This window comes from Prionailurus bengalensis, chromosome X (assembly GCF_016509475.1).
Source record: "Prionailurus bengalensis isolate Pbe53 chromosome X, Fcat_Pben_1.1_paternal_pri, whole genome shotgun sequence".
NCBI classification, from domain to species: domain Eukaryota; kingdom Metazoa; phylum Chordata; class Mammalia; order Carnivora; family Felidae; genus Prionailurus; species Prionailurus bengalensis.
The window spans coordinates 98912680-98983259 of record NC_057361.1 but is presented as its reverse complement, the minus strand read 5'-3'; the positions used below and the strand labels follow the sequence as shown (position 1 = coordinate 98983259).

Genomic DNA, 70580 nt, shown 5'->3' with positions numbered 1-70580 from the left:
CCCAACATGGGACTCAAACTCACAACCCTGAAACCAAGAGTCACACATTCCACCAACTGAGCCAGCCAGGTGCCCCTGAAGAGTGCCTTTGATGGGCTTATCGATAGACTGTACAAGGCAAGTAAGGATCAATGAGTTGGAAGATATGACAACAGCAACTTCCCAATATGACAGAAGCTCCCCAATATGACAATAGAAACTTCTGAAAATGAAAAACAAAGAGAAAAAAGAATGAAGGAAACAAAACAAAACAGACCACCTAAGAGCTGTAGACAACTGCAAGAGGTGTAACGTGTGACGGGGATGCCAGAAGGAGGAGAAAGAAAAAAGAGTGGAGGAAATGTTTAAAGTAAAATTGGCAGATCTCCAATTTAAGTCTTCAATCCATTTTGAGTTTATTTTTGTGTGTGGTGTTAGAAAGTAGTTCAAATTCATTCTTTTGCGTGTAGCTGTCCAGTTTTCCCAACACCGTTTATTGATGAGACTGTCTTTTCCCTAATGTATGTTCTTGCCTCCTTTGGCATAAGTCCATTGACCATATGAGTGTGGATTTCTTTCTGGGCTCTCTGTTCTGTTGCATTGATCTGTGTGTCTATTTGGATGCTGGTACCATACTTCTCTGATGACTCCAGCTTTGTAGTATATCTTGAAATCTGGAATCGTGATACCTCCGGCTTTGTTTTTCTTTCTCAAGATTGCTTTGGCTATTGGGGGTCTTCTGTGGTACCATACAAATTTTAGTATTGTTTTAGTTTTGTGAAAAATGCTATTGGTATTTTGGTAGGGATTGCATTAAATCACTATGCTGTACACCTGAAACTAATACAACATTGTGTGTCAACTATACTCAAAAAATCTTTTAAACCTTCAAAAAAAAAGTTATACTGGCAGAGACTTGTTCCAAATTAACGGCAGACACCAAACAACAGATCCAGGAAGTTCACAGAACATCAAGCAGGATAAACACCAAAAAAAATCTATACTGGGGCATATCATATTCAAACTGTAGAAAATCAAAGGCAAAGAGAAAATCTTGAAAGAAGCCAGAATACCTATACAGGAGCAAGGATAAGGATCACATCAGACTTCTCTTTAGAAAACATGCAAGCAAGAAGATGGTGAAGTGGAAAAAAAATGTTTTTGAGAGAGAGAGTACAAGCGAGGAAGAGGTGCACAGGGAGGGAGAGAGCGAATCTTAAGCAGGCTCCACGCTCAGCGTGGAGCCTGATACAGGGCACGATCCCATGACCCTGGGATCATGACCTGAGCTGAAATCAAGAGTCAGATGCTCCATTGACTGAGCTACCCAGGTGCCCTAAGTGAAGTGAAATATTTAAAGTGTTGGAGGAAAAAAAATCCATTAACCTAGAATTCTGTATCCATCAAAGTTATCCTTCAAAAGTGTGGAGAAATAAAGACTTTCTCAGACAAATAAAAATTAAGAAAATTTGTCACCAGTATACCTCCTTTGCAAGAAATGTTAACAGGAGCACTTAGAGAGGAGGAAAATTAGCACTTAGAGAGGAGGAGCACTTAGAGAGGAGGTCACAAACTCAGACTTGTGGGGTACCTGGCTGGCTCAGTTTGGAGAAGCATGCGACTCTGGATCTTGGGGTCGTGAGTTCAAGTCCCACATTGGGGGGTAGAGATTACTTAAATAAATAAAAATTTTAAAAAAAGAAATTCAGATTTGCATAAAGAAAGAAAAGGTGTTAGAGAAATAATAAATGAAGGTAAGATGAAACATTTTATTTATAATATTTTTATGTGATCTAACAGATAACAGTTTGTCCAAAATAATAACAGTAAAAATGTCTTCAGTGATTATAGCATATGGATAAGTGAAATGAATGACAGCAATGTTATAAAAGACAGGAGAGAGGAATTGGGAACACTGTGCATAAGGTATTTGTACTACGAGTAAAATGATATAGTGTTATTTGGAAGTGGACTTAGACTTCTTGTAAATGCATATTGCAAATTCTAGGGTAACCACTAAAAATTTTTTTTCTAAGTGTTATTGGTATGTTAAGAGAATAGAGGGGCGCCTGGGTGGCACAGTCGGTTGAGCGTCCGACTTCAGCCAGGTCACGATCTCGCGGTCCAGGAGTTCGAGCCCCGCGTCGGGCTCTGGGCTGATGGCTCAGAGCCTGGAGCCTGTTTCCAATTCTGTGTCTCCCTCTCTCTCTGCCCCTCCCCCGTTCATGCTCTGTCTCTCTCTGTCCCAAAAATAAATAAAAACGTTGAAAAAAAATTAAAAAAAAAAGAGAATAGAGAAAATTGAATCATAATAAAAAATCTCAATTAAAACCAGAGAAGGCAGAAAAAGAGTGGAAGATAAAACAGAAACCAAGAACAATGACAATGAATACAAAGCAATTACAAAAATGGTAGATACTAATCTGAATATATCAATAACAATTTTAAATGCGAATAGTCTATGGCAATTAAAAGATAGAGACTGTAAGACTGGATTTAAAAAACACAAGAGCCAACTATATGTTGCCAACAAGAAACCTACTTTGTTTTTTTAATGTTTATTTATTTTTGAAAGAGAGAGACAGAGTGTGAGCAGGGGAGGGACACAGAGAGAGGGAGACACAGAATCCGAAGCAGGCTCCAGGCTCTGAACTGTCAGCACAGAGCCCGACACCGGGCTCAAACTCACAAACCGTGAGATCATGACCTGAACCGAAGTCACATGCTTAACGGACTGAGCCACCCAGGCGCCCCAGGAAACCTACTTTACATGTAAAGAGAGATAAATTGAAGGTATGGAGGCATTGAAGGTATGGAGAAAGATATACCATGCTAACATTAAGCAAAAGAAAGCTGGAGTACTTCAGACAAAGCACGCTTCAGAACAAGGACAATTATCAGGGATAAAGAGGGCCATTACATAACAGCAAAAGATTCAATTTTCCAGAAGACAGCAAACCTTAATGTGTCAACCCAGTGTCAAAACACATGAGTCAAAATTGACAGAACTACAAGGAGAAATAGACAAATCTACTGTTGTACTTGAGAACTTTAACATCCCCTCTATTACTAATTGACAAATACAGCAGGTAGAAAATCAGTATAATCAAATATAATTGAACTAAGAGCATCATGAATAAACCAGATCTAATTGACCTTTGTAGAATACTTCAACAACAGCAGAATGCACATTGTTTTCAGGCTCACATGAAACATTCACTAAAACAGACTATATTCTGGGCCATAAAACACACTTCTAAATAACACATGGATCAAAGAATAAATCTCAAGAGAATCTGAAAAAAATATTTTTAACTAAATGGAAATGGAAATACAACTTATCAAAATTTGGAGATGCAATGATATCGATGCATAGAGGGATATTTGTCACACTGAATGCATATGTTAGAAAAGAAGAAAAATCTAAAATTAATAATCTAAGTTTCTACCTTAGGAACCTAGAGAAAGAAGAGGAAATTAAATGCAAGTAAGGAGAAAAAAAGATATTAAAAACTCAGAGCAAAAATCAAAGAAATTGAAAACAAGAAAACAATAGAGAAAATCAATGAAACCAAAAGGTGGTTATTTTGAAAATATTGACAAAAGTGATAAGTATCTGTCCAGGCTAACCAAGAAAAAAAGAGAAGACACAAATTGCTACTATCAGAAATGAAAGGGGCCCATCATGGGGCACCTGGGTGGCTCAGTCAGTTAAGCATCCAACTTCGGCTCAGGTCATGATCTCACAGTTTGTGAGTTCAAGCCCCATGTTGGGCTCTGTGCTGACAGCTCGGAGCCTGAACCCTGCTTTTGAGAATTCTGTCTTTCTCTCTCAAAAACTTAATAAACATTAAAAAAATTTTTTAAACAAAAAAAAAAAGAAAGGGGGCCATCACTTCTGATTCCACTGACGTTAAAAGGATAATAAAAGAATATTATGAACAACTCTAAGGTCACAAATTTGATAACTTAGAAGCAATGGACCAATTCTTTGAAATACATAATCTAACAATACTCATAAAAAGAGAAATAGACTATATGAATAGGTCTATACCTATTTTAAAACTGAGCCAATAATTAGTAACCTTCCAAAACAGAAAGCAACAGGCACAAATGAGTTTACTGGGGAATTCTACCAAACATAATACATGATACAAATTCTCTACAATCTGTTCTAGAAAATAGAAGCAGGGGGAATGCTTTCTAACTCATTCTATGAGATCAGCATCATCCTAATACTAAAACCAGACAATACATTACAAAAAAGGAAAACCAAAGACCCGTATCTCTTAATATAGATGCAAAAACCATCAACCAAATATTGGCAGATCAAATACAACAAGTTATGAAAATAATTATATACTATGACCAACCGGGATTCATCTCAGGTACCCAAGGCTGGTTCACACTCAAAAGTCAATTAATGTAATCCATCACATCAACAGGCTAAAGAAGAAAAAATGACATGATCCTATCATCAGATGCAGAAAAAAGCACTTGACAAGGTCCAGCACCAATTCATGTTAAATACGCTCAGCAAACTAGGAACAAAAAGGAAGTTCCTCAACATGATAAAGGACATCTATAAAAATGTCTACAGTTATCATACTTAGTGGTGAGAAATTAGATGCTTTCACCTTAAAATCAGGAAGAAAGCAGGGATGTCCCCTCTAACTACTTTTATTGAACATCATACTGGTAGGCCTAACTAATGCAATAAGACAAAGTAAAATAAAAGGTATGTAGATGGGGAAGGTAGAAATAAAACTGTCTTTGTTCACAGATGACATGGTTGTCTAGGTAGAAATTCCTAGGGGAATCTCCTAGGGGAGCCAGAGGGCTATAGAAAACAGGCTCCATTACTAAAGGGTCTGTGCGTGAACTCAGACCCAGCACAGAGGCAACAGTTTGAAAGGCACCTGGTCCTTACATGAAGGAGATTTATTGACTAATTTTAGGGGGTGTGCTGAGGGGCAGGAATCTGTAGGAACTTTCCTTAGGACAAAAGCGCTGTAAGAGAAAATTAAAAAATAAGACAAATGAAGTTGAAAATAATAACATTCCAAAATCTTTGGGACACAGCAAAAGCAGCTCTAGGAAGCAAGTTTATAACAATACAAGCCTACATCAAGAAATAAGAAAAGTCTTAAATAAATAATCTAACCTTACACCTAAAGGAACTAGAAAAACAACAAAGTCCAAAGTAATAAATATATAATAATAATAAGGAATAAATATCAGAGCAGAAATAAATGAAATAGAGACTAAAAAAGCAATACGAAAGGTAGTGAAATTAAGAGCTAGTTCTTTGAAAAGATAAACAAAATTGATAAATCTTTAGCCAGACTCATCAAGAAAAAAGAGAGGGGACTCAAGTGAGTAAAATCAGAAATGAAAGAGAAGTTACAAGGGACACCACAGAATCACAAAGCTTCTTAAGGGAGTACTACAAAAAAATATATATATGCCAAATGCCAACAAATTGCACAAGCTGGAAGAATAATAAATTCCTAGAAACATACAAACCTCCAAGATTGAATCATGAATAAACAGAAAATCTGAACAGGCCACTTACTAGTAATAAAATTGAATCAATAGTCAAAAACTCTCAACAAACAAAAGTCCAGGACCAGATGGCTTCACGTGTAAATTATATTAGACACTTAAAGAGAGTCAACACCTATCCTTCTCAAACTATTTCAGAAACTTGAAGAGGAAAAAATGCTTTCAAATTCATTCCATGAGGCCAAAATTACCCTAATACCAAAACCAGAGATACTACAAAAAGGAAAATTACAGGTTAATATCCCTGATAAACATAGATGCAACAATCCTCAACAATATATTAGCGAGTTAAATTCAACGATACATAAATGGATCATACACCATGATCAAGTGGGATTTATTCCAGGGATGAAAGGATGGTTTAACATCCTTATCTCAATCAATGAGATACACCACATGAACAAAATGAAGGATAAAAATGATAAGGTCATCTTCCTTAATTTTTAAATGTTTATTTTTGAGAGAAAGGGAGCAAGCAGGGGAGGTGCAGAGAGAGAGGGACAGAGGATCCAAAGTGGCTCCACGCTGACAGCAGAGAGCCCAATGCGAGACTTGAACTCACAAACTGAGATCATGGCCTGAGACAAAGTCCTGAGCCAAAGTCTGACGCTCAACCGACTGAGCCAGCCAGGCACCCATGATCATCTTAATAAATTAAGAAAAAGCATTTGACAGAATTCAAAATTCAATTATGACAAAAACTCTCAACAAAGTGAGTATAGAGGGAACGCACCTTAACGTAATAAAGGCCACATGTGACATACTCATAGCTAGCACCATACTCAACTGTGAAAAGCCGAGAACTTAACTCTAAGATCAGGAACAAGACAAGGATGCCCATTCCCGTTCTTGCCAATTTTATTCAGCATAATACTGGAAGTTCTAGCTGTGGTGATTAACAAAAAAATAAAAATAAAAATAAAATAAAAGGCATCCAAATTGGCAAGGAAGAAGAAAAACTGTCACTATTTGCAGGTGACATGATATACAATATATAGAAAACCCTAGACTCCACCAAAAAACTATTTGAACTAATAAATGAATTCAGTAAGTTGAAGGATACAAAATTAATAGAAATATGTTGCATTTTTCTTTTTTTAAGCTTATTTCATTTATTTTGAGAGAGAGATAGAGAGAGTGCACGCAGGGAGGGGCAAAGACAGAGGGAGAGAGAGAATCCCAAATAGGCTCCACACTGTCAGCACAGAGCCCGACACAGGGCTTGACCTTATGACCTGAGCCGAAACCAAGAGTCAGACACTTAATCGACTGAGCCACCCAGGCGCCTCTCTGTTGCATTTTTCTACACTAATAACAGTCAGAAAAAGAAATTAAGAAAACAATCCCATACACAATTGCATCAAAAAGAATAAAATACTTAGTAATAAATTTAAGGAGGTGAAAGACCTGTACTCTGAAAAGTATAAGACATTGATGAAAGAAATTGAAGATGATGCAAATATGTAGAAAAATATACTATGCTCATGGGTTAGAAAAATTAATATTCTTTTTTTTTAATTTTTTTTTCAACGTTTATTTATTTTTGGGACAGAGAGAGACAGAGCATGAACGGGGGAGGGGCAGAGAGCGAGGGAGACACAGAATCGGAAACAGGCTCCAGGCTCCGAGCCATCAGCCCAGAGCCTGACACGGGGCTCGAACTCCCAGACCGCGAGATCGTGACCTGGCTGAAGTCGGACGCTTAACCGACTGCGCCACCCAGGCGCCCCTAGAAAAATTAATATTCTTAAAATGTCCATACTACCCAAAGCAATCTGCAGATTCAATGCAATCCCAATCAAAATACCAATGGCATTTTTCACAGAACTGGAACAAATAATCCTAAAACTTGTATGAAATAACATGAGACCCTGAGCAGCCAACGCAATCTTTAGAAAAAAGAACAAAGCAGAAAGTATTATATGCTCAGATTTCAAACTATACTACAAAGCTGTAATAATCAAAACAGTGTGGTACTGACATAAAAATAGACAGACACATAGATCAGTAGAAGAGAATAGAGAGCCCAGAAATAAACCCACAGTTATATGGCCAATTAATCTATGCCAAAGGAGGTAAGACTATACAATGGAAAAAAGGCAGTCTCCTAAATAAATGGTATGGGGAACACTGGACAGCTACGTGCAAAAGAATGAAACTGGACCACTGTTTTACACCATACACAAAAATAAACTCAAAATGGATTAAAAACCTAAATGTAAAACCTGAAACCACAAAACTCTTAAAAGAAAACATAGGCAGTGGGGTGCCTGGGTGACTCAGTCAGTTAGGTGTCCAACTTTTGATTTCAGCTCAGGTCATGAGCTCATGGTTCATGAGATCAAGCCTCACGTCAGGCCTTGCGCTGACAGCACGTAGCCTGCTTGGGATTCTCTGTTTCCCTCTGTCTCCCCCTCCCCCACTTGTGCACGTGCACTCTCTGTCTCTCTCTGTCTCTCTGTCTCTCTCTCTCTCTCTCTCTCAAAATAAATAAACATTAAAAAAAGAAAACTTAGGCAATAAACTCTTGAACATCAGTCTTAGCAATGTTTTTTGGACTTGTTTTCTCAGGCAAGGGCAAAAAAAGCAAAAATAAATGAATAGGACTACATCAAACTACAAAGCTTTTTCACAGCAAAGGAAGCCATCAACAAAATGAAAAGGAAATGTACTTAATGGAGAAGACGACTGCAAATGATATATCTGATAAGGGGGTTAATATCCAGAATATCTAAGGAACCCATATAACTCAACACCAAAAAAACCCCCACACATAATGATTTAAAAATGGGCAGAATAGTGGAATAGACGTTTTCCCAAAGAAGATACAGAGATGGCCAACAGACACATGAAAAGATACTCAACATCACTAGTTATCAGGGAAATGCAAATCAAAACCACAGTGAGATGTCACTTTATACCTGTCAGAATGGCTAGAATCAAAAAGATAAGAAATAACAAATATTGGGAAGGATATCGAGAAAAGGGAACCCTGGTGCACTGTTGGTGTGACTGTAAATTGGTGCAGCCACTATGGGAAACAGTATGGAGTTTCCTCAAAATGTTTAAAATAGAAACCACACAATCTGGCAATTGCACTCCTGGGTGTTTTCCCAAAGAAAACGAAAATACTAATTTGAAAAGAAATATGCACCCCATGTTTACTGTAGCAGTATTTACAATAGCTAAGATATGGAAACAACTCAAGTGTCCATTGATAGATGAATGGAGAAAGAAAATGTGGTAGGGGGCTTGGCTGGCCCAGTCGGTAGAGCATGTGACCCTTGATCTCATGGTTGTAAGTGTGAGCCCCAGGTTGGGTGTAAAGAATACTTAAAAATAAAATCTTAGAGGGGCACCTGCGTGGCTCAGTTGGTTGAGCGTCCGACTTCAGCTCAGGTCATGATCTCATGGTTTGTGGGTTCGAGCCCCGCATCGGGCTCTGTGCTGGCAGCTCGGAGCCTGAAGCCTGCTTCGGATTCTGTGTCTCCTCTCTCTGCCCCTCCCCCACTTGTGCTCTGTCTCTCTCTGTCTCTCAAAAATAAATAAATGTAAAAAAATAATAATAAAATCTTAGAAAAAATATGTGATATATCATCCACAAAAAAGAATGGTATCTTACCATTCATTCCCGACAAAATGGATGGAACTAGAGAGTATCATTATAAGTTAAATAAGTTATCCATAGAAAGACAAATATTAGGGGCACCTGCATGGTTCAGTTGGTTAAGCATATGACTTTGGCTCAGGTCATGATCTCCCAGTTGGTGAGTTCAAGCCCTGCGTCGGACTCTATGCTGACAGCTCAGAGCCTGGAGCCTGCTTCAGATTCTGTGTCTCCCTCTCTCTCTGCCCCTCCTGCTGTGCTCGTGTGCTCTCTCTCTCTCTCTCTCTCTCTCTCTCTCTCTCTCTCTCTTTCTCTCTCTCTCTCAAATTTAAATTCAAATTTAAATTCTTTTTAGACTTCCCATGATGTTCATTTTGTAATGTATATAAAGGTGTAATTACTATGTGGTACACCTGAAACTAATATAATATTGCATGTTGGGGAGCCTGGGTGGCTCAGTTGGTTAAGTGTCCAACTTTGGCTCAGGTCATGATCTCATGGTCTGTGAGTTGGAGCCCTATGTCAGGCTCTGTGCTGACAGCTCAGAGCCTGGAGCCTGCTTCAGATTCTGTGTCTCCCTCTCTCTCTGCCCCTCCCCTGCTCGTTCTCTCTCTCAAAAAATAAACATTAAAAATATATATAATCTTGTATGTCAACTGTACTTTAATTTAAAAAATATTTACTTCTGTTGATGGGGGAAAAAAAATGTGTGCCCTGCAAAAGACACTGTTAAAGAATGAAAAGACAAACCACAGACTGGGAAGAAAATGTGTGCAAAACACTTATCTGATAAAAGACTTGTGTCCACAATATAGAAAGAGCTCTTAAAACTCAACAATAAGAAAACAAACAATCCAGTTAAAAAGTAGGCAAAAGGTTTGAACAGAAACTTCACCAAAGAAGATGTAAAGTTGCTAAATAAGCATATGCAAAGATGCCTAACGTTACGTGTAATTTGGAAACAACAAGATACTCGGACGCCTGGGTGGCTCAGTCAGTTAAATGTCTGACTCTTGATTTCGGCTCTGGTCATGATCCCACAGTTAGTGAGATTAAGCCCCACTGTGGGCTCTGCACTGACAGCACGGAGCCTGCTGGCAATTCTCTCTCCCTCTCTCTCTGCCCCTCTCCTGCTCATGCTCTCTCTCAAATTAAATAAACTAAAAGCTACAACAACAAGATACACTACACACCTATTAGAATGGCTAAAATCCAAAACACTGACAACAGCAAATGCTGACAAGGCTGTGGAGCACCAGGAACCCTCATTCCATGCTGGTGGGAATGCAAAAGTGGTTCAGCCACATTGGAAGACAATTTGGCAGTTTCTTATGAAACTAAACATACTCTTATCATATGATCCAATAATCCCATCCCTAGGCATTCACCCAAGTAGCTTGACAGTATATATCTACACAAAACTTGCATGTGAATGTTTATAGTAGCTTTATTCATAATCATCGACACCTAGAAGCAACCAAAATATCCTTCAACAGGTGAATAGGTAAAGTGTGATACATTGGTACAACAGAATATTATTCAGCAATAAAAAGAAATGAGCTGTCAACCGAGGAAAAGACACAAAGGAAACTTAAGTACATATTGCTAAGCGGAAGAAGCCAGTCTGATTCCAACTAGGTGACATTCTGGAAAAGGTACAGCGGTAGCAAAGTGGAAAGATCAGCGGTTTCCCAGGAAGGGGAAACCTTTTTTTTTTTTAGGAGGAGGGGAAGAGAGCAGGAAAGGAAGGATGAGTAGGTGGAGCACAGGGGATTTTTAGGGAAATGAAACTATTCTGTATATACAGTAGTGGTAGATACAGGACATTAAGCACTTGACAAAATTGATAGAAAACACTACACAAAGAGTGAACCCTCATGTAAACAATAGACTTTAATTAGAATGTACCGATACTGGTTTATCAATTGTAGCAAAGGTACCACACCCAATGCAAAATATAACAGGAACTCTCTGTACTTTCTGCTCAGTTTTTTTGTAAACATAAAACTGCCCTAAAAAAATAAAGCCTACTAATTTTTTTTAAAAAAAGCAAGACAAGATCAAAACATGAATGCTGCTAACATCTCCATTCATATGAAGCCAATGTTTTCAAGATATGCCTATTCTAGGTTTTTGGTTTATTTGGTCTGGTTTATCTGACAATAAAGAAGTACTTCATGTAGTGTTGGTTAAATTGTGCAAAACTGTGTTCTCAGGCACTCCTGTTCTTTGTTTGTTTGTTTGTTTTTTAATTCGGTGTTTATTTATTTTTGAGAAAAAGAGAGACAGAGCGTTAGCGGGGAAGGGGCAGAGAAAGAGAGAGGGAGACACAGAACCCCAGGCAGGCTCTAGGCTCTGAGCTGTCAGCACAGAGCCCGACGCGGGGCTTGAACCCACGAACAGTGAGATCATGACCTGAGCCGAAGTTGGACACTTAACTGACTGAGCCACCCAGGCGCCCTTGTTTTTTCATTTCTAAAGCAAGGGAAGGAAGAAGGAAGACCTGGGGAACTGGAGAAAGAGAATGAAGAGGAAGAGAAGAAAAAGGTGGCAGCCTGAGGAAATCAAATGCCACAGTTCCACACTTAACATTTTCTCTTAAAGAAATAGCACATGCGCAGCACGTTTCTCTCTTAATATCATCGCCACAGAAGTTTTGTACCCTAAATGCCACAAATAAAGAACGTCAGTGAACGGGAGGAAAGCAACGCAGGAACAGAGGGCTGTATTACCTTTATCTCTGTATTAAACCTTCTTTCCCTTTCCTCCTCTTTCATACATAGGTGTGAATCGACAGCTGTTCGATGTTCTTTGGAATCTGTGACACCACGGGCACTGGCTGCGCTTCGGGATCTGGGTTATTTGCCAAGTTCTGGAACTTCCTTACTCTCCACCCCTCTCAGATATTGACCGCGAGCTTCATTACACTCAGCATTAGCCACTGGCATAGTTGGCCAACATCGTAGTCCCTAATGGGCCCTAGGGACCTAATGGGCAGCAAAGCACTCAAATTCTCCATCCAAGTCACACACTGGGCAGGGCGACATTCGCTCTTCCTTCTCCCTGTCTCGGGCCCGCGTGGGCGCGCGCACACACACCCCAGCAGAATCTTCACCTCAAATATACGCCAGAATGGTCATATCATTCCGTTTCATCCTGTGTTATTTTCAGTCATCAGAACACTCCCACAAGCTCTGACCACATTTCTACCTGTTGGCAGACACAGCTCCTCTCAGTGAGGTTAAATTAGAAATAATTGTCCATTGGTGGCTCAGTCTTTCCAATGTGAAATTCCTATGGGCTGATCCAAGAGTTGGAGAAATTTTCCATACGTCTAGAGGCCTAATATCATCAAGCCCCTTCCCATAAATGGAGCACCAATTCATCATCAAAGGAGAAATCCTAGTGAGCCACGAGTTTGAGGGACTGTCAAAGCCAGCACTAGAGATCACAAGTCTGAACCAGGAACAAGAAGTATTCGGGAAGAAAATTATTTTGTGAAAGTATTTAGTTCAAATCTGGGGTTGGCATAACCATGGTAGCTCACGTCCTCTCCACTTGTGTCTGCCAACTGTCCTCAGCCTTGACACCACTGCCTGGGGGCTCTCATGCTGGCAGTGGCCTTGTCCCTCAGCATCACCCTGTGCGGCGCAGGGACCTGGAGGCCTGGGGCTCTGCAGCCCACCTCAGTGCTCCCGCAGGTCCCAGTTACACAAGTGTGCCACCTGCACAGTGATGCACTTTGACGTGGGAGGAAATCAAGGACCATGTTCTTTACGTCTTGAAACTCTATGGCAAGATTGACCCAGAAAAGCTCTTGGTAAATTCCCACTTTATGAAAGACCTGGGCTTAGACAGTTTGGACAAGTGGAGATTATCATGGTCAGTGAGGATGAATTTGGGTTTGAAATTCCTGATACAGATGTGGAGAAGTTAATGTGTCCACAAGAAACTGTAGATTACATCGCAGAGAAGAAGGATGTATATGAATAAAATATTAGACCCCTTTTTTTTCACTGAGAGCTCTCAAAGACTCAAAAGATGCTGGCGAGTGTCTGTAAGTGAGAACATGTTTTGGCATGATCGCTGCCTTTGACAGAGTAATTCTTTTTTTTTTTTTTAATGTTTACTTTTGAGAGAGAAATGTTTACTTTTGTGAGTGAGGGAGGGGAAGAGAGAGAGGGAGACAGAGGATCCGAAGGGCTCTCTGTGCTGACAGCAGAGAGCCCGATGTGGGGCTCAAACTCATGAACTCTAAGATCATGACGTGAGCTGAAGTCCCACACTTAACTGACCGAGCCACCTAGGTGCCCCTTATTTTTAATTTTTTTAATGTTTATTTTATTTTTGAGAGAGAGAGAGACAGACAGAGCTTGAGCGGGGGAGGGGCACAGAGAGAGGGAGACACAGAATCTGAAGCAGGCTCCAGGCTCCCAGCTGTCAACACAGAGCCCAACGAGAGGCTTGAACTCACGGACTGTGAGATCATGACCTGAGCCGAAGTCAGATGCTTAACAAACTGAGCCACCCATGTGCCTATAGACTTCTATTTAAATTATCTGTTCTGTCCTTTGAAAATAAATCTATACAACAAACAAAACAATTATTTAGTTCAGGTTTTGAGCTCATAACTCCTTTCAAAAACAGATCAGAGATTAAAAACTTTGTTTTGGGGGCGTCTGGATGGCTCAGTCGGTTAATCATCTGACTTCAGCTCAGGTCATGATCCCCTGGCTCATGAGTCCGGGCGCACCAGGCTCTCTGCCTGGAGCCTGCTTCAGATCCTCTGTCTCCCTCTCTCTGCCCCTCCCCCATGCTCGCTCGCGCACTCTCTCTCTCTCAAAAATAAACATTAAGAAATTTTTAAAAACCCAAAACTTTCAGTCTTGCAACTTTTTTTCTTTTTAAGCTTACGTAAGTTTAAGTAATATCTACACCCAACGTGGGACTAGAACTCACGACCCCGAGATCAAGGGTCATATGTTCTTCCGACTGAGCCAGCCGGGCACCCCATAGTGCACCTTCTTTAACAATTATTGGTATAAAAGAGCCCCCCTGACTCCCACTACCTTAATGCCCATTTCCACAACCTAGTGGACTTTCATTTAAAAACAGTATAAAAGGGGCGCCTGGAAGGCTCAGTCCATTAAGCATTTGACTCTTGATTTCAACTCAGGTCATGATCTCAAGATTGTGCGAGCGAGTCCTGAGTTGGGGTCTGCACTGATAGCACAGAGGCTGCTTGGGATTCTGTCTCCCTCTCTCTGCCCTTCCCCTCTCCCTCTCAAAATAAATAAATAAGCATTTAAAAAAAACAGTATAAAATGAATCGAAAAAATGACCATTAACCATGTATTGCTGAGCTAGCATATGATGGGACTAGTTTATGGGGCCTGACAAGAAATGGGTTACAAATTCCTTTTGCTGGAGCACATTAGAGGAGATGAATTTCTGGAGACGAAATATGCAGTTTTCCCCAGGCTACAAACTTAACTATAGTGTATCAGGCTCAAGTAATTTTTTTTTAATGTTTGTTTGTTTGTTTATCTATTTAGACAGAGAGAGAGAATGGGTGTGGGAGGGGCAGAGGGAGAGAGAGAGAGAGAATCCCAACTCAGGACCCGAACCGAAATCACGAGTAGGTGGCTCAACCCACTGAACCACCCGGGCACCCCCATGCTCAAGTTATTAACACAGAATTTGTGCCCTCTAAGCTAACTGGGCAAAATGGTGCTGACATCATAGCTTACCACCAATTTTGATAAACACTCCTTACTTTGTGTGAGATTAGAAAGAAAAAAAACGCGTGTGGGGGTGAGTATACTCCTACATGCATGTACATAAACACAAACATATACATATAAAGTCATAGTGGGTTTGTTATTCATACGGCTGCTCAGTGGACTGTCTCCTGGGGCCTCTCGCCCTTCCCTTCAAGTATTTCGATTCGAGGCTGAAGAAAAGACAAGGTCTCTAGTCCGGTTTAAATTTGAGCCGCTTCACCCGGGACCGGAAGGATAGGTGGATCCGGTTGCCCCACCGGCTTCATTATACCTATACACACATCCTGTCCCGACGGCAGAACCACCTAGGTCGGGGGAAGGGATTTGCCGACGTACCCGGAACTGTTTCCAGGGTTTCCTCACATTCGGTGGTGGCGCGACGGCGGGCTCTGGGATCCGAAGCAACCGAGATCTCCCTTAGCTCGCGAGAGCGCTCCCTTCTCTAGCGGCTGAGGGGACCCGGTGGCTCGGGGAACCCGGCGGCGGCGATGGCTCCGGTGTCGCGTTCGCGCAGCCCGGAGGGGGAGGCCTCGGGCTTTGGGGGGAAGCGTCGCAGTTTGTCCAAGAGCCCTAAGCCCAGCAAATCCGCCCGCTCCCCGCGGGGCCGCCGCTCCCGCTCGAGCTCTCGCTCGCACTCTTGCTCTCGGTCTGGGGACCGGAATGGTGTCAGCCATCAGCTAGGTGGCTTCAGCCAAGGGTCCCGAAACCAGTCTTACCGATCCCGCTCGCGGTCACGCTCCCGAGAGCGGCCCTCGGCGCCGCGGGGCAGCCTCTTCACTTCGGCCTCATCGACCGCGTATTATGGCGGCTACTCACGCCCCTACGGGAGCGACAAGCCGTGGCCTAGCCTTCTGGACAAGGAGAGGGAGGAGAGCTTGCGGCAAAAGTGAGTGACACGGGCACGCCTTCTCTTGCGGGAGCCCACCTGCCTCCGGAGTCGGACTTTCGGTTCGCCCCCCCCCCGCCCCCTTCTGACTGTCCGCAGTTCGCTCTCTGCCTGCCTGGCGCCCGTTTCCGTCCCTTCTGTCCACCCACCACGACGCCTTTTTTCGCCCTTTTCTTCCCTTCGGTTTTCACCCCTCCCCGCGGCCCCTTCATTCAGCGCCCTGGTGTCTCCTACCTCTGGCTCCTGGCGTGCAGCGCTGCTGTGCAGAACCTCAGACCTAACGGGATTACAGTATTTACTTGGTTTTGTCATTATTACGTGTAAAGCATGCTTTTTTTTTTCTTTTGTAAATGTTTACTTCTGAGCCGGAGAGAGAGAGAGAGAGCGCGCGCGGGCGCGAGTGGAGGGAGGGGCAGAGACTGGGAGAAAGAGGACCTGAACGGGGCTCCGTGCGGGCTGACGGCAGGCGGCGGGATGCGTGGGGCTCGAACTCGCGAGCGGAGCCGAAGCCTTAACGGACTGAGCCATCCAGGTGCCCCCGTGGAGCGGGCTTTCATTTGGCACTGGGTTGAGCTCATGGAATAGAACGGCCCCGTTTTGTTGATCACAAAGTTAGCAGAGTGCCTAGCACTGTGTAGGCGCAGAACCATTGCTCGTTGAATGATGGGACGGGTTGGAGGTGATAACGGGATGTGGAAGCGGAAACGTTTGGCGGAGAGGTGGGAAAGCTTTGAGGTCAAAGAGTTTATCTCGGAGAGGAGAAAAACCTCTGAGACTGAGACGATTGCATGTAGGGAAAGTGATCGGCGGAACTGTTGATTAGGCTACACTAAAAAGGGTCTTGTTAAATGGTTTCTAGTTTGGCCATGAAAAACGGGGTCAGGGCGAAATCAAGTGTCCTCTCAGGAGAGTGAGTATTGGAGAGGGAAAGTGAATCGTTTGAGAAAGAAAGGAAAAAAGGTTATAATTATTGCTGTGTAAGCCTTCATAGCTGATGCTTATTGACTGTTAAGTTATGCCAGGCACTATATTAAGTGCTTTACCTGTACTGTGTTGGAAAAGAAATTGAAAAGTTTCACAGGCATTGAGGAGGAGTTTAAGGTTCCGACCGCGGGGAGAGGTCTCCATAAATCTTTTTCTTCCAAGAATGGGAAGTAAAAAGCATTGATGAAGAGGACAGGCTCCAGGATCAGACTGCCTGAGTTTGAAGCTCTGCTTTATTATTATTATTATTATTATTATTATTATTATTAACTTTGATTATCTTTATAAGCAGTGTTCCCTTTTATCCACACACATTTGGGGGGGGGGGTTGAATTATTATTGAAGCCCCGTTTTGCTGCTTAATAGTTGTGTGACCTTGAGCACGTTTCTTAATTTCCCTGAGCTTTATTTCTTAACCATTTAAAAAAGGATAAAATTAGTGCCAAGGCTTTTAGAGTTGTTGTAATGATTTAGTGCCTGGAACCTAATAAATAGTCGTTGAGTGTTAGGTCTTAGAGTTTCCTGCATGGAAGCAGAAACGATAAAAACAGTACTGACTTAGGTTGGAGACCTACCTCTCCAAATTAAATTTGTCATCAAGTTATCTCCTGGCTGTGTTAGTCAGAAAGCAACCAGCTTCTTACCGGACAACCCTCACCAAAAGATGTCAGAACTTCTTGGATGAAATTTGCATTTGTACACTTAGGAGATGAATAATTTATCTTAAGAGTACAGATGAAGCTGGTGGCAGCGGGGATGAGAACTTGACTGTTCCTACAGCGTGTCATTCTTCCCCCTGTATGCATATATGCCAAGTTGGGTTATATATGACCCTTTTAATTTTTTTTTTTTAACGTTTATTCATTTCTGAGAGTGAGCAGAGGAGGAGCAGAGAGAGAGGGAGACACAGAATCCGAAGTAGGCCCCAGGCTCTGAGCTGTCAGCACAGAGCCCGGTGCGGGGTTCAAACTCACTGACCATGAGATCGTGACTGAGCTGAAGTTGGATGCCCAACCGACTGAGCCACCCATGCACCCCTAAGGATGACCCTTTTAGGCTGTTTCTTCAAAAGGGAAACCTGAGTCTAATTCTGCATGATTATAATACCTTTTCCCCTGAATAAAGATGTAAAAACTAGTATATTCAAGCAATCAAATCAATTTATTTTGTAAAAGTTTGTTTTTTGTCTTTTTTAACAAATGGAGTCACAAGCAGCTAAACTTTGAGGAATTGAGCCTTAGTTTTTTGGGTTGGTTTGTTTATGAGCAAAACTAAAAGGAACCACAGCATAAAAATTTTTTTCATAAAAAATGGAGGATATATCCCTTTTCCAAAAAGGAACTAAAGGGAAAATAGAGAAAACAAACCCCGCATCACATTGAGGACAGTTTTAGTCAAAATAAAACTTTTCTTTCACTTTCAGAGCTCTCTTTATTTTCTACTTCTAATGCTTCATTTTTATTTTCTTTATTAATTCCTGAGTTTCTGAACACGGGTTTGATTAAATCAAAAGTAGAGACTGCTCTTTACTCTCATAAATGTGTATAAACAAAGAAGTTATTTCCAAATAGAAAACTGTTTGTGCCACTATTGCAGAAGATGAAATGAGCAGTTAGGAGCTGTGTCATACATGAGGTAGAACAGATGCACTTGACAGTCTTTTAGGCTGTCTGGCCTGGACTCTCAGGCTCTCTATAGTCTTTACCATTTAATAGTACTGTCGAGAACATGAGATCATAAATGTTGAGTTTACACTTAATTTATTAATTTAAATTTTAAAACGTAAAGGGAAAATAGAACTTAACTGGACCCCTTTGAATTGATTATCGATTTAGGAGACAGTTTGGCCATGGAGTTAATAATTTGTATGCCTGTATCTTCTAGGAGATTGAGTGAGAGAGAGAGGATTGGAGAATTGGGAGCTCCTGAAGTATGGGGACTTTCTCCAAAGAATCCAGAACCAGAGTAAGTGACTTGAAAATATACTTTTAAACTGTAACATTTGTTTAAATCCAGAGACTATTGTAAAAATTTTTGTTAAGTGAAGAACTTTAAGTATAGCTCACATTTTTCATCTTGTGATTTATGCTATTCTACCCCTTAACATTTAAAAACATTGAACCTACCTAATGATTAAAATATGTTGTTAGTGGATCTTAACTTATTAATTGTTCTTTTTAAATTGTAATTCATGGGGGTGCTAATTTCCTATTCACAGAAGGGCTCAGTATTAAAACAAATGTGTTTATATTATTTTGAATTATTTTTTCTCAGCCTAACAGCAGATTGCATGTCACATGTTAGCCTTACAAAGGGCTTTTAAAAAAATTTTTTTAATCTATTTGTGTATTTATTTATTTATTTTCAAGTTAGTTAGCATACTGTGTAGTCTTGGTTTCAGGAGTAGAACCCGGTGATTCATCACTTGCATATGACACCCAGTGCTCATCCCAACAAGTGCCCTCCTCAATCCCCATCACCCATTTACCCCACCCCCATCAACCCTCAGTTTATTCTCTTCATTTAAGAGCCTCTTATGATTTTCCTCCCTCTCTGTTTTTATCTTACTTTTCTTTCCCTTCCCCTATGATTATCTGTCAAGCTTCTCAAATTCCACTTATGAGTGAAATCATGTGATATCTGTCTTTCTAACTGACTTATTTCGTGTAACGTAATACCCTCTAGTTCCATCCATGTTGTTGCAAATGGCAAGATTTCATTCTTTTCCATTGCTAAGTAGTAGTCCATTATATAAATACCACATCTTAATCCATTCATCAGTTGATGGGACATTTGGGCTCTTTCCATAATTTGGCTATTGTTGAAAGTGCTGCTATAAACGTTGGGGTGCAAGTGCCCCTTCGATTCAGCACTCCTGTGTCCATTAGATAAATTCCTAGTAGTGCTATTGCTGGGTTGTAGGGTAGTTCTATTTATAATTAAAAAAATCTTTTGAACGTTTATTTTTGAGAGACAGACAGAGTGTGTGTGGGGGGGGGGGGGAACAGAGAGAGAGGGAGACAGAATCTGAAGCAGGCTCCAGGCTCTGAGGTGTCAGCACAGAGCCCGACGTGGGGCTTGAACCCACGAATCATGAGATTATGACCTGAGCTGAAGTCGGACGCTTAACCCGCTGAGCCACGCAGGCCCCCCCTCTATTTGTAATTTTTTAAAGAACCTCCACACTGTTTTTGAAAGTGGCTGCACACCAGTCTGCATTCCCACCAGCAGTGCAAGAGGGTTCCCCTTTCATCACATCCTCACCAGCATCTGTTGTTTCCTGAGTTGTTACCTTTAGCCATTCTGACAGGTATGAGGTGACATCTCCCTGTGGTTTTGATTTGTATTTCCCTGATGATGAGTGATGTGGAGCATCTTTTCATTTGTCTGTTTGCCATCTGGATGTCTTCTTTGGAAAAATGTCTGTTCATGTCTTCTGCCCGTTTCTTCACTGGATTATTTATTTTTCGGGTGTTGAGTTTGATAAGTTCTTTTATAGATTTTAGATACTACCCTTTATCCAATATGTCATTTGCAAATATCTTCTCCTATTCCATCAGATTGCCTTTTAGTTTAGTTGATTGTCCTTTGCCGAGCAGAAGTTTTTTATCTTGATGTGGTCCCAGTATTTCATTTTTGCTTTTATTTCCCTTGTCTTCTGTGACATGTCAAGTAAGAAGTTGCTGTGGCTGAGGTCAAAGAGGTGCTGCCTGTTTTCTCCTGTAGGATTTTGATGGTTTCCTGTCTCACATTTAGGTCCTTCATCCGTTTTGAATTTATTTTGGTGTATGGTGTAAGAAAAGTGGTCCAGTTTCATTCTTCTGCATGTTGCCGTCCAGTTCTCCCGGCACCATTTGCTGAAGAGACTGTCTTTTTCCAGTTGGATACTCTTTTCTGCTTTGTTGTTTATCTGTCCTTCTCTTCTGAATGACAGCCTTGCTGGATGAAGGATTCTTGGCGCATATTTTTCCTGTTCATCACATTGAATATTTCCTGCAACTCCCTTACGACCTGCCAAATCTCCATGGACAGGTCGGCTACTACCCTTATGTGTCTACCCTTGTAGGTTAAGGCCTGTTTGTCCCTAACTGCTTTCAGAATTCTCTGACTTTGTATTTTGTCAGATTGTCTATGATACGTCATGGTGTTGACCTGTTTTTGTTGATTTTGAAGGGAGTTCTCTGTGCCTCTTGGACTTGGATGCCTGTTCCCTTCCCCAGATTAGGGAAGTTCTCAGCTGTAATTTGTTCAATAAACCTTCTGCCCCTTTCTCTCACTCTTTTTCTTCTGGAACTCCTATGATAAGGATACTGTTTTGTTTTATGGAATCATTTAGCTCTCTAATTCTCCCCTTCGTGATCTAGTAATTTCCTTTCCCTCTTTTTTTAGCTTCATCATTTTCTGTAATTTTATCTTCTTTTTCACCTATATTCTCCTCTACTCCTTCCTTCCTCCATGGCTTCTTTTGCATCTCATGTATAGCATTTCTTAATTCATTATAACTATTTGTTAGGTCTTTGATCTCTGCAGCAAGAGATTCTCTGCTGTCTTCTATGTTTTTTCAAGCCCAGCTATTAGTCTTAAGACTGTGATTCTAAATTCTTGTTCACATGTATTTTTTATATATGTTTTGGGCAATTCTCTGGCTGTGATTTCTTCCTGAATTTTTTTTTTGAGGAGGATTCTTCTGTTTTGCCATTTTGGCTAAGTTTCTGTCTTTTGCATGTTTTTAATAGCTCGTTATGTGGAAGAACTACTATATTAAAAAGGGGGTCATACACTGTCCAGGGCCTGGCACTTCACGAAGTGTTATGGAGTGTGTTGTGTGCACTCTGTTGTGTATTTCGCTGCTCTGTCCCACTGGTCAGTCCTCTGCAAAGCTCCTCCTTGCTTGTAGTGGTGGAATGTTTGGACCTTCCACCAGATGTGTTTTCATTTGTTCATTGAAGTAACCCTGAAAAAAAAGGAAAGGGGGGGAAGCCTGATCCCATTCAAAGAGAAGAATGAAAAGGGAAAAAAAACTATAAGGCTAAATCCTGAGAAAGAGAAAGGAAATTAAAGAAGAGATAGAAAAGGTGTAGAAAGAATAGAGTGAAAATGCCGGATTAAACAAACAAAACAAAAAAAGTGTGTGTGTGTCTGTGTGTGTGTGTGTGTGTGTGTGTGTGTATAAAATAAGAATTGACCAAAAACAAATCAGAAACTATGAGCCTGATTCCAAAAGAAAAAAAGGAGAGGGTAGAAGGAAAAAAAGAGAAGAAAAGAACAAACAAACAAAAACAGACATAAAAACAGTCGTCTTGTTGGTGCCTGGGACCAGTGGCTATGATGGCCTGGAAGAGAGGCCCTCTGGTTCACCCAGTGTCAGTGTTCCTCCAGTAGATAAGCAGTCACCAGACACAGAGGGGTGGGGTTTGGTGTAAGCGGGTCTCGCCTCCCCTGGGGGCCGTTGTGCTGCTCCCTGAAGCCCCAGCGTGTTGGTGTCGGGGAGAAAAATGGTGACACCCCAGTCTCTCCTCCCCAGACCCGGTGTCTCGAACCACGCTGTTCAGGCAGCCCTCACAGAGCAGCGCGGGCGGTCAGCTTGTCCTGCTCCACAGTCTCCCGCTCCTCCTAGGCGCTCGGCTGCGATTCAAAACCCGATGTCTTGAAGAATCCCGCGCCGCACGGTCCCTGTTCTGGTGTAGTGCCACTCAGCCCTGCCAGTAAAACACCTTTGGCTGGAGCCTGCCGGGTTTTTTGCTCTTAGGGAGGCAATAAACCCTCTTCTCACGGTACTCGAGGAAGGGGACTGTTCTCTCCCGGTGCGCCCCTGGGATGGCTACAGCACTTCGGGGCTGGCTCCTTCCCCTCCAGGTGCGTGCACACGGCTCCGGCTTCACTCCGGAAAAAGTCGGGCACTTTTGAAACCTCTGAGTTTCAGCTCCTAAACCTGTTTGCAGAATAGAAACTGGCACTCGCCGTATTTCTCATTCCCAAGTCCATGGTCTGGAGAGGTTTCACAGCCCCTCTCTCTTTCTCTCCCTTTTGTCTCTCCACAGAAGGGGTTCCCTCCCCTCCATGCCTGTGCCATTTTGTCTCCCCCAATTCACATACACGCACCTTGATCCTGCCAGGCTGTCTCTCTCCACCCGTGGAGAGCCTTCTGCCACTCCACAGATTGATTTCCTGGGTGTTCCAAGTGATCTGACCTCAATACAGCTGTGTTTGAAGGATGAAGAAAATCCTGGTTCCCCTGCTTCTCCCTCAGTGTATTTATTTATTTTTTTAGAGAGAGAGAGAGCAGTGGATGGGCAGAGAGAGGGAGAGAAAGAACCCCAAGCAGGCTCTGCACTGGCTGTGCAGAGCCTGATGTGGGGCTCGAACTCACCAACCAGGAGCTCATGACCTGAGCCGAAATCAAGAGTTGTACACTAAACTTACTGAGTCACCCAGGTGCCCTAAAAGGGATTTTTTTTAATGTTTATTTATTGGGGGGGGGGGGCAGAGAGAGAGAGAGAGAAAGAGAGAGAGAATCCCAAGCAGACTCTGTGCTGTCAGTGCAGAGCCCACCATGGGGCTCAAACTCCTTTAACTGTGAGTTCAGGACCTGAGCCAAAATCAAGAATTGGATGCTTAACCCACTGAGCCACCCAAGTGCCCACAAAGAAATTTTGAGGTACAATTGACAAACAACATGGATGGTGGAGTCTTTAGAGTTTTCTGTATGTAATATGTCTTTTGCAAATAGTGACAGTTTTACTTCTTCTTTACCAGTTTGGATGCCTTTTATTTCTTTTTCTTGTCTTCTGGCTAGGACTTCCAGTATTATGTTGCCAAGAATCACAACTGTGAAATCAGGACCTGAGCTGATATCAATAGTCGTGGGGCGCCTGGGTAGCTCAGTCAGTGAAGTGTCAGACTCTGGGTTTCAGCTCAAGTCATGATCTCATGGTTCATGAGTTCGAGCCCCGCATCAGGCTCTGCACTGACAGCACAGAGTCTGCTTGAGATTCTCTCTCTCCCCCTTCTGCCCCTCCCTGCTTATGCTGTGTCTGTCTCTCTCAAACAAGTAAATAAACTTTAAAAAAAATGAAGTTTATTTATTTTGATAGAGTGAGAAAGAGCAGGAGAGGGGCAGAGAGAGGGAGAGACAGAAACCCAAGGAGACTCCACGCTACCAGCAAGGAACCTGATGTAGGGCTCAGACCCATAAATTGTGAGATTGTGACCTGAGCCGAGATCAAGAATCAGACACCCAACTGACTAAGCTACCCAAGCGCCCCCCAAGGTTTTTGTTTAATGTTTATTTTTGAGGAGGAAGAGGGACAGAGAGAGAGGGGACAGAGGATCCAACAAAGCAGGCCCTATGCTGACAGCAGACAGCCCGATATAGGGCTTAAACTCGTGAACCGTGTGATCATGACCCAAGCCAAATTCAGACGCTTAACTGACTAAGCCACCTAGGCTCCCCCCAATATTTTATTTTTAAGAAATGTTTACACCCAGGGGCACCTGGGTGGCTCAGTCGGTTAAGCATCTGACTTCGGCTCAGGTCATGATCTCGTGGTTCATGAGTTCAAGCCCCACGTCAGGCTCTGTGCTGACAGCTCAGAGCCTGGAGCCTGTTTCAGATTCTGTTTCTCCCTCTCACTCTGCCCCTCCCCCACTCACGCTTTGTCTTTGTGTCTCTCAAAAATGAATAAGTGTTTAAAAAATTAAAAAAAAAAAGAAAGAAAAAAGAAATGTTTACACCCAGCATGGGGCTCAAACTTACAATGGTGAGATCAAAACTCTCATGGTCAACCAGCTGAGCCAGCCAGGTGCCCCTAGTTAGTTTTCTTGTATTAAATAGTACCTGGGAGCACCTAGGTGGCTCAGTTGGTTGAGTGTCTGACTTTGGCCCAGGTCATGATCTCACAGTTCATGAGTTCAACCCCCTTGTTGGGCTTGCTGCTGTCAGCACAGAGCCCACTTCAGATCCTCTGTTCCCCTCTCTCTGCCCCTTCCCTGCTTGCATGTGTGCACTCTCTCTCTCTCTCTCTCTCTCTCAAAAATAAAATTAAAATTAATACAATATCTGAAGGCCTAATTATTTTTTTCCTTATTTTTTTCCCCTTTGGTGCTGTTCATGAGGTTCTTCTTCCCTCTCCTCTATCTGTGTCTACTTTGAGTTGAAACAATGTGCTTGACAGGTAAACTTGTATTCTGTGACAGTGATAGCATTATTATCTGAAACTTGTTCTTATAGATACCTTGGAAAATGGTCAAAGAATCTGAACTGAAAGAATGAGTTGGAAAGAACCCTAAAAATAATTTTCCAGGCAATACCTAAATTATTCCAGATGTGATCTTCAGATTAAAAGGTTATATGATAGGGGCACCTGGGTAGCTCATTTGGTTAAGCATATGACTCTTGAGTTTGGCTCAGGTCATGATCTCACAGTTTGTGGGATTGAGCCCCAAGTCAGGCTCTGCACTGACAGTGTGGAGCCTGCTTGGGATCCTCTCTCTCTCTCTCTCTCTCTCTCTCTGCCCCTCTCATGCTCTCTCTTTATATGTCTGTCACTCTCTCAAAATAAATAAACTTAAAAAAAAATTTTTTTAATGTTATTTATTTTTGAGACAGAGAGAGACAGCATGAGCAAGGGAGGGGCAGAGAGAGAGGGAGACACAGAATCCCAAGCAGGCTCCAGGCTCTGCGCTGTCAGCACAGAGCCCGATGTGGGGCTCAAACTCACAGTGTGAGATCATGACCTGAGCTGAACTCGGACGCTTAACTGACTGAGCCACCCAGGCGCCCCAAATAAAACTTTTTTAAAAAGATTATATGGTATGAAAACTTCTCTTCTAAACTATTATAGAATTTTAATATATTCATTTTCAGAATTATCTACAATAGAATTAAATCTCTGTATCTTGTAGTGTGTTAGGTTCTAATTGCTCTGGGGAGACAGAATGGTTGGTGTTCTCCCATATGTCCTTTATACACTGAGATTAAAATCATGAAGTCTTCCTTTAGCCTTCCTGTCTCTAGTTTTTTCCATCTTTCCTTATGGTTCCATACATTTGCCCTGTGATTTCTTCTGAAAATATAAATCGTACATATTGCTTTCAGTTTGAATAGTGTTTTGTAAACCCTAAAGCATTATGCAAATGTAAGTGATTATTATATTATTTTGAATGTGATAGACCCTCAAACTATACCCTTACCAAGTTATTTCAGTGTTTGCTTTTAATGGTTCTTGGACAATCAGTGTCATTACTGAAAAATTTTTTTTATTTCTTATTTTGACCGAGAGAGAGATAGAGAGTGAGCAGGATAGGGGCAGAGAGGGAGAGAGAGAGAATCTCAAACAGGCTCCCTGTTGTTAGCACAGAGCCCGATGCAGACTCAAACTCATGAACTGTGAGATCATGACCTGAACCGAAACCAACAGTCAGACGCTTAATGGACTGAGCCACCCAGGCACCCCCAAAATTTTTAATTCCATATTTTTATATTCCTCATTTTATCACTTTTCTGATTCTTATAACCATCTTCTTTAAATTCAGCTCTGATGAACACACACCAGTAGAGGATGATGAGCCAAAGAAAAGCACTACTTCAGCTTCTACTTCAGAAGGTATTTTTAAAATACAGAGCTTTTTAATTGAGAAGTTGAAAAAAGTGTTTATAAATAGCTGAATATACTTCGCTTTTACTCAAATGGCCTATCATTTGTTCTTTATCAGTATTTCAAATACAATAAAATTGATAATCATAATATTTAGAAGTTAATTTTATGTCCGTGTTTTATATAGAAGAAAAGAAGAAGAAGAAGAAGAAGAGGAAGTCTAGTCATTCAAAAGAAAGGTCCAAGAAAAAGAGAAAGAAAAAATCATCTAAAAGAAAACGCAAGAAGTATTCTGACAGCGACAGTGACTCTGACTCTGAAACGGACTCCAGTGGTAAGAAGGCCGGCATCGCTCTGCAAGCCTGGCTTCACGACTCATTCTACTTAGAATTTATTTCCGAAGAAGGTTCTTAAACGCGATAACGGCAGCCAAGAGTTGTGGAACGCTCGCTGCCTCCGTGCCAGGCACCCCGCCAAGCGCTCGGTGCTCGTTGTCGCTGCTTGCCCCGCGCAGTAACTGTAGAATGTGTCCTAGAGCCGGGGACGCGGGGCCCATAGCAGCTGGTAAGCGCGGCACTCAGGGTCGCACAGCTGGGATTCAAGCCTGAGCAGCGTGGCTCCCGACTGGCTGTGTGTGGCTGCACAAGGCGTGTGGCAGCGAACCGGGGCGAGGTTGGGCTGGGAGACGTGTGGCAGCGAGCAAGCCATAGGGCCGCGTCGGCCCCGAGGAGCGGCCCTTGTGTGTCATCCTCACGCTCAGCGGGCACCTCGGTGCCGTTTTCAAAAAGGCACGTCATAGCGGTGCCTGGGGGGCTCAGTCGGTTAAGTGTCTGACTTCGGCCCAGGTCATGATCTCGCAGTTCGTGAGTTCGAGCCCCTTGTCGGGCTCTGTGCTAATAGCTCGGAGCCCGGAGCCTGCTTCAGATTCCGTGTCTCCTTCTCTCTCTGCCCCTCCTCCACTCACACTCCATCTCTCTCTCTCTCTCTCAAATATAAATAAACATTAAAAAAAATTAAAAATAAATAAATAAATAAATAGATAGATAGGCACATCATAAAGGACCCTTTCGGGCCAGCAGCTGGTTTATGGAAGACACCCCCTGTGGGGTGGTGCCTCTCAAAAAGCCACCTTTTTGTGCCCTCTCCTGGCTGATGATTGACAGAGGGTGCCACTTCTGGGGACACATGACATGAAGGTGTCTTTTCCTCTGATGTCACCTGGGTTTCCTGGCCCCCGTTGTCACTTTTCTTCCTCACTGCTGGAAGAGCGAACTTCCTTAGAGCACAAGTGTGAGCGTGTCTGTCCCCTACTTACAATCCTTCAGTGGCTCTCTGTGGCCTTCAGGGTAAAGTTTGCTGCCCTGTCACCCTTGCAGCGTCCTCTGTGGCCTGAGACGTGCTTTCCGTCTCCTCAGTAGTCCGTGTTCTTTCTCTCGCTTCTGTTACTTGGTACAGAAGTCCATCTGCCTGTGATGCCAGTCTCTCCCTGCGTGCGGCGTGCCTTCCTCACTTCAACAGCGGGCATGCAGTGCTTTTGTAATAAAACTGACTTTAGAAAGAACTAGCTTGGGGCATCTGGGAGGCTCAGTCGGTTGAGTGTCCGACTTTGGCTCAGGTCATGATCTCGCGGTTTGTGAGTTTGGGCCCCACATTGGGCTCTCTGCTGTCAGTACGGAGCCTGCTTTGGATCTTCTGTCCTCCTCTCTCTGCCCCTCCTCTGCTTGCACTTTTTCTCAAAAAATAAATAAACGTTAAAAAAAAAAAACTAGTGGGACACCCGGGTGGCTCAGTCGGTTAAGCTTCGGACTTCGGCTCAAGTCATGATCTCACGGTTCGTGGGATTAGTATTTTGACATTTGCTTTAAATATCATCTTTTTTGTTGAGATATTCAAAGTAAAGTAGAAATATCATACTGCCACCCTAAAGATTTCTGTGTACGTCTCTAAAAAATGACATTTTCCTACTTATCACCATACTGTTATCTCACACGGTGAAGTTAATAATAACACCTCTATCACTGAAGGCTTAGTATGACTTTAATTCCTGTATCCCTGGTGCCTAGCACATATTTTGATCAGTAGCAATAAATTTTTGAATTGATAAATTTCTCTGTAACAGCAAATAGGGCAGCAATAGGATATTTAATCAAAATTACTAGGGTTTTAGAGTTAAGTTTTTGTTTTTAATTAAAATATGCTTTAATTTGCAGATGAAGATACAAAAAGAAGAGGAAAGAAAGCCAAGAAAAAGGAAAAGAAGAAGAAACACAGATCGTCAGTTTTTCTCTTCAATTTTTATCATGGAAAAGTTAAAATATATATAAAATTACATAAAGTTATAAGTAAATAATGATAAATAAAATAGTGTAATGATACCCTGTATAATCATCACCTAGCTGAACAATTTCAACTCTTTGGCAGTCTCCACTGCCCACCCCCCATTATTTCAGAACCAATCCCAGATGTCATTTTGTCCATAATCTAGCATGTTTCTCTAAAAGATAGAGAAAATCATAACTACAGAGCTGTTATCATGCCTAAGAAATTTAGCAATAATTCCTCAATTCTCAGCAGATTTTTATTACAGTGTATTCAAATCTGGGTCTAAATAATGCCCATAGGGGCACCTGGGTGGCTCAGTCGGTTAAGCATCCACCTTTGGCTCAGGTCATGATCTCATAGCTGGTGGGTTAAGCCCCGCGTCAGGCTCTGTGTTGACAGCTCAGAGCCTGGAACCTGCTTCAGATTCTGTCTCTGTCTCTCTGCTGCTCCCCCGCTCATGCACTCGCTCTCACTCTCTCTCTCTTTCTCTCAAATATAAAATAAAAAAAATAGAAAATAAATAAATAAATGCATGATGCCCATAAATTGTGATTATTGATATGTCTCTTATACCTCTTTAAATCAATTGATTCCCCTTCCATTTTTGTTCTTGCTGTTTACTTTTTAAAAAACCAAATCATTTACCTGTAGAGTTTCCTATAGTATGGGTTTTGCTGATTGTACTTTTAAGTATTTAGTTTGAGAGAGAGAGCACAAACACAAGCCTGGGAGGGAGCAAGAGAATCCCAAGCAGGCTCCAAGCTCAGTTTGGATGGAGCCTGACATGGGGCTTGATCTCACAAACCATGAGATCATGACTTGAGCCGAGATCAAGAGTTGGACACTTGACCAACTGAGCCACCCAGGTGCCCCTGATTCTGTTTTTTAAAATTCTTCTTATTTTTAAAGACTTTATTTTTAAGTAATTTCTATAGCCAGTGTGGGGCTCAAACTCATGACCCTGAGATCAAGAGTCACATGCTCCATTGACTGAGCCAGCCAGACACCCCTGATTATATTTTTAATTGTGTGCTTTGTAACATGTTCTCTGTCCTCTGTATTTCATATATTTTGATAGTAAGGTCTAGAGACTTGATAAGGTTCAGATTTGAGTCTTTGGCACACATACTTCATAGGTGGTGCATACTTCATCAGGAGGCAGATAATGTCTGATTGTCTATTTTTGTCCTACTAATAGCCATGGATGGTCATTGCCTAGATCCCTTATTTCATTAGGGATTGCAAAGTGGTGATAGTATAATTCTGGCTTTCTTAGGTAGAATAATTTTACAAGAGAAATCAACCCTCATCAACTATTTGGTTGCCCTGAAGTGCAGTTTGTATAGTAAAGGCAAGATAATTACTTTTTTAAAAAACTTTTTTGTTTTATGAATTTTCAAAATAATGATTTGGACTTTTTTAGTATCATTATGAACCCAAGGATTCAGACATATCTGACGTATTTTAATCCATTACACTTCAAATTATTGATGCTCAAATTGGTAAGAGCTGGTTTTTAAACCGCTTTGTTATCTTTCTACAACATGAGAACTGTATTTCATTGTTCCCTTGAGGGATCTTTTTTATAGTGAAACATGATTTGGTTAAATAAGTTAAGATTTTTTAATTAAAATTCTCTAAAAATTTTAATGAGCTGAAAATTTAAATATTTTTATCAGTCTTTCATTGCCTTAAAAAATGAGATTCCCTTTAATGTGGGGCTATTAATTGTATTTGTATAAAATTATAATCATTACAGGAAGAAATATAAGAAAAAGAAGTCTAAGAAGAATAGAAAAGATTCCAGTGATTCAAGCTCTAAAGATTCCCAAGAAGAGTTTCTGGAGAATCCCTGGAAGGATCGATCAAGTAGGTTCTTCTGGTAGACTTTGACTCAGAACAGATAAAAAACATTAAATTAACGTGGGGTGCCTGGATGGCTCAGTCGTGAGCTCACATTTGTGAGATCGAATCCCATGTCAGTCAGTCGTGAGATCGAGCCCTGTGTTGGGCTGCTCCATGCCCAACATGATTAAGATTCTCTCCCTGTCTTTCTACCCCTTCCCTGTTCATGCACGCATGCGTTCTCTCTCTCTCCAAAACAAAAAAAACAAAAAACAAAAAAAAAAACATTAAATTAACTGATTAGTCAAAATGTGAATCTGTTTCTGAACATCTTTTCCTGCAGAGCCTGAAGAACCCTCAGACTTAATTGGCCCAGAGGCTCCGAAAACACTTGCCTCTCAGGATGATAAACCTTTGAAGTAAGTAACTGTGTACTTAAAATAACTAAAGTCCCTTCATCAAAGTATGGCCCTAACTTACCTTTCCAACCCTATCACCCTCTACTCCTTTATTTACACCCCAGGTTCCAAGTGAGCGGAACTAGAACTTCCTGCATTTACTGTGCACTTTCCCACGTCATGCCTTGTTTACCTTATGCTTCCCCCAACATGCCTTCCCTTTTTTTCCCAGCCCTAGTTTCTTTACTACTTCCAATTTCTTTTTTTTTTTCAACGTTTTTTTTTTTGTTTTTTTTTTTTGTTTTTAATTTTTGGGACAGAGAGAGACAGAGCATGAACAGGGGAGGGGCAGAGAGAGAGGGAGACACAGAATCCGAAACAGGCTCCAGGCTCTGAGCCATCAGCCCAGAGCCCGACGCGGGGCTCGAACTCACGGACCGCGAGATCATGACCTGGCTGAAGTCGGACGCTTAACCGACTGCGCCACCCAGGCGCCCCCCAATTTCTTCCTGTCAAAATCCTTACCATCTTTTAAAACCCCTTTCAAAAGGAGGGATCATGTGCTGATTCCCAGTACCTTCCCTCCACAAGTAGATGTGATTCCTACCCTTCTTTAACCCTTTCGTCCTCAAAGTATTTTCTGTTTCTTTTGTGTGTTGTTTCATGTGTTCTACCTTGTATTGCAGTTATGTCCTTGTTGGGATGTAAATTCCACAAGAACAGAAATTATTTTTGTATTCTAAGCTTTGAGTTTAATTATGTATTTAAGATGCAGTCAATGAATTGAATGAAGGGATGGTAGTTTTTATTTTATTTTATTATTTTTTTAATATATCAAATTTATTGTCAAACTGGTTTGCATACAACACCCAGTGCTCATCCCAAAAGGTGCCCTCCTCAACACCCATCACCCACCCTCCCCTCCCTCCCACCCCCCATCAACCCTCAGTTTGTTCTCAGTTTTTAAGAGTCTCTGATGCTTTGGCTCTCTCCGGGATGGTAGTTTTTAAAGTCCCCTCAAATAAAAGTTAATAGATAATAGTTACTGGATAGCATTATTACTGGTTATAAGCCTAAAAAGTATGTTAATTTGAGATATTTCTTTTTTTTTTTCTTCAAAGGGAAAGAAGGGGAAAGGAATTAGCTGGGGGCAGAAGCTGTAAAGGCAGTGCTTATAGACATAAATTGATCCATAATTGTAAACCATGAATCTGTACTCACTCATTTCAGTTCTTTTGTTCTTCCAAAGCATGTCTTTATTTCTGGGTTAGTTATGTAGGTCAGAGTGCAATGTTCACTAATTAAAGTAATTCACATTGGGCTTCCCAGCCTGCTGCTGCCCAGCAACTGTTATTTTTGTGCTGTTTTCTGAGAGATGTTTTTGTGCTCTCTTTAGATGATGAGTTTTTTATAATGAACTTTCCTGAATTCTGAATTACTTTGTAGCTATGGCCATGCACTGTTGCCTGGTGAGGGTGCAGCTATGGCTGAATACGTAAAAGCTGGGAAACGTATCCCAAGAAGAGGTGAAATTGGCTTGACAAGTGAAGAAATTGCATCATTCGAATGCTCGGGTTATGTAATGAGTGGTAGCAGGTAAGTTATTGGCATCGAGGTCAGTTTCCATGGTTAGATCTTTTCCTTTCTCACTATCATAATTGTATTTTGGTAATTGATTTTCATTAAGTGATCATTCCTAATGAAAAGTAGAGTATACATTTTGGTTTAATACTGGTTTTATTTGGTTTACATAAACCATTTTGGTTTAATACTGGTTTTATTTGGTTTATATAGTACTGGTTTTACTGGTTTATTGGTATAAACATGGTTGTCTAAAGTTGCAACTATGTGTGCAACTCAGCCTCAAAATCAGCTCTCTCTCCAACTTCAAAGAATCAGTCTTTCCAGTGTCCTTTCCTAGTTTGCATTTTGGTACAGATAGTTTTGTTTTCTAGAGGGTATAGTTAATTCAGTCACTTAACACTGCTCCATGAAGAATGTGGCATTCTGGTAGGAGGAAATCATTTTCGTGAGACAGTGTTTCCTGTTTTCTGAGTTTGCCTCTAGTTCTCTGTAGAGTCAGAGGATGTGGAGTCTCTAATTCTCTGTGGACTCTGAGAATGAAGAGCAGAAAACGATTATGACGGACATCAGGTTCGGCATAGGGAAATGAAAATAAAATTATGGAAGAAAAAGCAAAGTACGAGGAAGAATGATTAGAGTGAACTAACAGGGCATCAGTACCAAGATCAACCTGAATTTCGGATTTTTAAAAACTTTATAAACTTTTAAAAATAGTTAAATATTTTAAAATAAAGTTGGAGGCAGATATTTGCAGAACACCTGAAGCTACTCCAGAATCTTGGAATTCTGAGGACTAGCACAGTAAGACAGAAAGAAATGAGTCATAAGCATTGGGAAGGAGGATATAACTGTCATTTTTTGTGAATGATATGACTTTTTTTTCCATAGAAAATCCTTAAGAATCCAGATGATTCTAAATAATAGGAGGGTTTAATAAATGGTTCAATGTAAGGTTAATACATAAAAATGAATTGCATTTCTATGTACCGGAAAACAATTAGAGAATGTAATTAAATAAAAAGAAACTGACATTATAATAGTATCAGAGAATATTAAGGATTTAGGAATAAATGTTAACAAAAGATGTCTAAGACATCTATAGAGAAAACTATAAAACGTTATTAAGAGACATTAAAGAGGAAGGCATTATATAAAGTTGTCAGTTCTTCCCAAACTGATCTGTAGATTCAGTACAGTTCTAGTCAAAATCACAACAGAGTTTTATGTGAAACTTAACGTTTTATAAGTTAGACTAGAGGGCTGAGAATAGCCCAGTCACCTTTGAAGAAGCAGAACAGGAAGATAAGATGTGCCATCCCAGATATGAGGACTTAAGAAATTTACAGAACTTTAGAAAGCACAGGGGAACAAATGAATTGTTCAGTGGAATAAAATACAGAGCCCAGAGGCAGAGCCATACATGTGTGGAACTTAAGTTATATGAAAGAGATGGGATGTCAAATCATTGGGGAAAGAAAGAACTGTCAGTAAATGGAGCAGGAGAAAAATGGTTATCCGTTTGGAAAAAGATGAAAGTAGAACCCTGCATCACCATATTTAAAACTCAGTGCAGGGGCGCCTGGGTGGCTCAGTTTGCTGAGCGTCCGACTCTTGCTTTCAGCTCAGGTCATGATCTCACAGTTTGCGGGATGTAGCCCCGTGTCAGCTTTGTGCTGACAGCATGGAGCATGCTTGGGGTTCTCTCTTACCCACCCTCCCTATGTCTGTCTGTCTGTCTCTCTCTCTCTCTCAAAAATAAATAAACTTTTAAAAAAGTGCAGCTAGATAAAGGACTTAAATGTCAAAACAGCTTTTAACACTCTTAGTATAAAATATGAGTAGATATCTAATAGATCTTGGGGTGGGGAAGTGTTTCTTAAACATAAAATAAAATAGTGATAAATTTGCCTAGGTTAAAAGTAACAACTTTTGTTCATCAAAAGACACCACTTAAGGAAAAAGACAAGTTTCAAGCTGGGACAAGATCTTACAACTGATGGTATTGAGAGTATTTAAATACCTATAAACAACCCAAAAGAAAAATGGGAAAATGACACAAACAAGCATTTGTTAGAAGAAGAAAAATATATGGCTTACACATACATAAAAAGATGTTCATTATCATTGGAAATAGACATCAAGAACATACCGAAATACCATTTTACATCTCTTTGATAGACAAAAGTTCAAAGTTCTAACAATACCAAGCATTGGAGAAGATGTGGATCTACAGGATCTCTTAAATATTGCTAGTGGTAATATAAATTGGTACCACCACTTGGGAAAAGCCTCCTATCATCTTGGGAAGTTGAACATTCATATACTTTATGACCTAACAACTCTATTCCTAGATACCCAAGAGAATATCTTTCCCACGTACTAGGAGACGGGTACATAGATGTTTTATAGCATTGTTCACATAGCACTTTGTGTTCCAAATAAACTCACTGTACCCTGAGCGACCTTGAATACATTGTCATCTCCTTGTCTTTCCATCCTGCTGCTCCCCCACCTTCACACTAACCTGAAATGGTTCTCCCCTTTTCCTTACTCAGTTTTCTCTATTTTTCTAGACATACCTCAAGCCTGATCGCAAACCGATTGTGTGGGGTTGGTTTACATATACATAAAAGAGTTTCTTGAAGTTTTCTCTCTAAGCAAGGAGACCTTTTGAAGATGATACAGTAGTTTCCCTCAGCCTCGGCCCCCCATGTTCCGTATTTGGCCCTTGTGCTAAATCCCTTCTTTTCTTTGAGCTGCTGCTGGATTCTAAGGAAGTTATTAAATCCACTCACGAAATTCCTCAAATTCTATTGTAGTATTAGACCTGGTTCTTTTGATTGTGTGATAAATTAGAACCCTGAGGAAGTTCCACCTGATCGATGACAAGTTAAATCTTTCTTCTGTCTTACTGTCAGTTCCCCAAAGGTAAATTCCACATATCACATAGGAAGTTTAATAGTTTGCTAGTTTGGGTTGTTTTTACGCCCTTAGTATTTGAAGTTGATAACCTTCGTGATGTTGACAGAGCATCAGATCATTATTTGAATACTACAAATGAATCAAAGGACACATCAGCAGATAAAATGAATGATCTTTTGAAAATCCGACCCATGACCAAAACAATTTCTGTCGGTCAGTTTTTTAACTAGGCCTCTCTGTATTAAGACAGGATTAGTGGGGAAGTACTATAAGAATAATTACTGAGAAATTAAGCCAAAAATAAAATTATCTCCAGGCATCGCCGAATGGAGGCCGTGCGACTGCGGAAAGAGAACCAGATCTATAGTGCTGATGAGAAGAGAGCCCTGGCGTCCTTTAACCAAGAAGAGAGGCGAAAGAGAGAAAACAAGATTCTGGCCAGTTTTCGAGAGATGGTATACCGAAAAACTAAAGGGAAAGATGACAAATAAGGATTTTCTGATTGTTCAGCAGACATTTTTAACAACAAAAAAAAGTCTGGGTTCCACATATACATACAAAAAGATTATTATGATCTGAAAAGTGAAAAAGCTTTACAGTGCTACTGTGCCTTCTATTTAATTCTTTTAGTCCTTCAATAAAAAGCTGCTTATTGATATAATTTTAGCAAGATCTTTGGGTTATTTTTGGATTGACCGTAATAACTTTCTGGTTTAAAAATCCAAATTACGAATGAGATCATACTGTATTCGGGGAGGTGGCATTGAGAGGAAGTGTCAATAAGACAAGAAACTTAACTCTCACACCATGGGCCAGTGCTACTCTTAGCTCTACATCGTGCCCACCCTCCACCCTTACCCCTACCCCCACTGCAACTGAACTTGTGGGAAATTAATCACTTCTCTCTGTTGAATGTGTTATAAATGGTCTTGATAGAAACATACGGGAGGCCACTTGTGTTAGTAAGATGAAGGCATTGCTGAAAAGAGGAAACCTGGAATTTGAAAATTGACCTGTATAATACATAGTCCACCCTGGAAATAATGTATTTTGTTTTCAGTCCCTACCTCTCTATCCCCAAATCCAACAAACAAGCCAAAAAGCAAACTAACCCACAGACGTACTGAGTTGAAGACGTGGACATTAGTGTTTTAAATTCTTAAAGGTTTACTTAAAAATGGTTCTTCCGAGTATAAAATGTTAGGAAGTCTACTGTTGTGCCAGTGTGAGTACATTATTTCCATCTAAGTTGTGCTTAGGTCATTATTTGAATACTGGAAACGAATGGGAGTCCACTGCAGTTAGGAGTTTCATAGGAAAAAATTTAATGAAGTATTGTTTTTAACATCGTTGTTTCATAAGGATGAAGCTAAAATGATAGTAAACGTATTTTAAGTCTGTCCTTTGTGTAATAAGCATATTTTATTTTAAACATTGTTAAACCTTTCAGTTTATTTTTTACATCTGTCATTCAGTTTAACTTTGTATAGAACCCCTCACTTTATCACTTTTTATGGCTACCGTTGACTTTTAAGTTTGGGAGAAATGGAAAATTCTGGGACTAGTTCATGATCTTTTTCTTCCGTTATTTTGTTCAGTTTGAGTTGTTAGGTCACAAGAGTGAAGAGGAAAGGGGACAAGGGAAGTTTTGGCTGTTTTTGTTAAGTTTGTTTTGAGCTGTGTTGTTATGTGTCTAGGATAAATCTAAATTACCTGGGGGATGGGGAAGTTCTAACTCTGAGCTTATAAAATGCCCTTTCTCCTTGTAATAGTTGAAAGTGTTTTTTTCCAAAGTTTTAAAATAAGGCAGTCGTATTTCAAAGTATAGATGAAAAGTTTTACTATCTAACATATATTCTAAACCATTTGGCGTGTAGCAACATTTATGACCCCTGAATCTGAAGTGATTTCTGTTTATCGTTGTTGCCGCTGCCTAACCTAGTAAATCTCTTACTTCCAAAACACAAAAGGAAACTAAGTTTCCAAATTTATGAGGTGTAATCCATTTACTTCCTGTGTAATAAAACCGAAATTTATAATCCCTACTCAAGAATTTTGTTCTCTAAGAACATTATTTTTTAGTACTGGTTCCTAGAGACTGAATGAGTTGACACTCTTATTTTCAGTAGGCAAGGTAGTTTAAATGCAACAGCTCTGATCTAGGATTATTGTGGATTTTTCTTGGATTCTCCTGTCTCCTCCACAGACTAGATAGTCAACAAATGCTTGTTGACTAAATGAAAAAAATATATTCATGTATTTCAGAACTTTTCATGTCTTTCACCAGGGGTTTGTTCAGGAAAGATCTACCAAAGAACAGCTTCAGTAGCCTATTCTTTGGGGAAGAGGAGGGAAGAAGAAAAGGGCTAAAAGTATTTTATTTTGAGCTCATGAGAGTTACTGCTTCAAACTGTGCTTAGTCATCTGAGCCATAAATCAAATAGGAGGGGTGTTGTGTTTGAAATTTATGTTTTATTCTTCAGGGAGACTTATCTAGTTTTCCACCTCCTTGCCTGTTGTTCTGATCAGATCTTCCCTCCTTTTGTATCTGTTGCACAAATGTAAGAGTTAAAAAAAGAAGAAAAATATTACCCACAGTCTTACCACATCAATTGCCTTTAGTATTCTGTGTTCCCTTCCAGTGCTTATCTACGTAAATACGTATTCTGACGTACTTGTAAGTAATCACCTGTAATGCTATCTTGTCTTTGGTGTTTTAAAACTTTACAGCCGGGTAAGACAGCCTCATAGGGATGGTAAGAACAAGTGATGATCTGGTGTTAGGCTGGGAAGAAGACAAAGTAAGGGTGGCTATCGAACATTCCCTGTTTTATTGCCTCCTGTCCTCAGGCCACCCTGTTGCCGTCACGGTTGTGATGCTGTATTGCGGTAGGCGGCATGCCCGGTTTCAGAGTTTCCGAATGTATTACTTAACTTACTCACTTAAGTGAAGGAAGGGGTCTGTGAGTAGGGAAATATTATGAGCTGTAGAACTACCACCACTTTTCTTTTCCCCAGTTATGCCCATAAAGAGGTATGTGTGCACTAGAGAATTGGGCTCATATGGGGGAACAAGCAGCCAAGTGTCCGTCTCCGTTTAGTCTGACAGGTGAATTTTACAAATCTCTAAACTTGGCTTCTATACCTGTTAAGACTACGTGATACAGGTAGTGATGGGAAAAACCATTTAGAAAATGGAAAACAACTTACTGGTTACTCTGCTAATGTGATGGAAGTCGCCAAATGGAAAATGAATGAATGCAAAAAAAAAATACAGTTGGATTGTTTGCCAAAAGTTTATTATTCAATAAACATTCTGTGGTTTGATGTGCAGTATCGTATTTTTAATACATTGTGATTAGAAATCCAATCCTAAAACATTCTATAGGAATTAGACACCATTGAATTAGAAGGCAATTGACTCCATTAAAATACTTTTGGCCTCAGTAATGTCCCTCAGCCATTTTTCTCGAAAGCGAGTCATTCCTGGTCTGCAGAGGAAGAAAAACAAACATACTAAAACCTTTTAAAATAAAACAAAACATTGAGACAGGGATTCCCTGTGTATTCTGTTACGTTCCTAGTAAGCAAAAAGTCTTTTGGGGGTGGGGAATGAAGGTTGTCTCTATTCCATAGACCCAATCAATAAAAGCATTGAGTTGATATGGAAAGATTCTTTAAAAGAGGTCCTGTACAAATAAAAGATTATTATATAGGACTTACTTCCATGTGATTGTGAAGTTTCCCATAGAAACAACAGACATGACCCACTTTGTTCCCACCCTACTTCGGCAACTAGTCCTCAAGTTTCTAATTGCTGAAAACCAAGCCATTAAAAAAGTTTTTCTAGAACAAGGGCAGAATCCTACTTTTAGCCCATCGTAATGGGGTAGGTGGTTCAAAGAAGAAAAGTAACCATTACGTGAATTATCTGTGGCTATGGGCCTGCTAAGTTCCTGGGGTGTGATGACCTTTTCCCACCACCTTTTTAAAAGTAAGTCTCTAGGGGCGCCTAGGTGGCTCGGTCAGTAGAGCATGCGACTCTTGATCTCGAGATGTTGAGTTCTAGCCTCGTTGGGGGTAGAGATTATGAGAAAAAAAAAACAAGCCTCCAACTGTTCGTTACCTGTGAACTAACGAATGGCCCTCAAAGACGTAAGAGACCTCAATGGGCATATCCTAAGACAGAAAAGGGCAACTGTTAGCCTAGACCAATCATACCAACTCATAATTCCTTCCATCCCTACCCTTGTCCATATATGTATACTCTTAAGTTTCTAGAATTTACCCTCCTTATCGGGATGTCTGTCGGTTCTTTGTCACTTCAAATCTCTGTTCCCCAAAAGATCTTTTTGGCAACAAATAACCTAAAGAATCTCCATAAAAATTGAAAACAAGTCAGGACAGGCTTGTGTTCTTCATGAATAGTCATTTACCTTCTCTACATGTTCCACTTTACTCAGTTGGCCGTATTTCCCTCTTAGGAATAGAGTAAGAACGAAGTAATATAGGTAAACAAGTTGGAAAACGTTTTTAAAGCCACATAAAACTGTAGGGTGTAAAATTGTCTCAGTGGCCCCCACCCATTCTCCCTTCCAAAATTATACTTGGAATTCTAATCAAGAGCCCTTCTCCTAAGCACTCAGTGCATGGGCACTGATCATGGTCTTCCTCTCCAATCTCCAACCTTGCCACTTAGCAAGACAGCTGATGGCAGGATATATGACCAGGGGAAGGGAGAGCTCCACCTACTTTACCTTTTTACATTACTGCAGGTTCAAATAGGTAAGTTTGTACTAGGCTAGGATAAACGTAAGACATAGTTGGCTCACTGTGTAGCCGTATATAAAGCTTGAGAGTCAGACGAAGCCTCAGATAACTTCTGTGAAAGGATGGAAGACAAGGGGAGAAATGACATTTTTATGTGTGCTGTGTTCCGGGCATTATGCTTGGTTCCAGCCCTGCTCCTCTGATGACCCGAGCCCTAGATTCATGGGTGTTATTTTAACTCCCTTCGCACTAGCTATCAATATTTCATATTCATCGTCTACATGGTGGCTACAGGCAGTCATTCCTTCAAGTATTTACTGAGTGCCTACTGTTTGCCAGGCCTCGTTTTACAGCAAGACAAACATTCCTGCCTTTGTGGAACTCACATTCTGGTAGGGGGAGCAGGCCATAACAAGATAATAAATTACGTAGACTATCAGAAGGTAATAAAGTGTTACAAAGTGTGGTCTAGGAGGTGAGAGCAGGATATGCACATACCAAGGGGAGAGCGGTCCAGTCGGAGGGGACAGCAAATGCAGAGGCGCAGAGGCGCGACTATACCCGGATTGTTAAAGAATAGCAAGATCACAGTAGCTAGAGGAGAGTAACTGAGGGAGGAGGAGGAGGAGAAGGAGGAGAGGGAAAAAAGCAGAAATAACAAGGGACTAGGTCACGCAAGGCCTTGTAGGCCCTCAATACTCAAATTGTGCTCTGTGGACCTGTGGCATCAGCACCGCCTAGGATCTTGTTAGTAATCTCCGGCCCTACCCCAGACCTGCTGAATCGGAACCTTCTTTCGACAAGATCCCCCATTAATTTGCATGTGCTTGGAAGTTTGAGAAACACATTGTAAACAGAGGAGTGACATAAACTCATCTCACAAGGCTCACTCTGGCGGCCGCTGGGTTGAAAAGATACACGACGAGGGCAAGGGTGGAAGCAGAGAGACCAGTTAGAAGGCCATTGAAATACTCTCGGTAAGAGTCGATGGGGTCTTGCACCAAGGTGGTAAAAGTGGAGTGGTAGGAAATTGTTGGATTCAGGACCTGTTTCTGAAGATAGGGCCAACAGGACTTCCTAGTGTGTTGCATCAGGGATGCGAAAGTCAAAGGTGATGCCAAGGATGTGGGCCGTGAACCGAGATGAGATGTCTGCAGGTAGGTCAGGTTGGGAAGGGAAAATGGCAAGTTCAGTTTGGGATACAAGAAGTGAGATGTGTATTAAGCAGTGGCAGAGGTCTGGGCTGGAGATACAAATTTGGGAATCGTAAGCTAGAGGTGGCATTTGGAGCCCGGAGACCATAAGATCCCCAAGGAAATGAGTCTAGAGGAGAGGCTCGAGGCCAGGAGAGACTGAGAAGGAATGGTCGGTGAGGCGGGCGCAAGGCCAGGATAGTATGGTGTTTTAGCAGCCAAATGGAACACTTCCTGAAGAAGGGAGTGCGCAGCCAGGGCAAGTGCTACAGATCGGCCAAGCAAGATGAGGACAGAAGGAACCGTTGAGAACTAGTTTGTAAAACCATTAAGTTGTACCGAAAAGAAAAAAAAAGAGGTCATCGATGACCTTGACAAGAGAGGTCTCCGTTCTCATTGGAGTCTCATCGACGTGAACAGGGCAGAAAAGGAAGAGCTTACTGGAGGTTTGTTTTTGGTGATCTTGACGGTGAAGTAGGCAGAGGCGGAGACTTGTAGCATGGGTCTCATAGCGGTCGGGATGCTCCAGCGTACGCAGTAGAGGTAGTAGTAGCTGTGAACCACGTCTTTCCTCTCTATGAACTGTGTGTGGTGCACCCAGCGTTCTTGATACTCCCAAGTCTGTTTCACGGGAAAAAGAGCACTCAGAACGAAAAGCACGCTTCTATGCAAGTCCTCTAGGCAAAGGCAGCGCACAACAGGAGGGGTCACAGCCCCGCTGCTGTCATCCGTTCTTAACATTGTTAAGATTCACACCGGAGTCAACTCCACACGGGAGGAGGGAAAAGGGGAAGCGGACACGAAATGAGTCAATAACGCGACATCGCCTAAGAGCGGGCTCTGGAACACAGAGAGGCACACGCTCAGATGCGCAGGTGTACGTGCCCGCCACACACGGCGTGCGCACTGACCGTCCAGACCCTGGCTTGGGAGGCAAGTTTGGCTCCTTGGAGAATAATTAGAAAGTGGTTCGAACATGTGTTCTGCCCACTCCGCGTAAAGGTATGACTAGAGGGTAATGAGGCCGCAAGGCGCCTGGGTGGCTCAGTCGGTTAAGCCTCCTACTCTTGATTTGGGCTCAGGCCGTGATCTTAGGGTCGTGAGATCGAACCCCGAATCAGGCTCCACGCTAGGCATGGAGTCTCTTAGGATTCTCTCTCTCCCTCTCCCTCGGCCCCTCCCCGGCTCTCAGTCTCTCTGTCTCTCAAAAAGGAAAACAAAATGTAATGAGGCTGATTTCACAAGCTGTTTCTGAAAAGCAGACTCGCCTCACGGCAGCCATCGGTGGTATAGAAAGTGAGTTCAGAAGAGGAACGGGTCAGGCACGAGGATCATCCGACCCCTCAGATCCCTGTCTACCCCCTCGGAGATGTTTCTGTCCCCAAGCATGCATCTTACTAGTGCCTCGGGCCCACAGAAGTCACAACGCAGCCCTGCTTCGCTGTACGGGGCCTCGAATGCTATTGGTATTCGACAAGTTCAATTCAACTGAGTCCCCTTGGCTTGGCTATTGGGGCACAGGAAGCTTCCAAATCAAAATTTAAAAAATTTTTAAAAAGATCCTGAATTAAGATGAAGGTCCACAGAAGGAAGGGAGTGAGATAGTTTAACAGTCTCAGTGATGTGAGGAGGGACAGTAGGAGGCTGATGGCAAAAAGATTTCTGGCGCTCCTTTAAAAAAAAAAAAAAAAAGCAGGCTGGGGGGGTCGGCTTACTTTATTTCAGACTTACACCCAACCGATTGTTTCAGTCAGCCACACAAGAGCGCCAGGCACCAGATTCCTTGAGATCAGGGACTGTGTTTTACGCAGATTATCGTTCCTCTTAATGAAGGGGCCCGACAGGTCACCCTTTGTGGCCCCACTGGAGCAATGCCTTTCTTTCCAACCTTTCTATGTTATTCTATGTTATTCTATTTCTTCAGCCCTAATGTTTCCTCTGGCACACAAAGACTTTGTACCATCGGAAGGTCCCTAGACCTCATTTAAGGAGGCCCCTTTGCAGATGAGCATATTGGGGCCTAGAAACGGCAAGGGACGGCCCACGACAGCTGGGGCTGGGACCCGGGGCTAAGCGGCCGGCCCAGTGCTCTCTCCACCCGACCAGACGTCTCAATTCTAAGATTTTCTTCCCCTCCGTGTGGCGTCGCAGTGGTTGGTCTTGTTTTCTTTTCTTTTTCCTTTTGTGAACTCAGACAGCCTTAGACGCATTGAATTTTTTTTTTTTTATTTTTATTTTTTTTTTTGAGAGAAAGAGACAAAGAGTGAGCAGGGGAGGGGCAGCGAGAGAGAGAGAGAGAGACAGACAGACAGAATCCGAAGCAGGCTCCAGGCTCCGAGCTGTCAGCACAGAGCCCGACGCGGGGCTCGAACTCACAAACTGTGAGGTCATGACCTGAGCCGAAGTCGGATGCTCAACCGACGGAGCCTCCCAGGCGCCCCAGCCTTAGACACATTAAATTCAGCTATCTCCATCAGGCCAATCTCTTCCCATTTTTATCAGTGTTCAGGCAGCTGATTTTGTGTAGCTCCAGTGAGTGTGTGTTGTCCTGGTATTTTGTAATTTTTACATAACGTTGCTTCATATACTCGCTTCCAGGGAACAATATGTCATTGTGCTACTCTACCATGGATGGCTTAGCCAATTGCATATTATTGGACACTCAAAATCAACAGGCACCTGGAAGTATATGCACAAAACTGTTATCAACGGTAAGTGACCTCTGAGGGAGTAGAACTGGGTATTGTGGGGGCGGAAGGGGAACTTTCATTTTCTACTCTGTCCTTTTGCTCACTGGGGCTTTTTTATAATGACGTCTTATTTCTATTATAACAATAATTTGTAACTGTACGTTAGGCATTGGGGATTTTCCAACTCTTATTTTTTTTTTTAATGGTTTTTATTTTTTTCCAACTTTTCTCTTAGAAAGAACTTATTTGTAATATTCCTGTTTCCAGATTGTGTTTCTTCAAAGAATAAACTACTTGTGCTCATTGGCAATGTAGGAGTATACCTGTTCCCTCCCCAAAACACACAAGACTTCGGATACCAGGTTTAACCATTCTTATTCACGTTGCAGTATCTTAAAATCCTCTGAATTTGCATTTTTCACTCATAGTAAAACTCTGCATTATTTCTGTCATCAAAAAGAACTGTTCTTACTATCTGGTAGCAAAAATGTACCAGACCTGTGATCCAGAACTTTAGTTTGCTGCTTAATCAGAAAAACCTTGGGCAAAGTGTCCAACCTCTCTGAGCCTCAGGGTTTCTCATCTGCAGAATGGGCACATTGATGTACCTACATACAGGTTTGTTGCGGGGATTAGATGAGATCGTGCATGTGACGTGCTTAGCAGTGCTTGGCATGTGGTAACGCGCAGCAAACGGTAACTACTAATTTGCCATCCCCTGGTGTCTGGTGGATTCTGGGAAATCGGCAGTAAGCTTGAGAAAGCTCCTCATCGGAAATAGCTGACACTTAGGGGCGCCTGGGTGGCTCCAGTCGGTTAAGCATCCAACTTCAGCTGAGGTCATGATCTCGCGGTTCATGGGTTCGAGCCCCACGTCGGGTTCTGTGCTGACAGCTCAGAGCCTGGAGCCTGCTTCGGATTTTGTGTCCCCCACCCCTGTCTCTCTGCCCCTCTCTGCTCGTGGTCTGTCTCTCTCTCTCTCTCTCTCTCTCTCTCAAAAATAAATAAACATCAACAAAAAAGAAATATCTGACACTTAGACGGGAGACTCTACTTGTAGGACTCATTTCATTAGCAGGGTTGGGAACAAGGTGATTTTATGTCAGTCGCTATATAGGGCTTTCAGCTTTTCAGTCACCTTCTACTTTTCCTTTTTTAATTTAAAAAGCATTTTTTAATGTTTATTTATTTTTGAGAGCGAGTGCAAGTAGGGGAGGGGCAGAGAGAGGGGGAGACAGAGACACAGGTCTCCAACTCACGAATCATGAGATCGTGACCTGAGCCAGTCGGATGTTCAACCGACGGGGCCACCCGGGCGCCCCATCACCTTCTACTTTCTAATTGTCTTATCTTCCTAACAGTCCTACAAAGTAGGTAAGCTCTTCATCTGTGAACAAATAATGGTATGGAGAGAAGAAATCTGTTCATGTAGTCAACACCTCCGCGTACCTGACCTTTCTAGGGGCTGAGGGCAGAGAAAGGGACAAAAGCCTCTCCTTCGTGGACCATATGATCCAGAGGTAGAAGAAAAGCAAAGAGTGAATAAGTAAAATCTAGTGTCTTAGGTAGAGCTGAATGCTAAGCGGAAAAGTAAATCAGAGAAGGAGAAAGGGTTGTAATTTTCGATGAGATGGCCAGGAAAGGCCTCAGTGAGCAGGTGGGATCTTTTTTAAATTGAACTATAGTTGCCATTCAGTATTACATTAGTTGCAGGCATAAAACATGGTAATTGAACATTTATATACATTATAAAATGATCACGGTGGGTCTGTCCCCATCCAAAGCTACTACAATATCAGTGACTGTGTTTTCTCTGCCATGCTTTTCTTCCCCGTGACTAGTTTATTTGATAACTGGAAACTTGTCCCTCTTAATCCCTTTCGCCTGTTTCACCCAAATCATACCCCTCTCCCCTCTGAAATCATCCGTTATTTGTCTTTGACTTACTTCATCTAGCATAATACTCTCTCAGTCCACCCATGTTGTCACAGGTGGCAAGATTTCAGTTTTATTTATGGCTGAATAATATTCCATTGTATATACATACCACATCTTTGTTATCCACTCATCTATTGATGGGCACTTAAGTTGCTTCCACATCTCGGCTGTGGTAAAGAATGCTGCCATGAACAGAGGATGCGTGTACCTTTTCACGTTAGGGCTTTTGTTCTCTTCGGATACATAAGCAGAACTGGAATTGCCGGATCATACAGTATTTCTATTTTAAATTGTTTGAGGAAACTCCGTCCTGTTTTCCATAATGGCTGCCCCAACTTACATGCCCGCCAACAGGGCCCGGGGGTTCTTCTTTCTCCTCATTCTCACCAACATTTGTTATATCTTGTTTTTGTGATACTAGCCACGCTGACTGGTGTGAGGTGGCATCTCACTGTGGTTATGATTTGCATTTCCCCGATCAGTGATGTTGAGCATCTTTTCATGTGTCTCTTGGCCATCTGTATGTCTTCTTTGGAAAATTTCCATTCAGGCCCTCTGCCCGTTTTTTAAGTGGATTCTCGTTTCGGTATTGAGTTACAGGAGTTCTTTATATATTTTGGATAGTAACCCTTTATCAGACATATCATGTGTAAAATATCTTCTCGCGTTCAGTAGGTTGCCTTTCATTTTCAACGTGTTTTTTTTTTTTTTTTTTTTTTGGGACAGAGAGAGACAGAGCATGAATGGGGGAGGGGCAGAGAGAGGGAGACACAGAATCGGAAACAGGCTCCAGGCTCCGAGCCATCAGCCCAGAGCCTGACGCGGGGCTCGAACTCACGGACCGCGAGATCATGACCTGGCTGAAGTTGGACGCTCAACCGACTGCGCCACCCAGGCGCCCCAGGTTGCCTTTCATTTTGCTGGCTTCCTTCACTGTGTGAAAGTTTTTTAGTTTGATGTAGTTGCAATTGTTTATCTTTGGTTTTGTTCCCCTTGCCTGAGGAGACAGACCCGGAAAAATATTGCTGAGGCTGATGTCCAAGAGTTTATTTCCTGTGCTTTCTTCTGGGGGTTTTATGGCTTCAGGTCTCACATTTAGGTCTTTAATCCATTTTGACTTTATTTTCATGTCTGGTGTTAGAAAGGGGTCCAGTTTCCTTCTTTTGCAGGTCGCTGCCCACTTTTCCCAACACCTTTTATTAAAGAGACTGTCTTTTCCCCATTGGACGGACATTCTTGCCTCCTTTGGCGTAGATTCATTGACCATCTGAGTGTAGGTTTATTTCTGGACTCTGTTCTGTTCCACTGATCTATGTGTCTGTTTTTGTGCCAGTACCATACTGTTTTGACTACTGTAGCTTCGTAGTATAGTTTGGAATCTGGGAGCATAATACTTCCTGCTTTGGTCTTCTTTCCCAAGATTACTGTAACGAATCGGGGTTTTATGTTGTTCTATGTAAATGTTAGGATTATTTGTTCTAAAATATTAAAAATGCCATTGGTATTTTTATTGGGATTGTATTGAATTCTGTAGATTGCTTTGGGTAGTATGGACTTTTTTTTTAAGTTTACTTACTTATTTAGAGAGAGTGTGTGTGTAAGTGTGGGAGAGGCAGAGAGAGAGGGAGAGAGAGAGAGAACCCCAAGCAGGCTCTGCACCACCGGCGCAGAGCCCGATGCGAGGCTCGAACCCATGAACCACGAGATCATGACCTGAGCTGAAGTCTGATGCGTAACCGACTAAGCCACCCCGGGCACCCCAGTAGGGTGGACATTTTAACAATATTAATTCTTCCAATCCATGAGCATGGTATATTTTTCCATGTAGTTGTCATCTTCAGTTTCTTTCATCATTGTCTTCTAGTTTTCAGAGTATATGTCTTTCAACTCCCTGGTTAAATTTATTTCATTCTTTTTGATGCAATTATATGTGGGATTGCTTTTTCAGTTTCTCTTTCTGATAGTTTGTTTTAGTGTATAGACAGATTGCTATATATTTTGTATCCTGCAATTTCACTGAATTCATTTATTAATTCTGGTAGCTTTTTGGTGGAGTTTTTAGGGTTTTCTATATATCGTATCATGTCACCTATAAACCATGACAGTTTTACTTCTTCTTTACTAATTTTGATGCCTTTTATTTCTTTTTCTTGTAACATTGCTGCAGCTAGGCCTTGCACTATATGTTGAATAAAAGTGGCGAGAGTAGGGGCACCTGGGTGGCTCAGTCGGTCAAGTGTCCGACTTCTGCTTAGGTCACGATCTCGTGGTTCGTGAGTTCGAGCCCCGCATTGGGCTTGCTGCTGTCAGCACAGAGCCCACTTTGGATCCTCTGTCCCCTTCTCTCTCTCTCTGCCCCTACCTGGTTGCTCTCTCTCTCTCTCTCTCAAAAGTAAACATTTAAGGGGTGCCTGGGTGGCTCAGTCAATTAAGCATCCAACTCTTGATTTCAGCTCAGGTAATGATATCATGGTTCATGAGTTTGAGCCCCACATCTGTGCTGTGAGCGCAGAGCCTGCTTGGGATTCTCTTTCTCCGCCCCCTCCCCCTCTCTGCCTCTCCCCTGCTCTCTCACTTTTTCTCTCAAAAATAAATTTTAAAATGAGCATTTAAAAAAAAAAGTGATGGGGCACCTGGGTGGCTCAGTCGGTTAAGCGGCTGACATCGGCTCAGGTCATGATCTCACAGCTCATGAGTTCAAGCCCTGTGTCGGGCTCCGTGCTGACAGCTCAGAGCCTGGAGCCTGCTTCAGATGCTGTGTGTCCCTCTCGCTTTGCACTTCCCTCACTCACACTCTCTCTCAAAAAACAAATAAACATTAAAAAAATTTCTTTTAAGTGGCAAGAGTAGACATTCTAGTCTTGTTCCTGATCTTAGAGGGAAAGCTTTCAGCCTTTCATTCTTGAGCATGATGTTAGCTCTGGGTTTGTCATATCTGGCCTCTCTTATGTGCTGGTATGTTTCCTCTGTGCCCACTTTGTTGAGCTTTTTTTTTATCATATTTGGATGTTGAATTGTGTCAAATGCTTTTTCTGCATTTACTGAGGTGGTCATATGATTTTTATCCTGTATTTTGTTAACACGGTGTATAACATTGATTAATTTGTGGATATTAAATTATCCCTGCATCCCTGGAATAAATCCTACTTGATCATGGTATATGATCCTTTTAAGGTATTGTTGAATTCAGTTTATTAATATATCGTTGAGGATGTTTTCATCTATGTTCATCAGGGATATTGACCTGGAATTTTCTTTTGTGTAGTGTCTCTCTGGTTTTGGTATAAGGGTAATGCTGGTCTTAGTGATTTGGAAGCCTTCCTTCTTTAATGTTTTGGAATAGTTTGAGGAGGATAGGTATCAACTCTTTGAAATGTTTGGTGAAATTCACATGTGAAGCCATCTAGTCCCAGACTTTTGTTTGTTGGGAATTTTTTGAGTACTGATTCGATTTCATTATTAGCAATTTGTTTTTCAGATTTTCCATTTCTTCTTCTTTAAAAAAAAATTAAGTTTACTTATTAATTTATCTTGAGAGAGAGAAAGCAAGAGTCGGGGAGGGCAGAGAGGGAGGGAGAGAGCGAGAATCCCAAGCAGGCCGCACACTGTCAGCACGGAGCCTGACACAGGGCTCAAATCCATGAACCGTGAGATCGTGACCTGAGCCGAGGTTGGTTGCTTAACTGACTGAGCCACCCAGGCGCCCCCATTTCTTCCTGATTCCAGTCTTGGAAGATTGTTTCTAGGAATTTATCCATTTTTTCTAGGTTGTTTAACATGTTTGCAAGAAATAATTCTTCACAGTAGTGTCTTATAATCATTTGTATTTCTGTGGTGTCGTTTGTAACTTTCATTGATCTTATTCTTCATTCCAGTCCTCTCTCGTTTTTTCTTGATGAGTCTTGCTAAAAGTTTTCCAATTTTATCTTCTCAAAGAACCAGCTCTTAGTTTCATTGACCTCTTCTAATGTTTTCTTTTCAGTTTCTGTTTCATTTTTCTCTCTGATAGTTATTATTTCCTTTCTTCTACTAATTTTGGGCTTTGTTCTTTTTCTCATTCCTTTAGGTGTAAGATTAAATTGTTTATTTGAGATTTTCTTGTTTCTTGAGTTGGGCCTGTATCACTGTAAACCTCCCTCTTAGGACTGTTTCTGCTGCATTGCATAAATTTTGTACTGTTGTGTTTCCATTTCTATCTGTCTCAAGGTATATTTTTATTTCCTCTTTTTGAGTTCTTTGTTCACCCACTGGTTGTTTGGTATCACGTTTAGCCTCCAGGTGTTTGTGGTTTTTTTCTAGTTTTCTTCTCATAACTGGTTTCTATTTTCATGCCATTGTGGTAAGAAAAGATGCTTGATATGATTTCAGTCTTCTTAAGTTTATTGAGACTTGTTTTCTGGCCTAACATGTGATCTGTCCTGGAGAATGTTCCATGTCCATTTGAAAAGAATGTGTGTTCTGTTTTGGGATGGAATGTTCTGTTAAGTCCATCTGGTCTAATGCATCATTCAAAGTCACTGTTTCCGTATTTTCTGTGGTGTCTTACTGTCAATTTCTCCCTTTATATTTGTCAGTATTTTCTTTACACATTTAGGTGTTTCTGTGTTGGGTGCATAGATATTTACAAGTGTTATATCTTCTTGTCGGATCGATCCCTTTATCATTACGTAATGTCCTTCTTTGTCTCTTGTTATAGGCCGTGTTTTATTTATTTTTTTTTTTAATTTTTTTTTTCAACGTTTATTTATTTTTGGGACAGAGAGAGACAGAGCATGAATGGGGGAGGGGCAGAGAAAGGGAGACACAGAATGGGAAACAGGCTCCAGGCTCTGAGCCATCAGCCCAGAGCCCGACGCGGGGCTCGAACTCCCGGACCGCGAGATCGTGACCTGGCCGAAGTCGGACGCTTAACCGACTGCGCCACCCAGGCGCCCCATAGGCTGTGTTTTAAAGACTACTTTATCTGGCATAAGTATTGCTACCCCGGTTTTCCTCCCCCTCCCCCATGTGTTTGGAATCTCTTTTCCCATTCCTTCCCTTTCAGCCTGTATGTGTCTTGAGGTCTGAACGTGAGTCTCTTATAGGCAGCATATAGGTGGGTTTTGGTTTTTTGTCCATTCGGTCACCCTGTGTCTTATGATTGACACATTTAATCTGTTTACAGTGAGAGTACTGCTGGGCATGTACTTATTATTTTGTTAATTGTTTTCTGATTGTTCTTGTAGTTCTTCTCTGTTCCTTCTCTTGCTCTCTTCCCTTGTGATTTGATGACTTTCTTTAGTGTTCGGTTTGGATTCCTGGATCTTCCATGTGTCTAGCATAGGTTCTTGGATTGTGGTTACCATTAGGTGTATATACAACACATGATATACATATATATATATATCGGCATATTTTCAGTTGACGGTCACTTAATTTTGAACACATTCTAAAAGCGCTTACGTTTTTACTCCCTCCTATTTTATGTAGACATCATATTTTACATCTTTTTGTGTACCACCTTAACTAATTATTGTAGCTATTATTGATCTTATTACTTTTGTCTTTTAACCTTCATACTAGCTTTATAAGTGACTGGTCCTCTACCTTTACTATATGTTTGCTTTTACCAGTGAAATTTTTTCTTTCTTAGTTTTCTCACTTCTAGTTATAGCCTTTTCTTTTCTACTTGAACAAGTCCCTCTAACATTTTTTGTGAGGCTGGTTCAGTGGTGATGAACCCTTTTAACTTTTATCTAGGAGCTCTTTATCTCTCCTTCGATTCTGAATGATGGCCTTGCTGGGTAGAGTAGTCTTGGTTGTAGGTTTTTCCTTTCAGCACTTTGAATGTATTGTGCCGCTCCCTTCTGGCCTGCAAACTCTGCTGAAAAAGCAGCCGATCGATCGCCTTCTGGGGGTTCTCTTATACGTAACTATTTGTATTCTCTTGCTGCTTTTAAGATTCTGTCTTTATCTTTAATTTTTGCCATTTTAATTATTATGTGTCTTGATGTAGCCCTCCTTCGGTTCCTCTTATCTGGAGGTCTCCGTCTCTGTGCCCCCTGGACCTGGATGTCTGTTTCTTTCCCCAGGCTAGGGAAGTTTTTAGCAATTATGTCTTCAAATAGGTTTTCTGCCCCTTTCTCTCCTTTTTTTTCTGGGACCCCTATAATGCAAATGTTAGGATGCCTGACGTTCCAGTGGTACCTTATCCTACCCTCATTTCTTAAGAATTCCTTTTTGGTTTTGCTGTTCAGCTTGGATGATTTCCACTACCCTGGCTTCCAGATCACTGATTTGTTTTTCTGCGTCTCCTCATCTGCTGTTGATCCCGTCTTGTGTATTTTTTATTTCAGTTATTGTATTCTTCAGCTCTGATTTTTTTTTTAAGTTTGTTTATATTGAGAGAGAGAGCATGAGCAGGGGAGGGGCAGAGAGAGAGAGAAAATTCCAAGCAGGCTCCGTGCTGTCCGCACAGAGCCGGACACGGGGCTTGATCCCACAAACCGTGAGATCATGACCTGAGCCGAAATCAAGAGCGGGACGCTTAACTGACTGAGCCACCCAGGCGCCCCATTAAGCCTCAATTTTAAAAACTATTTTCTATCTCTGCGTTGAAGTTCTCACGGAGTTCATTCGTTCTTCTCCCAACTCTTGTGAGCACCTTTATGACCATTACTGTGAACTCTTTATCAGGTAAATTGCTTATCTCTGTTTTATCTGAGGTCTTTTTCTGTGCTTTCGTCTTGTTCTTTTGTTTGGAACATATTCCTCCGTCTCCTCATTTTGTCTGATTCCGTGTGTTCGTCTCTAGGTATTAGGTACGTCAGCTCCGTCTCCTGCTCTTGAAAGTAGTGGCCTTATGTAGAAGGGCCCTGTGGGGCCCAGTAGTGTAATCGCCCCTCGTCACCAGAACGAGAGACACTCCAGGGGGGTGTCCCACGTGTGGGCTGTGTGCACGGTCCTGTTGTGACTCAGCTGTGACTGCTGTGGAGGCGCTGGTGAGCGGGGCTGGCCCTCGGCCCTGCTGGCTGCAATGCCTGGTGACTATTGTGGGTGTGCTAGTGGATGGGGCTAGGCGCCCCCTCCCCGGGGCACGAGTTGCTTTGGAGGGGATCTTGGCCAGTGCTCCCCACCCGGTGGGGCAGGGTGGTAATTGCTTTGGGGGGGTGCTGGTCCCTCGTGAGGCTGCCTGCCACTTGTGGTGGGGCAGGAGCCGCTTTAGAGGGGCGGCTGCCGGGGCCTGTCTGCAGGGCAATGCCAGGGTGGGGTCAGCAGTGCTAGCAAGGTAGATAGAGAGTGGCAGAACTGGGACCCGCCCATGTTTTCGTTCCCGGAGGAAGTTCCTACAGATCCCCGCCCCTCTGGCACATAACCCTAGAATTAGTCGATAAAGGTTCACCTATAGCCCAGGCACCACCCAAATCACCGCCTCTGTGCTTGGTCTTACGGTGTATGGGCCCTTTAAGAGCAGAGTCTTGGTTTCCTACTACAGTCTGGCTCTCCCACAGTTAAGCAGCCCCATTGATTTTCAAAGCTCCTGGGATTAAACCCTGCTGGTTTTCAAGGCCGGATGTTATGGGGCCTCATCTTCCTGGTGCAGATCTCCAGGGTGGATAGTGGTGCCCAATGTGGGGCTTGAACCCCCCCCCCGCCCCCCCCCCCAGGCCAGGGAGGACCTGCACGCCTGTGCTGTCCCTCCCATTTGTGGGTTTAGCTCCCGACTTCGCCTCTGTCCCTGCTAGCCTTCTTCATATGGCTTTTTCTTTATACATTTAGCTGCGGAAGAGCTCTTCTACTAGTCCTCAGGTCGTCCTCAGAGTGAGCGAAGAGAGGTAAGGCATGAACCATGAGAATAGGTCGCAGGGGAGAGGGTTCCGGGCAGAGAGCACTGCCAAGTGCAAAGGCCCTGAGGTGGGAGCATGCGTGGCAGTTGAACGGGAAGGAGACGGGTGTGGCTGGAGTGAGAAAGGTGAAAGGACAGTAGGTCATAGGTGATGAGTCTGAGCAATAAGTTGGGAGGGAGAAGGGGACTCAGATCCCATCAAGCTCTCTAGGCCATTGTCAGGACTGTGTTTGCCTTTTACTCAGAATAACCGGTGGCATTGTGGGGGGAAGTGTTTCTGCCTGTTCTGTGTCCCATTCCAGCCCGATTCACAAACCCCGGGTGCGGTAGGCGGAGGCTTTCGCCCAACTCCAAATGGAGACATTCTCTAGAGCAAGAAGGTCCAAGAGTAAGTAGTACTTTGCACCACACATCATCACTGTGCTCTAAATACCCCTTGTCATTGGAAGGGTGAGTTGTGCCTGCTGGGACATAAGTGGGTGTGGAGCCACCTCGTTTCCACCTGACCAGGCCTTCCTGGGGCCTAGGAAACTGCCCTTGGGGCTGTAGGCTTAGATGGAGCCGGCCAGAGGAACAGAGACAGTGGGGAGTCTTCTCCGAGGGCTGGGGAGCTTGCCTCCATCTATTTCGACTCGTCTCTCTTCTGAGGAAATACAGTGAGTAGGGATTTCAAGCCATTTTTTATTCCACCCTGCCAGTTAGGCAAAGCAGCCCAGGGCCTTCTCTCCAAAGCTGCCAGGATAAGCCACACGAACGGTTCAGAGCCAGGCACAGGCGGAAAAGAAAAAGGAATTCACAGGCAGGTACATCAGAGCGTGCGGGCAGTATGTTCCCAAACTAAATCTAAAAGTTCCATCGGCAGCCCCTTTGTTAACGAGGCGGTTTCTAAGGTTGGTGACGGAGAACTCCTGTTTTGGAAGAGCAGCTCCCTCCTTAGGTCACTAGGCCCCCATTTAGAGCACCAGCGTGGGAAAATTGCTTAACTGGGAGTATCAGGCTTTCCTGGTCGGAAATGTAAGGTTAGGACGATAAAAACAGGGCAATACGATTGTGCCTTTCACCTTCAAAGACTATCCCATGTTGGTTTTGGAACCCAGATGGGGACAGTGTTTATGTATTTAGCGACCTTTGAGATCATCTAGGGGTCCTGGGTTTCAAACTTTTCATAAAACACTCCTTTTCATTGTTCTTTGCCCTCGTATGCCCACCTGGAGCGGTCAACTAACTTACCAAAACAAACTTCTCAATTTGTCTGCGGCCTTTCTCTGCTGTGAATTCACCATGGGTGAGCCACTGGATGTTCTTGATGGGGTTTTTAGTTTCTGCAAAATAAAGGGGAGAGTCTGTCAGTTGCCTGGTAGTGTGCCATTGTAGAATGAGACATTCCTCCAAATAGCCAAACAGGATTACTACCTTCCACAAACTTAATAGCAGCAGCAATGGCACGCTTAACTATCTCCAGAGCTAGTTCATTCACATTGCTGCTGTCTTCTGTGTCCGTCTTCTGGCGCCTGGAACTTTCAATCACATCCGTTTTCTCCTGGATTGTGACTCTTTTAGTCCCAACCATTTTCTTTTGCCTGCAAAAAAGGAACTCAAGAAGACACCTTTTACGCATGTGCGCATGAACCCACTCCTCTAAATACGGACCATCACGTGAAGAATAACAAGACCTAGGAAAAGGTTGTTGCCTCTAGGGGGCAACAGGGACTTAAGGCTCAGGATAGGACCCTGAATAAGGCATTGTGGTTTATCCTTTGTGCCTGGCTTCAGAGATCTATTTTTCCTGAAAACCAAGGATTTTCAGATTCCCATAATCATGAACACCTTCATCAGGACATAGTAGAGGGGCTCCTGGGTGGCTCAGTCGACTAAGCGTCTGACTCTTGATGTCGGCTCAGGTTATGATCTCACAGTTTCTTGAGTTCGAGCCCCATGTTGGGCTTTGCACTGACCCTGCAGAGCCTGCTTGGGATTGTCTCTCTCGCTCCCTGTCTCTGCCCCCTTCCCCCCGCCCCCGCCCCGCTCACATTCTGTCTCTCTCAAAACAAATAAACTTTATATGTAGTAGAATGAGTCCTAACTTCTTTGGAGTTCTAACAATATTGATTTCTAGTTGAGTCTCAATCCCTACTTAGGTGACTCAGGGCATGTGGCTCTTTAAAGTGAATTAGGGGCTCTTGGGTGGCTCAGTTGGTTAAGCGTCTGGCTCTTGAGTTCTGCTCGGCTTCTGATCTCCTGATCGTGAGATCGAGCCCCATGTCAGACTCTGAGCTGGGTGTCGAGCCTGCTTGAGATTCTCTCTCTCCCTCTCTCTGCCCCCCCCCCGTCAAAATAAATAAACATTAAAAAAATGAAGTGAATTAAAGTCATTAGAGGCCATATAGCCTAGGAGGGGTGGATTTTCAGTTTTTTCTCTTGGATTTTCCAGGTGTACGAATTATACCATCCATCAGGAACTATCATTTTTTACCATCTTTTTTTTCCTGACACGTATACCTCTCCTAAGTATTCGCTTCGGTTAACACTACCAGACAAATGTTAAGTGACAGTGGAGACAATGTGCATCCTTCTTTTGCGTCTGACTTCAGGGGGCGTGCTTTCTGCTGCTACTTTTTTTCTGCTTTATGGCTGGAGATTTATCACATCAAGAAATTACGTTTGCTTCTGTTTTTGTACAACGTTTGTCGTAGATGATTGCTAAAATTTTCCATATGTCTTTAACATCTGTGGAGATTGTGAAAGTTATAGTTATTAGGCCTGCGAACAAGGCTTCCTCACAGCGCTAGGAACTTCTGCACATTTTCCGTCTTTTTCACATCTTTTCTTCTCTGTCTTCCCCGGCTACCACTTAAGTCTCTTCAGTTATGAGAAATCAGTTCTAGCACAGTTAAACATCCCTGCAGGCAGTCCTTACATGGTGGGGTGCTGCGTAAACGTGGATCTCTCCAGGGGCGCCTGGGTGGCTCAGTCGGTTAAGTGTCTGACTTCGGCTCAGGTCATGATTTCACGGTTCATGAGTTCGAGCCCCGCGTCGGGCTCTGTGCTGACGGGCTCAGAGCCTGGAGCCCGCTTCGGATTCTGTGTCCCTTTTTCTCTGCCCCTCTCCTTCTCACTCGCTCACTCTCTCTCTCTCTCAAATGTAAACATTTAAAAAAAAATTTGTTTTAATTTAAAAAAAGTAGATCTCTCTCTCTCTCCCTTTATTTTTCTATAAATAGCAACTCCCAATTTGGGGTGTTTAATGTACGTTTCGTTTAACTCACCCCCGGCCCCATGACATTGTGCACTGGCCACCTTTCATTTGCCCCTTTCGGATCCACTCCCCCCCCACCCCGCCCCGTGCACCCTGCTCTCTGCCTTGGAAGGCCGACCTCACTGGACTGCATCCGTGGGCTCTCCCATGTCCTCTGGCTTCCAGGAGATTCTGCACAATGCGGAGACCAGGATGAGAGAGGAGAGTGCGGGCAAGTTATATATTCCCAGGGTAGCTGTCTCACTTCTCAGTCTCGGAAAGGAGTTTATCCTCACCCCCCTCCCCAGCCCAGTGGATCCGCCATTCTAGCCCCCGGGGAGCTGCACTTGCCCTTGTCTCCCTAGTTCTGCCCCTGCCTTTGTAAACACTCCCTCTACTTAACCCTTCTCTACCTGCCCTACTTTTAGTATGCCAAGTTTCCTGCTGGGACCCTGAGTCATAAAGCGAGAGACTCTCGTTACCACATGAAAAGAAGAAGGCCAAGTTCACACCCAGACTATCTGGCTCCACAGTCCCAGCGAGAGTGAGAGCGCTTAGCCACCGGGCTCTCCTCCCTCCAGGATTCACAAAGGGTTGGGGGGGGGGGGGGGGCCTGTTCTCACATTTCCATCTGAAGTCCAGAATGGGCTCAGTTGCTTTCCGTGGGCCTCTTTCAAGAAGGGTCACTCGGGGCGCCTGGGTGGCGCAGTCGGTTAAGCGTCCGACTTCAGCCAGGTCACGATCTCGCGGTCCGTGAGTTCGAGCCCCGCGTCGGGCTCTGGGCTGACGGCTCGGAGCCTGGAGCCTGTTTCCGATTCTGTGTCTCCCTCTCTCTCTGCCCCTCCCCCGTTCAGGCTCTGTCTCTCTCTGTCCCAAAAATAAATAAACGTTGAAAAAAAAAAAAAAAAAGAAGGGTCACTCTTTGTTCCCTTTCTCAGTGTCATCGTTGGTTCCGGGGCGTGGCGGGTGCTGCGTGGGGCAGCCCGGTTGCTGTGGCCATCAGCCCAGGAATGGATTGAGCGGCCTTTTAAACATTCAGTAATAATGCTGACTCGTGTGCATTTGAGTCTTCACATTAGCATTTGGAGCTCCGTTTGCATCTGCCTCGGTGCCCTGTTGCTGCATCCAGCGGGTGGACAAGGCCGTGTGCTGGGGGAACGGAGTCTCCCCAGGCTGTCCGTCCCAGAGTGAGGAGAGACTGGAGGCTGGCAGACGAGGGGATCTGAAGGCCCTTAACCCCGGAGAACTGGCTCTGCCCAGCCTAAGGGCTGTGCCAATGCGGCCACAGCAATTTGCTATAAACTCCGCAGTTAAAGACAACAATGGAGTTTTTTGGTAAACCGGTAAATTTAGTCTGTTAATGCTTATGTATTTATTTTTGAGAGAGAGAGAGAGAGACAGGGAGACAGAATCCCGAGCAGGGTGTGCACTGTCAGCACAGAGCCCGATGTGGGGCTCGAACTCCCAAACCGCGAGGTCATGATCTGAGCCACAACCAAAAGTTGGACACTTAACCGACTGAGCCACCCAGGAGCCCCTGGGCACAAATCACTCTTAAGCATCCCTCCCACTGGCCTGTTCTAGTTCTTTCTCCCCCCTTCCCTTCCTAAGGAGAGGCCAGATGCGCAAGCGTGGGTGAAAAGGGCCAGGGTGTGGTCAAGTCTGGGGTCTGGGTGATGACTGGGGACGCCCCATTGCAAGGCCCTCCCACCCTTAACAACACCAGGTACCTGACTGGCCACATCCTTGTTTGGAACAGTACTGGCCAAGGAAGCCTCAGAAAGAGATTCCCAGCTGCTTTTCCCCTGGGTTCCCAGGCAGAATGTTTACAAATGCTGCCAGGGCAACACCGGTTTCCACCAATGAGAAACAATTTCTGGCTGTTTCTGTTAGTGAAGGAGGGGGACAGTCGGTCACGCAACAGCATGACCTCCAGAGCAGGCCCACACAGTAGAATCCGTGCCCCGTACTTCTTGCGGGGCTGTGCCAGGAGGAACAGCGACGATAAGCCTCACGGCCGGTAACTACAGGGGTCCTTTTTATGTGCCAGCTGCTGTGCAAAGGGGCTCTGGATGTGTGAAGTCTTTTATTTCTCTCAACAACCCATAAGGCAAGTGTTGATATTTTCATTACAGGGGAACAGACTGAGGCACAGAGAGGGTTCAACCCAGTGCTGCCTGACTACACTGACTGAGCTCCTTATGTCTTCTTTTATGTATTTATTTCGAGAGAGCGAGCGAGCGGGGGAGGGGCAGAGAAACGGGGGAGAGAGGATCCCAAGCAGGGGCCGCACTGTCAGCACAGAGCCCGATGTGGGGCTCGAACCCACGAACTGTGAGATCATGACCTGAGCTGAAGTCGGACGCCTAACCGACTGAGCCACCCGGCTGCCTTCTTACTTCTTTATACCCAAATTCTGAGGTCGTGGCCTCCCTTCTGTGCTTTATTGTTTTCAAAGATGCCCTTTATGAATCCAGGATGAGCTTCTGCCATAATGGTTATCAGCATAGACCCAGGAGCAATTGACGTAACATTTCTTAGTTTTCTCATCGGCAAAATGCCTATGGAGTAAGGTTTTTTTGTGGGGATCAAATCAGACAATTCATGCAAAGACCAAGAACAGTGGGGCTCCTGGGTAGCTCAGTTGGTTGAGCATCTGAGTCTTAATTTCTTTTTTTTTTTTAATGTTATTTACTTTTGAGAGAGAGAGAGAGAGCACGAGCAGAGGAGGGGCAGAGAGAGATGGAGACACAGAATCCGAAGCAGACTCCAGGCCCTGGGCCATCAGCACAGAATCCGACATGGGGCTCGAACCCACGAACCGTGGGATCATGACCTGAACCAAAGTCCGACTATTAATTTCGCCTCGGGTTGTGATCTCACGGTTCGTGACTTCAAGCCCCACATCGGGCTCTGCACAGTGCACAGCCTGCTGGGAATTCTCTCCCCACCCCCCTTCCCTGCTTGCTCTCTCTCAAAATAAATAAATAAACTTAAAAAAAAAAAAGAAAGACTGAGAACAGTGCCTGGTGCATCATAAGCTGTCTTTACGATGGTTAGATACTATTTCTCGCATTATTATTGATAGCGGTAGTAGTAGAAAATGTTTTTTTATGCGGTGAAATCAAAAGTCGTTGACCCTACATTAGGACCCAGTTTTATTAATTTGATTGATCTGTGAAGTCCCTCCGTCTCACAACCCCTGCTTTTAACCACTGTGCTTTGTGTATGAAGTGCTTGGCTCCTCGCCCCTCGGACAATCCGTCTCAATCGCAGTAAAGAAAGGAAGGTGATTCGCCGAGTGTCCCCTCCTCACCCAGGATGAAACGCTCAGCTCACTGCCCGGAAGCCGGCACACACATCGAGGTGCCACGCACGGAGCCTGCCCCCAAGATAGTGCGGGAGGCAGAGCAACGGGACTGGGGAGGGACGAGGGGGTAGGTACTGTGGCTTATAGGGACTCAGACTCTGATCGCAGACAGAGGGTTTCACGTCCCAGCTCTGCCACCTACTGGCTGTGTGACTTTAGGTAGGTTGTTTCACCTCTCTGAGCCTCATGTGTGCAATGGGAATCTTTTTTTTTTTTAATGTTTTTATTTATTTTTGAGACAGAGAGAGACAGAGCACGAGCAGGGGAGGGGCAGAGAGAGAGGGAGACACAGAATCCGAAGCAGGCTCCGGGCTCTGAGCGGTCAGCACAGAGCCAGACGCGGGGCTCGAACTCACGAACCGTGAGATCACGACCTGAGCCGAAGCCGATGCTTCACTGACTGAGCCACCCGGGCGCCCCAAGCGGCTGGCTCTTGATTTCGGCTCCCGTCGTGATCTCACAGTTTGTGAGATGAAGCTGCGCATCGGGCTCTGTGCTGACCGAGTGGAGCCTGCTTGGGATTTTCTCTCTCCCTCTGTGTCTCTCTGCTCCCCCTCCCCCACTCTCTCTCTCTCTCTCAAAATAAATAAGTAAAAACATTAAAAACATAAAACAAGAAGGAAAGGCACACCGGAAGTGCGCAACAGGCAGTAGTTAGGAGGAGGAGTGGAGTCCGAGTCCAGTGGTCCCCCAACACTGGGCAAATTTGCCTGGGACAAATGTGTGCGTTGAGCTCTCGCCGTTTAGGCCCAAGGCCCAGCAGCCAACAGGAAGGGATTTGCGTGACACTGTCGCTGGTGAGCACGCGGGCTCCAGAGCAAAAACACTCCCGGTGCTGATGACCGGCCTCAGTGCCACTCGCTGGCCTGACTCCCATGCGGCCCACCAGACCAACCGCCGTGAACCTTCTAGGGCCACGGTGGGCCCGGATCCACGGCAGCCACGTTCCCAAAGGGCAGAGCTCCGGCCTCCTTTGTGTCCAGGTTTCGTGGGTGGCCGAAGGCAGCAGGGCCTTTCCTAAGAAGCGGGGGTGGGGAGCTGGTGAGAGGCGCGCGGTGAGAACCCAACCCAGGAGGCCGGGTGCTGGGATCCTTCAGGGCCCGGAGCAGAAGGACGGGCGGCCAGGTGACGAGAAACTCCTCGTAGGCAAAACGCTTTCATGGGGGAGGCCGGGAGAGAAGGCGCCTCCTTGAAGTGGGAGCTTGAACTCCGTGGGCCAGGACTTGACTTCCTCCCCCAGTCAAGCCCCTGACCTAAGCCACAGATTCCGGCCCCGGGCTCTCCAGATTGGACTCGGGCAGTGCCCGCGACAGGTTCTCCCAAACGCCGGATGCTTTCGCTCTCCCTGGCGCAGGTGTGTGTGGCCCGGAGACGGAGGCAGAGGAGCAAGCGGGACGGTGGAGGACGAGCCCAGCCCAGCCCCTGGTTCCCCAGGAAGCAGATGGATGCGGCGGACCGGGAAGCCCCGAGTCCGCACCTGCCGCCCACCCCACCTCTCCACGGGCCTCCCCTCACCTAGCCCTGCCTCCTCGCAGCCCCCAAGCCCTGGTTCCCGGCTCGGACACCAGCGTGCGGTCCAGTGACGCGCCTGTGTTCACCTGAGAGCACGCGGAGCCCGTGCCCACAGACGTGCCGCCACAGAAGCCCACGGGGCTCTTCCAGAACGCGCCGAGGGCGCCTTCTTGGCCGCCGGAAGGCCAGTCCGCAGTGAGTGGGTGTTGCATCCCCTTCCGTGGAGACCAAGGGGCAGAGCTTGTTGGACAGGCGTCCCCCTGTCCCTCCGGGCGTCCCGAGGCTGCCTCACGGGACACAGCGCCAGCGGAGAGGGAGGTAGGCACCTCACTGGCCCTGCGTGTGGGAAGTGGGGGTGAATTCGTACCAAGGATATGGTGCTCCCGAGAGAGAGTTGCTCTGGAGACCCAGCTCTCTGTTAGCTTCTCCCCGAGTTGAGCACAGGGTGGGGACAGGCCTCCGGGGGGAGGTGGGGGACATCAGAGCACAGGGAAGAGAGGCCGGAGCTCAAGTCGGGGGCCCGCTCCGAGGGAGTCCACACCGTGGGCCCCGAAGTGGATTCTCCCCTCTGTCCCTGCAGTCATTTTCGTCCCGCTCAGTCTCTGCCCTCCCCTCCGCTAATACCCTCACGCTCACCTCGTCACCCTCTGCCTCATTTGTCCTCTTATCTGTGAAGCACGGGCGGCAGGCACTGGGGGCACGTGCAAGGGAGAAGACAAGGCCCCCACCCTCGGCGCGCTGACGGTCTAGTTGGGAAGATAAGGCAGGCCCACGCGAGAAGAGAACCAGCGGGGCGCCTGGGTGGCTCAGTCGGTTAAGCGTCCGACTTCGGATGGGGTCGCGATCTCGCGGTCCGTGGGTTCGGGCCGCACGTCGGGCTTTCTGCTGTCAGCGCGGAGCCCGCTTCGTATCCTCCGTCCCCCTCTCTCTGCTCTGCCCTGCCCTCACTTGCACTCTCTCTCCCTTAAAATAAATACATTTTTAAAAAGAGAGACAACTAGTAAGTCAAATGTGGCAGGGCACGTTGGGTTTGGGCAGGTTCTAAGCCAGTATGGCTCTATGACCTTCTTGCTCCGAGTCTAAAAGGCCACCAGACTGTCCCAGGAAGGGGCAGGAGGAGGTAGGAGGCCCAGGGCCTTTCCCCAGCTGAGGCCCATCCCCTAACATTAAAGGTCAGGGACCCTGAGCACTGTGCTGCCCAGTGACCTCTCAGAACGTTCCAGCCATCCTCAGCACACAGGTCTGCCATTGAGCGAGTGCCTCACTGAACAGTGCCTTGCTCAGAACAAAAGCACTGTGGCAGAGCGGTTTCTGGATCGCTGGACTTTTTTTTTTTTAAGTTAATTTATTTATTTTGAGAAAGAGCATGAGCAGGGGGAACAGAGAGAGGGAGAGAGAGAGAATCTCAAGCAGGCTCTGCACTGCCAGTGCAGAGCCCGATGTGGGGCTCGAACCCACGACCCTGAAATCATGACCTGAACCGAAACCAAGAGTCGGACACTTAACTGACAGCCATCCAGGCACCCCTCGGATCGCTGGACTTTTTGACGGTGATGCCTTGATTCTCATCCACGGTCGTAAGTACGGTGGGCCGCTCTCACAGGCCCTGGATACAAATTCCACGGTTGCTGTAGAGACCTGACCCACCCCGCCCCAAAGACAGCGCTCTTTCAAAAAAATTTTTTAATGTTTTATTTATTTTTGAGACAGAGACAGAGCATGAGCAGGGAGGGGCAGAGAGAGTGAGACACAGAATCCGAAGCACAGAGCCCAACGCGGGGCTCAAACTCACGAACCGTGAGATCATGACCTGAGCCGAAGTCGGACGCTCAACCGACTGAGCCACCCAGGCGCCCCAAGATGGGGCTCTTCCAGGTAAGAGAGGGCAGTGGGCTTCTAGGGGGCTACCCTGTTTTCGGGCCTTTAGAAACACAAGGTATTAGGCCCAGAAGGCAAAATCTTATCTTCCTGTCTTCTGGGACTGAAGAACATCTGCCAAGAAACAGGACAACAGAGGAAACAAAATGTATCCCAACTAATAAAGCACGGAACAGTTACAGGGCCTTTTCTTCCCAGTTGCATGGGTTTACACAAGTAAGATCGGCTAGGCCCTTTTCTCAAGCCGTGCCCAGAAAAGAATAATTAGGGCTGTAATCACGAATGAAGATTTGTGGAAATCCCCAAAGCGGTGATTTGGCTCTTTGTTGCAAAAGGGCCCTTGCAGGTGGGGAAGCGTATTCCAGCCAACAGCATCGGACACTGAGGGTACACAGATATGCCGGGGAGACCCTTAGCAATTAGAGTGTGCAAACACAGCCCTGGATTTCTTCACAGAAACTTCCTTCTCTTGTCTTTGAGCAACAGTGCACCCAAAACGTGAAGGTTCTAAGAGCATGGTGAACCCCAGCGCAGTATGCCCGCGGGCTGTGCATGAGCTAGGGGGAGGAGAGGGGCGTTCCACAAGCACACACAGACCCCAGCCAAGAAGCTGAGAGCCAGACTCTGGGTATCTGACGTCCACATCGACATAACCTGGGAAGAAAAAGCTCTGTAACTGTTCCTTGTGTCCTGTGTCTCACAAAAGGAGAGTATAAAAATCTGTGTTCTCGGGTCACAGAAGTATCAGCACGAGGGGAAATCTTGGAAAAGCAAGTGGTGCTCAGCGCTCAGCCCCCACCCCCTACCTTCATCCAGAAGCTTCCTGTCGAGGACGGCCGGCTCCAATCCCAGCCACTCGTCACCTTCCCTTGGAAGGGAGCGAGTGGCAGCTGCTGAGAGGGGTGAGCCAGCACTTGGTTCTCACGGTGGCGGTGGCGTTAAGCCGGTTCTCCTCTCTGCTTTCAGAAAATACCTTCAGAGCGATCAGTGTCTTTGTTGAGCTTTGTAAGGCCTGTTTGTTGTCTTTGCAGTGCTCTGGAAAGACCTTAGTTGCGATCCCTCATTCTAAGAGGGAACCCCCAGGGCGCTCCCTGCACTTGGTTACACGCTGGGCCTCAGGGGCCCCCGACGCCACACTTGGGTGACTTTTGGGGACCTAGGGGTAGACTGGCCAGCCACTCGAGGGGTGCGTGCAGTGCCGGCAACGATCCCTTCCGCATGTGCGGGGCTGTGGGTGCAAACCATTTCATGGACACGACTTCGTGGCAGTCTCATACCCGCAGGGACGTGTGCGGGGCACATACTATCCTCACGTGAGAGATGGGAGACCTGAGGCTCAGAGCAGTGAAGTGACTTGCGTAAGGTCACACAGCCGACGGGCGGTGGGGCCGCCTGACACATCCCCGGCGCTGAGGCTCCACGGCACACGTCAGCCCTTCGGAAAAGGAGCCGTCCTGGGTCGGGCGTCCTGTGCATCCTAGAAGGTTTAGAAGCACTGCTGGCCTCGTTCCACTAGGTGTCAGCAGCGCCCCAGGAAAAGTAAACTTTCCGCGGCGGGGGCGGGGTTGAAGCACGGCTTTCTGTCCCTCGCTCTGCAGCGCGGCCAGGCAGGAATGGGCCGGTCACCATCTCACTCCTGCTTCCCGCCCTGCAGGGGCTCCCAGCTGCCCCAGGAAGCGAGTCTGACAGCCCGAAGGAGACAGACCAGGCCCCTCGGGTTCTGGGCGCTGCCGGCCTCTCCAGTCCCTCTTCCCCCCTCCTTCTCGCCCCACGCTCCGCTCCAGGGCACAACCGCTCATAGCTCTTTCCCACACGGCCGTGCCAGTCTGTGCGCCCACGCTCATGCCCTTTCTCTGCGTGCCGTGCCCTCCCCCTCGCTTGCTTAGCTCGCAAATCCTACCCAACCTTCAAGACGTGCCTAGCAGCGTAGGCATCGCCCTGGAAACTTACCCTACGCCCGTGGCCTTTCCCTCCCCCCTCCTCAAGCCCCACCTCCGTGCTCCCGCACCTTCTGCAGCTTCCGTTCAGAGCACGCCTCACCCCGTCCTGTCATCAACTGCCCTCCACGCTACTGGGAGCTCCTGAAGGGCGAGGCTGTGTCTTATTCGAGTCTGAGGCACAGTGCCTGGCAGGCAGCATTTACTCGGCGGTGTTTACAGACGCGAACCCCCGAGAACAGATGAAAGCACGCTGGGTTGGGAGTGAGAACACCAGGAGTCTGCTCCCACTTGCGCCCCAGCTGATTGCTTCCCGCCCCTGAGCCTCTGTTTCCTCCTCTGAGGAACGGGAGTTTGGACGAAATGTCTAGGGGTCCTTAGAAAGTGGGTTGCTGGGGCGCCTGGGTGGCTGTCGGCTAAGCGTCCTGAGCCCCGCATCCGGCTCTGCGCCGACAGCGCAAAGCCTGCTTGGGGTTCTCTCTCTGCCCCTCCCCTGCCCGCGAGCTCTGTCTCAAAAAAAAAAACAAACCACATTTAAAAAAAAGAAAAAGGAATTGGACTGCTGATTCTAGAAGGTTTTCTCAAAAATGTTCCACTTAAAAATGCTTCCCAAAGGGCAGGATCATCCTCTTCCTCCCCTTCTGAACGCGTAGGACCTTTAACCTTTTTCAAAGTCTTTTCCTATCGACTGTTATTTGACCCTAGAAATAACTACAGCAGCCTGGCAGACGTAATTTCAAGCAAGAACCATTCTTCCAAACAAGTGACATAAAGGTAAACTGTGTGTCAGCTGTTACACGCTTACCGACGTGTGTTTGTATGTATGCGCACACAGACCCTTCAGGGTGGTGTGTCGATGGGGAGGGGCTGGGCAGGGCGTTGGAACAAGTCTTTTCACGGAATACCTTATATTGTTAGATGTTTGAGCTGTGTGACTACAGTATTTAAAAAATTAAAGATAGTGAATAAAACCAAATGAATGGCGTCATTTCCCGAGCATCATTTCAACCTGAAGAGCAGGTGGCTATGGACCAGGGGTGGGAGAGGGGTCAGTGCCCTGACCACCTGTCAGAGCTGCTGGAAGAAAACACTTCTGGCTAATTGCACCTGCAAAGAATCGAGGGAGAGGCAGGCTACCAAACACCACTGTCATCTTCTACCTACGGTGTTTTCACCTGGTTCACTCCCTGGCCGCAGACTATAATGATGAAGTGAAATTTCATGGCAGCTTCCAGAAAAGAGGGAGGTGAAGGATTCAGACCCTCATGCTGAACCTCACCGACTGATTTCTACCTGTCATTTTGTGGCCCTCCACTGAACAGCCCTGAATCCATCTAAGCAGATACCCTTAGTGGATGATCCCCACCTTGAGGCACAGTAGACAGAACAGACCTAAAAATCCAGAGACTTAGCGATGGATTTAGTAATGCTGTCAAGGTCTTCTACATCCCCATCCTTACTCCCTGCCTCTTCCGTCCCAGAGATGGTTTTCATGACAGTCAACAAAGTGAGGCCTGTGTGGTGCTAAATGCGGACTAGAGGTTGCATGAAGTGTGTCATCGGGGCCGTGGCTTTCCTTGAACAGTTTCTCATCCCCGGGCAGCACAATAGAGAATAACGCTCGAAGCATGAACGCCGCCACCTGCTTCCTCCGTAAGCCCTGCCCGGCGGCAGGAGTTCAATGGAAAGCGCACAGTGCGACAGCGGGCCAGGTCATGTCAGACGTTAAGATGAAGAAGAGAACAGGTCCTGTGGCCGCCTTGGGGGTTGATCTACACACACATCTACACACACGGGGCAGCACCATGTCTCTAGGGGTTACAGCTTTTCAGATTATCTGCTTACCTTTAGTGGTGAACGTGCAAGTGTTTATTTCAAGCAGTCAGTGTACTCATTTTATTAGAATGACGAGTCTTGCCGCTGCTCCCCACTAAGACGGCAATCGGCACTTGAGTGAATCCTATGTGTCAGATGCAGAGTGCATGGAAGTTCAAGGTGCAAGCTCAGCTTTAAAAACATCCTACCCGGGGGCGCCTGGCCGGCTCTGTAGGAAGAGCATGCGACCCTTGATCTCAGGGTTCTGAGTTCAAGGCCCATGTCGGGTGTAGAGATCACTAAACACTTTAAACTTCATATAAAAGCATTCTACCTGGAACTTAACACAATAGGAATCACCCAGAAAAGGAACTAGAAAGGAACTATATTTTACTAGCAACCGCTGAAGGAATGAGGTCTTTGTTCATGTATTCCTATCTACTCCAATAGTAACTACCATTTATGACACATTAGGCACTGACAGGTGCTTGGTGCACATTACATCTATCATTTTAAGCCTCAGCTGCCTTCTACTTTTTTTTTAAGAGGAAAGATCCTTTTTTTTTTAAGTTTATTTATTTTGAGAGAGAGAGAGAGACAGAGCGAGCAGGGGAGGGACAGAGAGAGAGAGAATCCCAAGCAGGCTCTGTGCTGTCAGCGCAGAGCCTGACATGGGGCTCAATCTCATGAACTGTGAGATCACGGACTGAGCCACCCAACGCCCCTGGTTTTTTTTAAAGTGATAAAGCTACACTGGGTAGATTGCTTGAGATTGTTTAGTACTATTAAAAAAAAAAAGTAAAGAAAGCCTTCGGTTTCGCTTTTTTGTTTTTATTATGTACTACATTGATAGACTGCATAACCTTCTAGAAAGGGCAGATGAGCATAACTGAGTTAATCTTCATCGGTCAGGAAAAGGCTTCTTTAATCAATATTTTCCAAACCCTGAAAAACAGTATAAAAAGGAAAATGTGAGAATTCTCTTCCCACCAAAGATGTGCATGTACTGGCATACATCAGAGATCTTGAAGGTCTGGTTCCGGACCACGTCAGTAAAGTCAGTCAAATAAATTTTTTGGTTGCCCAGTGCATATAAAAATTATGTTCACACTATACTGTAGTCTCAACTGTGCAATAGCATTAGGTCTAAAAAAACAGTGTACAAACCTTAATTTTAAAGTACTTTAGTGCTAAAAAATGTTTTCTTAAAAATAAAAAGTACTTTAGTGCTAAAAAATGCAACCATCACCTGAATTTTCAGTGAGTCATAAGCACTGATCACAGATCACTGTAACAAATATATTCATAATGACAAGTTTGAAATATTTCGAAAATTACCAACATGTGATACAGAGACACGAACTGAGCAGATGCTGTTGGAAAAATAGCGCTGACGGACTTGCTCGATGCAGGGCCGCCCCAACCCTTCAATTTGTAAAAAAGCACAGTACTGTATCGATAAGTGCAATAAAATGAGGTATGCCTGTACCCTTACTTCCAGTGTCCCCCAATGGCATTTTATTAAAGAAAGTACTTGCACATCCGTATTTCTCTAACTGCAACAATAAAGTGAACTGAATGTTATAATCACTAAAGTAAAAAGAGTAAGCTATAAGGATGTCTAGTTTTCATTTTCTGACAGCAGCAAACATATCACTTTATATGAAAAGACCCCGCCCCCCCCAACCCACCCCATCAGAACTAAAGTCAAGCAACTATTTACCATCTGGATCCTTCAGAGAGTCAGAGGACAGTAAGGTAAAACCATTAAAAAAAAATAACAGCCAACGTGAGGAAAATACTGTCAACTTCATTCTACTTTTTTACACGTGGACAAATGGAGACTGCTTAAAAGTCTCTTGCTTAAGTCAGTTAAGAAAGTGGCAGAGCCAGAATTCAAGGTCAGGGACCCCACCTCCAGAACTCTTGGCTCTGTTAGCAAGACACTGTTTATTCAGAAGACCCACTCTTTCTAACTTAGCTCACAACCAAATACCTCAGAAACCATAGAATAAAAGATTAATCAGTGATGACATTTCTTCCAAGTGTTAAAATAACACAGTCCAGGTATCTTGTTTACTATTGCGGGAAGAATCACCTTGCGAGAAATAAAAACTGCACGGCCCAGGGAGCCACCCTGTAGAAATTCTAATTAGGAATCTTCATTTTATCTCCTACGCCAACTGATTGTGATGGTTATTGGACCGTGCTTTGAGAAATACCGCTTTAGTTGAGTAGAGATCGATCGTCACGTTCATTACATGAGATTCTCAAATAGCACTATACTGACAGGCAGATCACCTAGCTTGAGTCCTTAGAGTGTTATTTATAGTCACCGACCCTGTTTTCTCATCTATAAAATGAAACTAATATTAACCTGGGTTCACTGTGAAGAATAAACGAGCCAGGAGAGAATGTTAAAAAGTAACTACAATTTTTTAAAAGAATAATGGGAGATGAACTCCTACAAGATGTAGGAATATACTATTCGGTTTATCAGATTAAAATGCTATTGCTTGGCCATTCTGTATCTACAAAAAACTGCAATTCCATAGGATTCGATCAAATTTAAAATTAGAGTAATTCTTTAACCTATGGCATTGGGTGCAGGAACTGGCAAACTAATGGAGTACGGAAGAGTGTATTTGTGAAACAGGACCATGTGTACATGGTTTTAGAATTTAGTTTATTAGAATGGTATTTCAAATTAAAAAATGGACTGTTCAGGGCACCTGGGTGGCTCAGCCAGTTAAGCCGCCAACTTCGGCTCAGGTCATGATCTCACAGGTTTGTGAGTTCGAGCCCGGTATCTGGCTCTGTGCTGACAGCTCGGAGCCTGGGGCCTGCTTTGGATTCTGCGTCTCCCTCTCTCTCTCTGCCCCTGCCCTGCTCATGCCCTATCTCTCTGTCTCTCAAAAATAAATGTTAAAAAAAAAATGGACTGTT

General features: G+C 44.2%; 3 protein-coding genes and 1 pseudogene across 4 annotated transcripts in view; 2 read left to right on the top strand and 2 right to left on the bottom strand.

Annotated features, from left to right (window-relative positions):
- The first annotated feature begins 12470 nt into the window (after positions 1-12470).
- Positions 12471-13317, top strand: LOC122477491 (annotated as a pseudogene).
- A 1920-nt stretch (positions 13318-15237) lies between these two features.
- Positions 15238-44376, top strand: LOC122477910 (NFKB activating protein). Of its 2 annotated transcripts, none has more exons than XM_043571424.1 (9): positions 15238-15820; positions 18689-18769; positions 26339-26409; positions 26588-26734; positions 28611-28674; positions 30482-30591; positions 30911-30986; positions 32412-32561; positions 35788-38804. In XM_043571424.1, the coding sequence occupies exons 1-9, from the start codon at positions 15423-15425 to the stop codon at positions 35960-35962; spliced, it is 1272 nt and encodes a 423-aa protein (XP_043427359.1). In that variant the 5' UTR covers positions 15238-15422; the 3' UTR covers positions 35963-38804. The 2 variants fall into 2 exon arrangements, with proteins under 2 accessions (XP_043427359.1, XP_043427360.1); XM_043571425.1 differs by lacking the exon at positions 35788-38804 and adding an exon at positions 44033-44376 and having other exon boundaries at positions 15258-15820.
- Positions 39182-58951, bottom strand: AKAP14 (A-kinase anchoring protein 14). Its single transcript, XM_043571426.1, has 5 exons — positions 58853-58951; positions 55301-55467; positions 55118-55209; positions 41876-42055; positions 39182-39650 (listed from the first exon to the last, which is right to left on the bottom strand). Exons 1-5 carry the CDS (start codon positions 58864-58866, stop codon positions 39594-39596), a joined length of 510 nt encoding a protein of 169 aa, XP_043427361.1. The 5' UTR covers positions 58867-58951; the 3' UTR covers positions 39182-39593.
- A 9496-nt stretch (positions 58952-68447) lies between these two features.
- NDUFA1 (NADH:ubiquinone oxidoreductase subunit A1) overlaps positions 68448-70580 on the bottom strand; it is a 4078-nt gene continuing 1945 nt past the window's right edge. The window contains exon 3 of the mRNA XM_043569678.1: positions 68448-68579. Coding sequence (XP_043425613.1) covers positions 68559-68579 — 21 coding nt within the window. The 3' untranslated portion in view covers positions 68448-68558. The remainder of the gene's footprint in view (positions 68580-70580) is intronic.

What these genes read in the sequence shown, in the direction of transcription:
- LOC122477910 (XM_043571424.1), top strand. Translation starts at nt 15,423, where the DNA reads ATGGCTCCGGTGTCGCGTTCGCGCAGCCCGGAGGGGGAGGCCTCGGGC. An exon ending in GAGGAGAGCTTGCGGCAAAA is followed by an intron (nt 15,821 to 18,688) that starts GTGAGTGACACG and finishes TGTATCTTCTAG; the next exon opens with GAGATTGAGTGAGAGAGAGA. An exon ending in CCAAAGAATCCAGAACCAGA is followed by an intron (nt 18,770 to 26,338) that starts GTAAGTGACTTG and finishes CTTTAAATTCAG; the next exon opens with CTCTGATGAACACACACCAG.
- AKAP14 (XM_043571426.1), bottom strand. An exon ending in TGCTATTAAGTTTGTGGAAG is followed by an intron (nt 55,210 to 55,300) that starts GTAGTAATCCTG and finishes TTTATTTTGCAG; the next exon opens with AAACTAAAAACCCCATCAAG. An exon ending in AAATTGAGAAGTTTGTTTTG is followed by an intron (nt 42,056 to 55,117) that starts GTAAGTTAGTTG and finishes CCCGTGAAACAG; the next exon opens with ACTTGGGAGTATCAAGAACG.